At 47.9% G+C, this 71,780-nt stretch overlaps 1 protein-coding gene across 2 annotated transcripts; it reads right to left on the reverse strand.

The window, feature by feature from the left end:
• Positions 1–7,792: 7,792 nt before the first annotated feature.
• Positions 7,793–58,520, reverse strand: FLI1 (Fli-1 proto-oncogene, ETS transcription factor; the record flags this gene model as incomplete). 2 transcript variants are annotated; one of them, XM_079709254.1, is made up of 8 exons in its annotated part: positions 58,375–58,520; positions 49,157–49,311; positions 44,775–44,978; positions 36,271–36,336; positions 13,014–13,079; positions 11,309–11,368; positions 9,388–9,435; positions 7,793–8,322 (listed from the first exon to the last, which is right to left on the reverse strand). In XM_079709254.1, the coding sequence occupies exons 1-8, from the start codon at positions 58,503–58,505 to the stop codon at positions 7,793–7,795; spliced, it is 1,260 nt and encodes a 419-aa protein (XP_079565380.1). In that variant the 5' UTR covers positions 58,506–58,520. The 2 variants fall into 2 exon arrangements, with proteins under 2 accessions (XP_079565380.1, XP_079565381.1); XM_079709255.1 differs by lacking the exon at positions 36,271–36,336.
• Positions 58,521–71,780: the final 13,260 nt, after the last annotated feature.

Consider the following 71,780-nt stretch of genomic DNA (forward strand, 5'->3'; position numbering starts at 1 on the left):
CTCCACAGCATGTGGGATCTTCCCGGACCAGGGCTTGAACTTGTGTCCCCTGCATTGGCAGGCAGATTCTTAACCACTGTGCCACCAGGGAAGACTCATGTGTCATCTTGATTGGGCTAAGAAATGCCCAGATAGCTGGCAAAATATTATTTCCAGGTGTGAATGTGAGGGTGTTTCTGGGAGAGATTTGCATTTGAAACAGTAAACTGAGTAAAAAAGATCCCCCCCCCCCCCGTGCCAAGGTGGGTGGGCACCATCCAATCCAGAGAGGAACTGAGTGAAACCAAAAGGGGGAGGAAGGGTGAATTCTTTCTCTGCTTGAGCTGAGATGTCCACCTTCTTCTGCCCTCAGACGTTTGTGCTCCTTGTTCTTGGGTTTCCACAGTCAGACTGGGACTTAACACCATTGGCCTCGCCCACCCATCATTCTCAAGCCTTTAGACTCACTTGGACTGAATTACCCTATGGGTTCTTGAGCTTGCAGACAGCAGACTGTGGGTCTTCTTGGCCTCCGTAATTGTGTGAGCCAATTCCTATAATTAATCTTTTCTTGTATCTGTCTATCTATCTATCTATTTATATCTTCTTGGTTCTGTTTCTCTGGAGAACTCTGATTCACACAACGCATGTATGTATATAAAAGTCTATGTATGTATACATGATGTGTATGCATATATACACATAGACTTCCTAGCTCTGACCACTTGAGAAGTCTTGGGAGCAACAACATTGCAATAGCAATGAGCACATCCAGCACCCTGATATTGGCTTCTAAATATCATTTTCCACTAAAAAGAACCAGTGATATTTGGAGAAATGAATGACTCCAGAGCTGAAACAGGGAGCCCCAAATATGTAACTGGGGGAGAAAGCAAGGAAGTGCTCAAAGACTGAGGGGAACATGTCAAAGGACATGGAGGCCAGCTTGAATGACCTCCCATGGGGACAATGTAATCATCAAAATAAATAATTGTAAGAACTGTCATACCCACTGAATAAAATAGGAAAACACCAGTCTTTAGAGATATAAATAAATGAATGAATTCATTGAAATCTAATGATGAATGGAATATTTACTTAATTTCAAAGTACCTCCCCACAAAATACTTATTAATTACAAAGGGGAAAAGAGTAACTTTACAGTGGAGAAGCCTGGCAGACACCGTACCCTAATCACATCATCAAAATGAACATCATCAATCCTGGGGTACACTGAAATTGTCAGGGGCAAGGAGAAGGCAGCAGCATCAACTCTGTGATGTCAGAGATGCCTAGGCTACATCTAATCATGAAACACCAGACAGCCCCAGATTGAGGGCCATTCTGCAAAATAACTGGCCTAAAATATTCAAAGTTGTCAAGAGTCCTGGAAGTTAAGGAAAGTTGGGAGTATCCCAGACTAAAGGTACATGACAACTAAACGTAATGTGTGATTCTGGATGAGATCCTTTTGCAAAAGACGAGACATAACAGGGCAACTAGTGGAGCATGAGTGGTGCCTGAGGATTACGTGGTTGTTTGTGCATGTTCATTTTCTTATTGTCATGATTGTCCCAGAGTACGTGGGAGAACGTTGTTGTCTATAGAAAATACACACTCGAATATTTGGTGGTGATGGAGCATCAGGTTGGCAACTCACTCTCAAATGGTTCCCTAAAAATGTTCTTTGTGCAGTTCCAACTTTTCTATACGTTTGTGACTGTCTCAAGCTTTTGTAACTTTTTAAGTTAAAAAGGTATATTTGCAATACGTGAAAGAATGGAGGAGTATGATTTACTCCTCTGTCTTAGGATGAGAGAGAAGAGACCAGGACAGAGTTTTGAATGATAAAGAGGGACTGCTCATCAACCAAGACAGTATCTGGCATTTCTGTCATTCTTTTCAACATACACAGCATTTTTACTTACAGTCTCATACTTAACTCCTGTCATAACATTGTGAGGTTGTGACTATAATCCTCATTTTACAGATGTGAGTCAAGCTCAAAGACAGTAGTTATAATTAGGGAGGTGTAAATGCTGGGCTTATGTTCAGACCTCGCTGACTGCATCCCTGTTTTTTACATATCCGCTCAGCATATAGTTACTGACTAACTGCTGTGTGGCCAGGAAGGCAGCAAACGAAACAGAGGCTCTTCTCTCCTGGAGCTTACAGGCTCTTTGGGTCTGCAAAAAAATCTGGATTCAAGCTTACTAGGCATAAAATCCCAGCTCCCAGCCTCTATTTATTAGCTGATTTGAAAACCCAACACAGCATTTCTGACAAAAGTGCATTTTTAGCATTCCTTCACAACAATCTCATTTGCAGCATTCTGCAGCTTGGAAGCCTGGTCTGCTGGGCTTTAGGGGTACATAGAACCAGTGACAGGCAGGAGGCCAAGTGGGGTGTGGTGAGAGCTGGGGATGGGGAAAATCCAATGTACTCCCACTTTTCACTCATTTGGAAAATGCCTTTCTGACTGTAAAACAAAACCTACACTGTATTGCACCCCCCAAACAGAGTGCTCTCTGGTTACCAAGGACTTAATAAAAGTTCTTGGAGAAACTTAGCAAATACAGGTAACAGTGATTTTATATATTTATATATATAATATATATATAATATATATATATTATATATATTATATATATATACATATTATATATATAATATACATATATTATATATCTATAATATATATATACATGTACATTTTATATTATATATATAATATATATATATTATATATATAATATATATACATACATTTTATATTATATACATGATTTTATTTATGCATATATACTTCCTGTACAGTATTTTGTAAAGGGTTTTCCATGTGTGTCATCTAATATCTCACAGGAACTCTTGCAGGAGGTATTACTCAGCTCCCCAGTTCACAGGTGCAGATAAGTTGCCCAGTAGGTAGAAGGGCCAGAATTTGAACCCAGGGCCTCTGGAGTTACATCCCTGCTCATTTATCTGCCTAAATTGCCTCTCTCCTCCCACTAAGAAAACACATGAGGTAACAGTTAAAATCCAGAGGGTTAGTTGAGCAATGGTAGGTGAGTGGTCTCCCTGGAAACTTTTTCTCTTTCCCCCTAGAGCTTTTAAGCTAAGTGTAAATTGACTATGAGCTTAGGAATTTACCAGCTCAGACAGACTGAAACAATTAGAGAGGAGGCCAAGTAAGAGTGAGAGAGGCAGACCCCAGGCGTGTGAGCTGAGCAGACATTCCTTTTAAAAAGCTTCCCTCCATCCCCTTTCTCAATTGGCTGCAACCCTAGAGGTTTGACTGGCTAAATCACTTCCTCTCAGAAGTGTCTGTCCCCCAAGGGAGGCTGGGATTTGTAGTCTTGAAATCAGCCGACCTTTCAGAATCCTTCAGCCAGACTCCCTGGGTGAAGGAATGCAGTGTCGATTTCAGTAGATTTTTTGTAGAATGAAGTGACCAGTGTGTTTTTGCAAAACTCAAAGTCCTTTTGGATAAGAAGAGTTGAAGCCTCTGTTTGTGCACTAGGATCCCGTCTCCCACCCCCCATTCCAGTTCTTTATTGTCTCCCCTCTCCTTCCAAAGAGACTAAGCACCATTTATTGCCTCATCACTGCTGTTGATGAAAGGGAGACCTGGGGGCGGGGTGGGGGGGAGCAGCTCCCCCACTAGGTGTGGAGCAGGGCTCAGCAGCAGAAGAGCCTTGCCCAAGGGTTGCTTCCCAAAATGGTACCTTTTCAATAGTTTCTAAGGTAACATGTTTACATAATGGGTGTTAATAATAGATTTTAGAGGAAGTAGAGTGTGAAACCAAGCCCCAAGACCACTAAAGGAAAGCACTGCACGTTGTTTTGTTTTGCTTTTTTCTAATTTCCTCACCAACCATTGCCTTGGCCTGGCAGCTCCTTGGCTTAGGGCAGTCAGATGTTCTTTGCCACATGAGAGTTCTGGAACCTCATGTTCTCGTTTGGTCTAAACTAGTGATAACCTGTGTGAGGGCCCACACCTTATGCATTACTCATGGCCTAAATAAACATTGTACACATAGGTGGTTCAGTTGCATGTACATGTCATTGGTTTAATAAAATAATGATCATTTTAGGTGTTATTACATTCCTAGTGGTCACTGACCATTAACAATGTTGTAAAACAACAGATTTGAAAATATAGCTTCCCTTGCATGGGAGTCAACAATATTTTTTGGCACACACACACACACACACACACACACACACACAAAACGACTGCCTGCTCAAAAGGGCTGTTGAGTAGCATCTTAAACTGTGGGGAAGACGATTTCCATTAGAACTGCCCACAGGCTTGCCATGCTCTGCTCTGCTTGGCGTGCCCTGTTTGTTAGACTGAATGCACTTCATGGCCTCGGTACAGAATGGTTGAGTGGGGGAAAGACTGGACTAGCAGCCAGGATGGTGAAGATCCTGTTTGTCCTCTGTGACGAGTCAGCTGGCTGCCTTGGAGTAAGTTAGCAAACCCTAAATCTGAGTATTTCAGGGACTAACTGCCAGCCCTCACTCCATACAAATGCTTCTAGGGAGGAAATGGTGTCCTGGTCCTGTTATGAGTGGACCAGCTTCCTAAATGTGGAATAAATCATGTGGGGATGAATTCTAGGGGCAATATTTGGTCAAAGTTCCAAGACCTTGTAAAGGTCTTAGCCAGTGCTTGAATAGGGCATATTAAGAAAACCTCTTAAAAGGGTGACCTCTCCAGTGTCTCAGTATCCCATCCTTCTCACAGCAGTCAGAAGTATGTGCCTCTGTTTTCCCAAATGACTACTTAGCAGATTTCAAAATTGATGGGAAAATTACTTGGCTGAGAAAAAGATTTGCAAAAGAATCCAGCTAGACAATTCTTAAACATCCCTGGCCTTTATCATTTCTCTTTCTATGCTTAGGCCACTTATATCAAATTTTTATTTTCTTCTTTCTTAGAAGTCCACTAGAAAACCCATACAGGTGTGTACATACATACTTATTCTTCTAAAGACTAACATTCTTATTGAGTCTTCACAGTGGGAGATATGCCATACAATGAAAATAGGAAGAAACCATTAGAATTTCAGTTACAATTTATTTTTATATCACTCTTTAAACTTTTTAATTTTGTGTTTGTTTTATAAGGTAGATAATAATAATGTAACAGTTTTATATATGCTTTATAAATTAATGTGCATACATTGAGAATATTTGCTTACGTTTTTTAATGGTGGGGTGCAAGTTAAAAAATTTAACTGGAACATGTCTCCTTTTGTTTAGGTAGACAAATTGTCTAGAAGGTACTCACTGTCTCCCAGGGAAGATTACAGGGTGACCAATGTTGTGAGTCTAATTTCTCACAACATCAAGGACTTTCCAAACCTCCTTCATTTTCATTATAAAATAGAGGAAATGAAAATGAGCTAACTAACAGTGAAACGACTTGAGGCGGGGTTCTTCCCTGGGAAGAAAAACCATCTTAAAAATCCGCATGGGCCATAAGCTCCTAGTACAGGACCAGAGGCAGCTGGGCCATCTGATTCTCTGCTGGAGTATCAGGGGGATGGCCACTTGGGTTTGAGGTGCTCAGTGAATGCAAGAGTGAAGTCCAATGGATGAGGTCTATCCTGGATGGACCTGATTGCTTTGTTCTGGTTCTTGGACACAGACTCTCCATGGCCTTGGCTGTCATCCTATAAAACCCTTTTAGGCTGGAGGGAGATTTAAATAATATTTTTAAAAAAATCTCTGCAAACATTGTGCACAACGTGAAGGTTAATTTTAAGTATCAATTTGACGGTGGCCAAGATTAAACAGTATTTCCGGGTATGTAAGTGAGGGTGTTTCTGAATGAGATTAGCATTGAATGTGTGGACTCAGTGAAGTAGACTCTCCTCTCCAACGCCAGCCAGAGCGCCTCATCCAATCACGGAGGGTCTGAAATAGAGCAAAGAGCAGAGGAAGGAGGAATTCACCCCTGGCTCCCTGCTTGAGGTGGGACTTTTCTCCTGCCCTTGAACTGGGATTTACACCATCAGCTAGTTTCCCTGGTTGCCTAGAATTACACACCACTGGCTTTCCTGGGTGTCCAGCTTGCAGACCGGGGGACTTCTCAGCCTCTAGAATCACATGAGTCAAGTCCTCATAATCAATCTCCATATAAATCCCATTGGTTCTGTTTCTCTGGAGAACCCTGACTAATACAAACAGCCATAAAAACCAAATTGATCCTATACTTTCTGCTGTATGTACATGTGAAAAAGTTTTCATGGTGCCAGAAGAGGTCAATAGGAAACTTCCCCTGGGAAAACCCTTGGACCTGAGGTGGGCAGGGGAGAGAATGTTGGTTGTAAATAAGAAAACGGTGTCCTCGGTTCTGAGAGAAAAAGGCACAATTTATTTAGTCAAATTATTGTACAACATAGTCTTCATTGACAGTTGTCAGCTTAACACTTAATATAGTTTAAAAAAGTCAATGATTACCTGCAAAATTTTATATATTTTAATATCTAAAAAATATATTGCATATATAAGGCAGGAAGATCCCTTGTATGCACAAGGGAAAGTTTGGTTGTTCTTTTCCAAGTTATGATTGTTGCAGTTCGGTTATTTACAAACATCTCCAAAGCAGGAACGGTTTAAAGAGTTTGCCTTGATTTGCTTCTGCTCACTTGTTAAATAACAACACCAGTGATTCTCTTTCTAGTAAGTCAGTGACTTGAACGTCCTGTGTTCTTTTCCGCAATAAGTCACATTATGCTTTTTTAAAACCAGCTATAAAAAACATACAAACAGCCCAAATGTACAGATTGACAAAAGATGTACAAATTACATTTAAAAAAAAATAACGACTGATTTGATAGTAACATTGTATTTGTGACCGAGGTCAACTCGTTTCTTTACTCTTTTTCACTTTTTAATTATTTATTTTTAATACTGCGAGATATAGGAAAATAACTCTGCATAATTTATACAGTAAGTTGCCTTCTGGTTGGTGGACCCTGGACTGATCTGACAAGCGCACAGCACTTGCGAATCTGTTTGTGTTTAGAAATCCCTAGGACTTTTCAAAGTTCTGGGACCCACTGTCATTATTTAAAAAAAAAAAAAGTGATTTAACTCTCTGGCTTTCAGGAATGTCTGCATTTGCATTAACATTTCTTAGTTCATATCTTGACTATTTCCAGAGAGAATGGTCAGCCTAGTGCGTATTTACTGCCCACTGAGAAAGATTTTGCAATGCCCGTGGCTTCTTAAATACACACTTGTTCTTTCTCTGAAATTCCAGTTGGGTGAAAACTTCACTAGCCTTACAACCAATGTTCCAGTTTGCTATCCACTGAGTTAGGTCTTCCTAAGATAAGATGATAAGCTTCCTGCCTCTATTTTCACTAAGTCTCAAACCAGAGCATAACTGGTTAAGTCCATGATTCTTTATCATATGAACCCTTCAAGGTCCAAGATGAGACCCGTGTGTCGATAAGTAACTGCTTTGGTCCTAAAAATATAAATCTACAGTTTCTTTCCCAGAACCATGACACAACTATTCCAGTAATCTAAATATTCAACTCGTAGGCTGACAGGAGATTGAGACTCCCAACTGGCATACTGGCCCATGGAATTATCCATCTCTTTGTTCAAGGTAGAGGAAGCAGGAGTTACCAACGTTAAAAAAAAAAAAAAGAATCCTTTTTAAAGAACAGGTACAAAAGTTCTATCCAACAAGAAAGAGCATCCAGTTTCGTTTTCTCTTCAAGGCCACGTATGTCCAACAAGAACTGTGAGGAAGGGGACTTCAGCGAGAAGGCCACCGGTGATGAAGCGTCTAGTAGTAGCTGCCTAAGTGTGAGGGCACGTGGGTGTTTGGGTGGCGGGGGACATTGGGGTTTGGGTAGATGCCACCTGTGGGGGAGGTCCAGTACTGTGACGCTGCTCCAAAGAGGCTAGAGGAAGTGACCGGCATGGAGGACGGGGGGGGAGGGACAAAGTTCACCTTCTGCTGGTGGGTGTGGTAGGAGGGCATGTAGGAGATATCCGAAGGGTACTTGTACATGGACGACTCGGTGGGATGTGGCTGCAGAGCCTGGGCGATGCCGTGGAAGTCAAATTTGTAGGCATACCTCTTGCCGTGCACTTTGGTCATAATGTTTTTATCGTAGTAGTATCGGAGGGCTCGGCTCAGCTTGTCGTAATTCATGTTGGGTTTGCTCTTCCGCTCCCCCCAGCGCCTGGCCACCTCATCGGGGTCCGTCATTTTGAACTCCCCGTTGGTCCCCTCCCAGGTGATGCAGCTGGCGTTGGCGCTGTCCGACAGTAACTCCAGAAGGAACTGCCACAGCTGGATCTGCCCGCTCCCTGCAGGCAGCGAGGCAGACAGGAGGAAACAGAGGCTCAGCCTGGGAAGTCAGAACCTAATTTCCTAAGTGCAAGGGTCCTCTCACCCTGGATAAGAATCCCTTGATTTCTTTTTATGGTCAGAACCCACTGGCCCCTGACGCTGGCATGATCAGCAAGGTTAGATGGTAAGATAATCTGCCCCAGGCCAGGTGACATTCGCCCAGAACCAGCTGTGTGGTTTTGGGCAAGCCGCTCCCCACCCTTCTGGGCAAGATGCTGACTCTCTTCCTCTATAAAGGCCTGAATCACTGTCTTCTCTTTACTCAGTGCTGAAGTCCCTCAGAGTCCAGGGGGGAAGGTGTGACAACGCTTTAGGCTGATGGGACCTGGACAGTTCCTTAGCCCACGTGCTTGGCTCTTGGCTCTAAACTCTACAGAGGAGAACTTGGGCAGAGAGGAAACCAGAGGAGAGGGAGCTGGTGCCTTCCCAGCCTTCTGAGCAGGAACGGCCTGGAGACACAGGCAGCAGGAGTTCCCTGGGTGCCCATCTCACTATTGCGAGGGCCTATTAGCTCACACAGGAGGTGAGTTTCATTTAGAGCTCGCTTGAGAGTTGGTTTAATCACGAACCCTTAAAATACACTGTCAAGTTTATTTTAGCTGCAACCTCTTTCATGTAGCCAGATAACGCTGCAATACTTTCTAAAGTCAAGACTAAAGCGCCTTTGGAATACGTATTCACTTGCGTGAGGAAGATTGCCGTGAGCTGGCTGGAACTGTTTCCTGGTCCCCCACCCCCCATCTTTCCCTACTGAAACTTATCTCAACCTCAGTGCAGATACACAGGGCTAAAATGTTTGTTGTCCAGAAGCATCTTCAGCTAACAGACATTATCACCACCATGACAAGTCCTGTCCTCTCCTGTGTGCACCAGAGAAACAGGGGTCGAACATTCCAAGGAAAGAAGTACATGCTACTCCCAGGTCAGGTGTCTGAACTGAGGACACCTAAGAGGTCCCTGTGTGACCTCACAAAGCTATGGAACATTCTGGAAGATGACCTCTCAGGTCAAAGGAAACTCACCGGGATTGGCTAGGCGACTGCTGGTCGGGCCCAGGATCTGATATGGATCTAAGGAAACAAGAAAGGAAATTTGCTTCACTGTTATTAAAAATATAGAAACAACAGCATTAACAATGACAATACCCCAAGGGTTTACACTTTTATTTCAATATCATAGGGAAGCCTGATTTCAGAAAATTGCACTGCCTTTTTTTGCAGACCTCAGAGATCTTGACCAGTTACGGTCTTCATCCCCATAATTACAGAAACAACATGAAAGAGTATCAGTTTTTCATACTTGGTGTCTAAAATTTGTAGGTAATGCTGTCATTACCTAAAACAGAATAGTAAAACCACTTGGAAGGGAGCTAGCTAATATTCAATCGTCATGAATAAGGTGAAGTACGGCTTATTAAATGGCCTTAAAGAAGTCTAATGATGACTGGACTTTAATAGCTCTAACTATTACTGACAACTTTACACGTCTCTGTTTTTCTGATGTAGCAGGAACACATGCCCAGAAATCAAGCAGCCTGGGTTCTAGCCCAGCAAAGTTATAAACTAAATAACTCATTGGACAATCTCTGGGTATCGGTTTTCTCATCTGCAAAATGATGGGTTGGGTTCCTGGATTCCCCAGTTCCCTTCCAGTATAATCTTCTCTGATTTTAAGCTTGGAAATGTCAACACCAACCAGAATTTGGATTTTAGCTATAAAATGATTATTCTTAATATCTCAGTTTACTTAAAACTTATGTGATTGTTTAGCCATAAAAGAAATCTTTGCAATATTGACTCATGTGAGGTTTATCTTCTTTTTTTCAGGCGAGGGAATCACGGTAGAGACCTGGATCACAACTTGGCCATGCTCTCGTAAGTTTGATACTTTACAATTTTCATAATTATAATTGTAATTTTAAAAATCGACATGATTTTGGCGGTTTAGCTTACAACCACAAATTAACTTGAAGAGTCCTTAAGACCTCTCAGTCTACCCCTTTTTATCCACACAGTATGACAACTAAAATATTTTGGGCAAGTAATGTCTAATTTCGTTGTTGTTGGGGATTCTTTAAATCCCCTATGTCAAGTCCTCTTTGTCTGACTTGTGTTTCACAGTCAGCAAGTTCTCAGCCTTCCTGAGGAAATGTAGGTCAACTTTCTCTCACTTATCTTCAGTGGAGATGGAAAACAATGTCTGTCCATCCCAGAGCAGTGCCTTGTTTGGAGCTCACTCTTAGCTGTGTCCCACAGAGAAGACCAAGCTGGGCTTGGAAGGGGCACAACAGCTGTCTTCAGATACATGAAGGACCTTCACAGAGAGTGGGAGGAAGACCTCTCCTGAGGGCAAACTTGGAAGCTTGAATGGAAGATACAGGGAGGGGAACTTTGGCTCACATGGTGGAATTGAGCCTAGCCAGGTAGTGAACTCCCTGTTGCTGTAGGTATTCAAGTGGAGGTGAGGTAATCATAAGACTGAGAAGTTACAGGAGGATGTTGTAGACCTAGATGTCTCTAGGTTCCCTTCCCATACTAAGAGTCTCCAATTCCATGGTTTTAACAGTTCCTCTGCCTTAATTAAGTAGAGCCACCACAGGGAACATTTGGTCAAGCAACTTGAGAGTCTGGGATGGTAGCTCTAGTTCTCCCATAAACCAGCCGTGTGATTTTTCACAAATCACTTCACCTCTTTGGGCCTCAGTTTCTTTATTTTAGAACATGAGGCATTTTAATCTTTAGGCTCCTTTCACCTCTGATATTCCAGGAGTTTCTATGTGATTCCAGTGTCAGGTACCCCATTCACATGTCTATTATAGTGTCAAATATAGGATTCTATGAAAGACACAAATGCCGTATATTGTCTAAATCCTCCTCCGCTGACCATGTGGGACCAAGGGCCACATAGGAAGCAAAGGAGGGTTCGCACATCATGGACAGGTACCTGGTTGGGGCCGCTGTTCAGTATTCTTACTCATTGTTTGTGCTCCTGCAAGGGGGGGACCTGCAGCAAGAAGAGAAATACAGTAAGTGGGGCCATTCTCCACGAGGGGAGGGGAACACCTCATCCAACGCCCCCCCCTGGAAGGAGGACAAGTGTGCTTTCTCATTCATTCATTTGCTCACGCTACTCATTTATTCATTCTATTTTATAAATATTTATCCAGAATCTACCCTGTGCCAGCACTGCTCTCGATACTAGAGAACGCAGCACTGAACCAGTGGTTCCTGCTATAACTTATGTTTTAATGGGGAGACAATGATAAACAGCAGTAAGTATGTAGAAGAGCATGTCTAACGGTATTGGGGCTGCGGATTTCATTTTTAATGAAAATTTAGAAAGGTCCTGAAGGAGAAGGTGGCATTTGAGCACAGGTCACCTGCTCCTGTGTTTCCATGTTTGTGAGCTCCCCTCCATGGCACCTCTTAGGTACACCCTTTCCACCCCTGTCATCACGTCTCCATGTTAGAGCTGCGTTGCTTCTTGCACCGTCTATGGACTCATCTGACCGGCATGCTCACCACTTCTCTCTCTTCCCACCGGCCCATCAAATGCTATTTAGCCAGTTTCATCTCCCTAAAACACTACATCCCACCATCCGAAAACCTTAGTGACTCACTGTCGACTGAAGCATTGAGGTCTATCTTCCTGGCATCTTTGCGCCCCCTTCCTTACCTTTCCAGACTTATTTCCCTTCGTGCATCCTAAACCCCAGGAACCCAAGTCCTCCTGACTGTCAGACATGTCAACCTTGATGTCTTTCCCTGGCCCCACCTCCCCTGGGAGGCCCAGTCCTCCCCACCACTGCGGGTCCAAATCCTGCCTCTCCTTGCAGAGCCAAATCATATGGCCCCGGGTCCACTTGGCCTTCCTGATACCGCCCAGAGGAAAAGAGTTATATGTGTGCATGACTCCTCTCCCCTGCTTGAGAGATTGGTCCATGTCTGATTCAACACTGTGTACCCCATAGGGCCAAGGGCTGGGGGCAGAGTAAACAAATAATGCATATTATTAAAAGGGATGGTGGTTATTGCTGGCATTAGTTTTTAGTCCCAACCTCTTTCTTGAAAGAATTCCCTTCACCATCCATTTCTGTGCTTGATATTTTACTTCCTAGAGATAGCAAGATTGACACATGCTGGGTCAGGACCATATGAGTCAGTCTTTCCTGCTACTCCCTTAATGGGAGATTTTGGGTCAGATTTCAACACAAATTGATGTGTCAGACCCCTACCATCCCCTCATCAGGTTATCCTCCCTCTCAGCCTTTCATGAAATTGGGGTAGAGATGTTGGTATAACTACATCTTGACAATTAGAAAAGCAAAGTCATAGAGGGTCATTATCATAACTTAAATGACAGAGTCCGAATCTGGTGATTTTTCATTCATACAGACCTTGTCATGAGAGAAACCTTCCAACTTCAAAAATTCTAAAGCCAAATGCAATGAAACAAGACTCACAGGTCTGAGTGAACATCCCATATCTTTCCAGGACTAGGTCCTACATTGGCAATTAATTTTGATGGCCATTCAAAAAGCAGGAAAACAAAATGCTCACTCCTATCCTCCTTTACCTTATGACCCTGTTCTCCACCCCGTCCTCAGAAAAAGGTTTTCTTCCCAAAGAATAAAGTGACGTTTACTTACTTTTGTTGAGACCAGAATTCATGTTATTGCCCCATCCTCCTCTCCTGACTGAGTCATAGGAAGGGTCTAATGGAAAAAACAAATAGAGGTACATCAGCATCTCCTGCTCTTTAGAAAGGTTGCATGAAGATTATCGTTTAGTGACCTGGAGAATTCTGCAATAACTTTTCAAGCATCACTAAATTCCAGAAGTGTACTCTTCCCCTGGGGCAAAGGGGAATGAATGGAAGGAACATTGACACACTGATTGGGAGCCCAAGTAATGGAAAGAACCCTGAAATTGAAGTCATAGGGCTGGTTCAAGTTCTGTCCTTCCACCATTTGTTGTGAGACCTTGGATGAATCCAGACATCCTTGGGCCTCAATTTTTTAAAATACGGAAATAAAAATTTACATGATTTACCTACCTTACAGGGTTGTGCTGATGTTATCAACGGAATATTTGTGTCCCCTGCGCAAATTCATACACTGATGTCTAATCCCCGCAGTGGGATGGTATTGGGAGGCGGGGGTCTTAGGAGGTAATTAAGTCATGAGGGTGGAGCCTCCATGAATGGGATTAGTGCCCTTATAAGAAGAGGTCACAGAGGTAGCATGTCTGCCTGCTTCCTGCCATATGAGGGCACAAAAAGAAGTCAGGTGTCTGCAATCCAAAAGGGAGCTCTCACCAGAACCTGACCATGCTGGCACCCTGACCTCAGACTTCCAACCTCCAGCAGTGTGAGAAGTTTGTTTCTTTTGTTTGTAAACCACCCAGCCTATGGTACTTTGTTACAGCAGCCAGAACGGATGAAGACAGGTAATGATCAAATGAGATAGCATATGTGAAGCATCTTATAAGGCATTCTACAAATATCATCTAAGTTTAGCAAGGAAAAAATATCCGAAGCTGTATAGCAAAGCTCTTTAAGCAGCTCTGGAGAGATGGGTCACGTCCAGATTAAAGGCTCATGGGCAGACTGTCTCACAGCCCCAGCCGTGAGGACCCTGGTGGCGGCTCCAACCCCTCACTCCAGCACACTGATGCTGTGGGCACATCTGGGCTCTCCTCGGCCTCTCATGCTTTTTTGTTGATAGTGAAGAGGGCTGGGTAATGACCACAGAGAAAGGAAAAAGGCCAGAGATGTGACTGGAACCAGAAACGAGGGGCTGGAGAGACGCTTCCTGCCTGGAAGTGCAGAGAGGTTTCCAGATCGCCTTGGCGGACACTCCATTGACATGGAACATTCATGATCCCAACCCCTTTCCCTAACCCTGTTCAGAAATTGCTTAACCGACTGGCTGGAAACATCCTCTTTTCCTTTCTCATGGTGTGAGTCCCATTGAGACACGGAGCAGGAATAGCAGAAGAGCTTAAGGACACAGAATGATGACTTTCAAAGTCTTTCCATGGACAACAAAGAAACCATAAAAAACATCTGAACAAATGGAGCACAAACCTCATCAAACAACGGTCAGGCGGGGTGAAACGCAAACCATCCCCCTCCACCCCTTCTGAGCCTCTCAAACGAATTAGAATAAGAACTGCAAAGACGGACCGGCTGGTCCCATGGCTTGTTCTTGTTGTTTCTGGCTAAGAAGAACCAAAAGACAGGAATGATTTCCTTGTGGAAAAATCCACGTGCGGATGCACATTCCTCCTGGCTCTGGAAAAGCCAGTGCAGTTTTAAAATTACAGTCTTTAGCAATTGGCATGAAAAGCAAAACAGAAAGTGAGGGGGATGCAGATGGGAGGAAGGGGAGGGAAGGGGGCAAAAGAGAGACAAAGCTCGGCGCGTTTGAGTCGTCTGTTTTTATTTTTCTTTGACTTTTTTTTTTTCACAATTCCTCCTGCAAATAGATTCTTGTGCTTGCTTAAAAACAAAATAAAACAAAAACAAACAAAGAACCTAAGTTGTTTTCAAGCTGGGGATGTGGTTGTAGGTTCTCATGGGTATCTTCTGGGCTGGCTTGCAGGGGTCTGCAGAGTGTGTGCAAGGCTGGGGTATCCTCGAGGAAAGGCCGGGTTCTTCCAAGATTTCTCTTTGGTGGAGGGGGATGCTGGTTAGGCCTCCAGCAATTTATCTGGGACTGATTTCTGCCACATATTGTGTGTTTGGCTATACAGTGGATGTGAACGAATATGACACAAGTCCCCAGTGCTTACCTTTAAATAGGAGACGATAACAGATTGTGAAGAAATACGGGTCATGTACCAAAGGAGTGCTGGAGATACTGGGGGTGAGGGAGGGAGAGGCTAGTGTGACTGGGTCTGGGGTGACTTGAGTGAGGCCTCTTTGGGGAGGAGAGAGTGCGCATTCCCGGCAGGCATACGGCGGAAGTGAGCGGCGAGATGCGAACCTGTCGGATGTGGGAAACCATGCGTGGGGCTGTGGGACTGCAGCAGGGGGACACGGAAGAGAGGGCCGAGGCCAGGGTCATGGCCAGGTCCACGGCCACTCAGCCAGCTTAATGGCTCTGGGTTACAGGCCATGGAAACCAGGAGAGGCTTGGGGCAGGTGGCAATACCATGAACCCAGGGTGTAGTGGAGAGTGCAGCTTGTGGTGATGTGTAGGATGGATGGATGGGGTGGGTGCCAGGGGAAGGAGATGAACCTAGCAGGAGCAGAACAGAAAGTGGAATAGAAAGTGACAAATTCATGAAAGAGAAAAAGCAAATCGCTAAGTTCCAGGAATTGGTGTGTGTTATCTGAAGTTCTGACTTGACTTCTGACTTACTGCACTGATAATATCTCTGACTCAGAGTTTTCTAATCAGCCTTTCTTCTCAATTCTTAGTTTACCGGAGGCTTCCATCCTCTCTTCCATCTTCTCTAAAGCTATGTTATATTCGTTCAGAAGAACCTTTTTTCTTAGTCCAAATTATGGCTTTGGCTATAGTTATCCTTGACTTCTTGCCAACTTTTCCTCCTATTCTTTTATTCTAGCTCTGGGGGCACTGCAGATAGGCAAAAGTTAGAAAATGGTTGGAAGAATTCCCTCTAACCAACAGAGGCTGGGTGGTGGCTGGATTTTTCTCTGAGTGCCCAATCATGTTGGAAGTTGATGCTTTATCAGAGAAGTGTCTGGCAGCCCCATCTTTCCTGTGATGCCTTGGGGGTTTGGGGGGGAAGCCTGACCGGGAGGACTTTCGAGGTCCCAACCAACCTTAAAGTCCCCTAGTAGGTGAAAAAAGCAAGGGACAGAAACAGAGAGGCCACCAGCAATCAGCCTGAACTGTGTCCCCCTGTGGAGTTAACAGAGCAATAAACAGCAGCGGGCCGTGCCTTGAGCAGGCGTCTTTAGCCAAGGGTCCCGGAGCAGTGTGTAGAATCAGAGCAGCAGAGACCACAAGGCTTCCTCCCATGTGCTCTTTCATTCCTACCCACCTGCATGGAAAATCCTGCCACTGGTACCTGAGTCTACAAAGAACACCTGGGTCCATTTACTGGGGAGGTTAACAGACGCTCTCTGTGGGGCCTGGGGTTTGTGGGGTCATCTCCTAAATTGAAGATTGACATGAAAGCCAGTGTTTTTCGAGTAAGTCCTACTGCAAGGACAAAGCTGAAGATGGAGAAGGCCAAGGTCAAGAGCTAAGGTCTGGCATTCTGCCTTAGAGATTGGAAGTACCGGGGCCACCTTGCAGATTAAATTAGATATCCAAGCAAACAGCTGGCCCAGCACCCAGCACAGCATCAAACTCGGTAAATATTAGCAAGTAACATTATTACTGTGTTCGCATCATTAACTACCTTAAACTGTTCAAACCCAGAAACACGTTTGCCAGCCCTACCAAATACACATTAACCCCCCTCCCTTGCTTCCATCCCCCTTACCCTGCTCTACTTCTTGTTTTTCCACTTATCACCTAATTTAATCAATAATTAATCCATGATGTTTATTGTCCACATCTCCCACCTGAATGTCAGGTCCATAAGGGTAGGGACCCCTCTTTTTATTTATTTATTTTTTTTTTGCGGTACGCAAGCCTCTCACTGTTGTGGCCTCTCCCGTTGCGGAGCACAGGCTCCGGACACGCAGGCTCAGCGGCCATGGCTCACGGGCGCAGCTGCTCCGCGGCATGTGGGATCCTCCCGGACAGGGGCACGAACCCGCGTCCCCTGCATCGGCAGACGGACTCTCAACCACTGCGCCACCAGGGAAGCCCGGGACCCCTCTTTTGTTCTCTGATAGAACCAGGCACCTAGAACAGTGCCCAGCCCAGAATAAGCACCCCATAAATATTTGTTGAATGAATGAATAACTGGGCCGATATTTTCTCCTTCTTGCTAAATATACACGCTTCCTCTTGTTGTTCTCTATTTTCCTAGCTGGAGAGAATTCAAAGCTCTACCCCAGCTGCTCCCCACTAAATGAAGTCTTCAGGGGATTCCAGTCTGGGTGATGGGTGATGGATGAGTATAGACTGTTAACCCTGGCTGCCCTCTGAGTAGAATGGACAACAGTCCATGTATGACAGGGCATAGGCTGAGACCTGTCCCCACAGGAAGCCCAGGACTAGATGCCATTCATTCAAGTAGCCTGTTTTTTGTTTCATACATGTTTTAACAACGTCATTGTTGAAATGAGGGCTTGTTTTCCTCCTAAAAGTCATACAAGTGAGAACTCAGCAGTGTGGTCAGCTCTAGTCCCAGACACACAGACAGAAATATGTCTACAACCAACATGAAAAATCCTGGACCCGGAGCTACCCAACGACTCATATTCCTGCACAAACACTCTTCCTCCCCGGGCCCGACGCCTGGCTGTGCCAGAGCTCCCTGACCCTCGGCTGCCGGACAGCACGTGGGTTGCTCTCCTGTGGGGTGTGCCTGGCCCACGAGGCAGCCTGAGCATGCCCTGGGCCCCCCACCCTGAAAATGGTGCATACTGTCTGCTTTCTGAGAACTGACTTCTCAAAACACACACTTAAGGGAGTGGCCAAGGGCACAGAGGGAAAAAATGTGACCGTTAGGGACCCACAGAGCAGCTGGTCTCCGAACTTCTGGGTGGCGGCAGACGCTTGAGCAGCAGAATATTACCCCTGTTCTGACACTCACTTTGTTCTTCAGTGAAGGCTGGTACCCCTGGCTTGATGACGAATCTTACTGTGATGCTTTTTCAGAGGAGTCCCCCCAGAAGGGCTTTGCCTGGAGCTTATGGTTTCAGGCGGTCCTGAGATCAATTTTTGCCAAAGCAAAGAGAGACCAGAACCTCATTCTGGGGAATCTGGGCACTGCCAGGCATTGTGGGTAATTCAGCTTCAAGTATATAATGGTCTGAGCAGTATCTCCGTCATGGGATGCCTGGTGCGGCTGACTTTGACCCTAAATGCCCTCTTAGATTCCAGGAGAGCCTCCTGGGGTGGAGAAATATGAGCGTGGAGATTTTTTTCTGAAAAGTCCTTGTTGGAAGGGGAAAACTTTCTCTGGACGTGACTTTCTCACAGACATGCCAGTGTTAACTCAGCTTCTGTGTGAAGCTGTTAAACGGGTCCTAGAAACCTGGCCAAACATCTCAGGAAAGACATCTCTTTCTGCTCTGATGCCGACGGTTCACTGTCTGAAAGCCCAGTGTCCCAGGCAACGCGCAGCTCCACACTTTGTCATGCCCTCACCTGGAGGCCAAAGATGCAGAGACACCAGCACAAAAGCCTCTCTCTTCATACCGTGTGACATGAGACCGTGCTCTCAATTACTGGATAGAAAAAGATGAATTTTCTCTGAGACTTCTCTTCGAATTTCTGGTTGGAAGTACCTAGTCCTGTTTTCCTTGGAAAGACCAGCTTCTGAATGCAGACCTTTCAGCAGAAGAATGGGCAAGGCCGCCCCTGCTCAGGGCAGAAGCTTCTCTCAGTCCGATCCAGACCTCTTTTCTTGGAAGACTGACGATGCCAAAGGAGAAAAGCTCTAATAAATGGGACCCCGAACCCAAAGCCCCAAACTTCCCAAAAAAGAGCCAAGTCCACCAGGAGGAAGACCCATGGCCCGGACTTTCCCCCATACAGGGAAGACTGTACATGGGGGCAACATCCTAGCTGTGGGCAGAGGACGAGCGAGATGTTCCTCCAAACCCCTCCTCCCTCTGAGGCCCTGGGTTAGAAGAGGCCCAGCCTTTGAGGAGAAGCAGGGCCCAGCTGGCCACCAACCCCATTCTGCTTCCCTCCGGGCTCTCCCTCCTGCGATGCCCACCCGGGGCAGCCTGCCCTGCTTCCCGAACCTTCTCAACTTAGGGCCAGCCCCTCATCTGCTACTGTCTCCCTACGACCCCTGCCGGCGACCACTACCAGATGTCTGACCGCTGGCCTGCCCTCCCACCTCCAAAGCTGTGCAAAGGCGACTGGCACCCCGGCTGTGGAAGGTCATGGAGGGTGAGGACGCCCTGGTGCAGACATCCTTTCTCTCTGGCAGGTCGGTGGTTACGATGTGGCGTTTAGAATCAGTCCACCCTGGGATGAGACCCCAGCTCAGCCATTTACTCCGCCAAACAATCTCTGTCAAAAGGTTCCTCTTTTTGAACCCCAGGTTCTGCTTCTCTAAGTTAACCTTAAAAACGCATTCCAATATACCTTAGGTGCAGACAAATACTGTTTGATTCCACTTATACGAGGTACCTGGGATAGTCAAATTCATAGAGTCAGAAAGCACACTGGTGGATGCCAGGGCCCCGGCGGGAGGGGGAATGGGGCGGCAGTGTTTGCTGGGGACAGGGTTTCAGTTTGGGAAGGTGAAGAATTCGGGAGGTGGATGATGGTGAGAGCTGCACAACCATGTGAATGTACTTAGTGCCACTGAACTCTACAGTTAAATATGGTTAAAATAATATGTTTTATATTATGTGACTTTTACCACAATAAAAAAAAGGATTAATAACAAATGCTTTATAGGATTGTTAAGGGGATTAAATAAGCATTCGATAAATGGCAACTTAAAAATATACACAGTATACACGTAGTCTATCCCATCTTGCTTGCACCTCTAAGATGCTGACCTTGGTGAACTGAGGTTAAAAAGTCATTACAGGAGGCCCTGAAAATGAAGAGAAGCATAAAGAAGGAAGAATAATTCCCGTGCTCCAAGATCAGTGATTCCCAAATCAGAATAAACTCTGGCTCTTTTAGAAGAAGAAATGGATTATCCTGTATCCCAGTTTAGAATCGCCGGTCGGGAAGCTGGCTCTGGCTGGTGGCTCTGGCTGCCTGCTGGTATATTACCAGGCTGAGGGTTTACCCGGCATCCTTCCTGCTCCCCTGACTGTCAGCTCCCCCAGCTCCCTGCCCAGCCAGCCCTGGAGCTCCAAGCTGGGTCCTCACCTCCTTTCAACCCCGTCTATAAGGGCAGCTCGGCCTTTACCTCAGGGGCATCTTATGTTCTAAAGAGCACCAGAGGATCTTGGCTTCCACGGAGATCTCGGGAGGAGGGCAATATCTAGGGAAGGCTTTCCTTAAACTTGGAACGCACAGAAAAAAAACATCCTGGATCAGATTTCCTTTGCTCAAGGATCTTGTCCTGGAATCCAAACAGCCCCCTCAGCCTCAGAGCCGGCCCCGCTGCGTGGAGGAGAATAAAACTACTGTTTAAGATATTCCACGTGCAAAGGGAAGAAAGGACATGTGAGAGAAATGCTTGAAGAATGGATAGCTTTCAAAGATGAGAATTTGGAGAGGCCAGTGGCACCCTTGTGGGCACAGCCTCGCCACGGTCTCACGAGGCTCCCCACCAAGCCGGGACCCTCCCTTGACTTTGTCCCTCCCGTGGGCTCTGTGTTTAAATGACACACAAGTCTAAACGACCTCTTTATTTTGATAAGGCCTCAAAGTGGGATTTGGGGGCCAGCCTTGTGTGGAAAAGCAACTTATACTGACTCAGTTAATTGGGTGTTTGCCCAAACTCCCCTCCATGTTGGGCCATGCAGACGCAACTAAATTGCAGCCTTCCTGGGTCAAATCTGCCTCAGGTTTAAGAGGATTCTGGGTCAGAAAAAGAAAACCTAACAGCTGACTTAGGTAAGAGGGCTTGAAGATGAATGAGAAGCAGTCTGCGTTCAGCCCCCTGGGCTCTGCTGAGAGCCCGGATCTGACCCTCTCCCGTCCGCGTTCCTCAGCTGGGTTGCCCTCCCTCTCTGGCGATACGGGATAGTCTTGCATCTGTTGCATGATTCAGCTTTTGCATCTTTTTCTTCCAGAGTTCTGCAAAGGCTAACCGGTGAAGGTCTCGTGTTTATTACCCTCATCTTGTTCAGCCTCCTGCTGTAATTCTTTGTGCCTTATGCCCCTTTCTTGGTGAGCATCTTTGGGAAGAGACGGACTGTATCTTATCACCTTGTTTCCTTCTCTTGCCCCCAGGTTCTTCCTCTTCCCAGCACCAGCTATTGGGCTTCACTAATACCTCATATCCCACTCACATTCATTCATTCAACAACATTTTCTTGAATGTCTACAATTGTGCTAGACCCTGTTCTATGTGCTGAGAATACAATGGTGGCCAGACATACATCCTTGCTCTGGGAGCTGACATTCAAAACAAATAGTAAACGACATCGTATATAAGAAGGTGGTGAGTGGTATGGAGAAAAAGAAAGCAGGTAAAGGGGAGCAGGTAGTGCTGGGACAGGGAGGGCCTCGCTGACAACACAATTTGAACAAAGAATTGACCTATCTAATGCTATGAAAATAAAGCTCTCCATAGTGCCATAATTTTCTTATGAAAAGTGCCTGGGTCGCCCAACACTGATTTCAAAGCCCTTCTGGAAAGGCAATCCCTTGTTATCAGTTATTTACCTTGTGAGAATTACTTTATGTTGGAAGACGAAAAAATAAGCTAAAAAACTTGACAGTATCGTTTTGATGTCTGGGTGAGAGACAATAAAAGGCGAGATGAGCTTAGTCTACTAAAGAGTTCACCAGTTTGGGCATATTTAGAATCAGGGTAATTGCCAAATCTGTTGTCTTAGAATCACACTGACTTAGGAAGGCCATTCAAATGAAGAAACTTAAAATCCCAGCACTTCCTATGATTTGTTTTTGACCTGTCTCTGAAGTGTTTTGCAGGAAAGGGCGTTTCTGAGGGGTCAGTGTGATTGAGGACAGGTGAGTTCTCCCTGAAGGAACACTCCATCTTTGTGGGCTGGCAGGTGAGCCTTGGAACACTCCCACCTCTGTGTCCTGCTCCCACACATCAAAAAGCACAGGAGTTAAAGACAACCATCAACTCTGGGCAGGTGGAATGTGGTCTCACTTATATAATAGAATCCGAGGTTTCTTTTCAGGCTGGAGGGGACTTCAGACATTATCTAAACCAGACATGCAAATTAGCACAGGCCTGGAGGCCCAAAGCCTGAGAGAAAGCATATGTAGCCATATAAGAATTTTAATAGAAATTGAAAGTATGACTCATAGCAGAAAAACTGCCTTTCTCTCAACTCCTCTAGGATATTGGGCAGGCCAAAGACTTTTGAAGCTCGAAGAGTTTTCATAGTTATACCAAGAACGGTTTTCATTTCTTTGGAAGAGGGGTACCTAAATCTTATCAAGTCTAAGGTCATTTGTGGTGTTATTAAGGGCTCTTAAAGATTTTCATGGGAAGGAATTCCGTGATTTCTCTTTAATCCATTCCAAACCGGGAAACAGTTCACTGCCATGGAGAAAACTCTAGATTGAGGCTCAGAACTCCTTGGTTCCCCTCCCACCACTGGAAATCATGAGCTGTGTGAACTTAGGCAAGTGACGATCTCTCTGAATCTGTCAACCTATCCGTAACAGGGGAAAAAACGATTCTCCTAAAATTTAAGAATTTGGAAAAGCAAATAGCCTATTTAATCCTCACAGGGTTCTTTTGAGAATAAGTGAGATCATGCATGTGAAAATGCTTTACACACTCCAAATGTCTTCTAAGATTATAGCTGCTATTCTTTTCCAGAGTTTTATTCCTTGGAAAGAAGTTAATCTTTCTTGTGTCAACCGAGGCTAATTTCTTCTGGTTCTTTATTTAGGGAAGCAGAAGGATTGAATAAATATTTAATTAAATTGACAAACTAGATTTTCCTTCCCCAGTGAATCCATCAGCTGTCAATTTTATTTACTGAATATCTACAGGGCTGGAAAAAAGGGATACAGGACAAAACTCACCCTTAAAGACGATAAGATAATCTGTAATTAGGTCCATTGATGGCTAGTCACTGAGATAGGGTCCTGAGAAGAGATTGTAGTCTTTGTGGGTAAGGAAAAAGTATCCTGACGAGGGTGGGACTTGAATTGGGCTTTGAAGGATGTCCTGGATTTTGATAAAGTAATAATCTCACGTAATTTACCACTTTCTCTTTAGAATGTGCCTAACACACGAATTTGAACTTCATCAGAGGTGTGTTAAACTTTTCATTGATCTTCACATGTGATTGCTTACAGATCTCTGAGGCTGGAGGGGAGAAGCCCACGTGGGTTAGTGTTTCTAACCATAGTATTTCTCCCTCAGAGACTTTATCTTCTCTCAAAAGGATATTTCATGAGAAATAATTATTTATTATCTTAGATATGGGCTTCTCTGAAGAGAGTATGATGTTACATCTATAAAAAGAACTTGGGAAAGGTTTTTATCTTAAGATAACAAACGATGCTATCTATGCCTTGGCTTTTCACTAGAAGATTCCCCAAGTCCCTATACCTCTGTCTGGCAGGAGAAAAGCTTCTCTCTTTCTCTGGGGCTGGGAAGCGGGGGAGGGAGAGAGAGGGGAAGAGAGATGGAGAAAAATTTGGTTTACGAGCATGGGAATAAACAAACTTCTTTTAAACACTTTCAGCAACTACTGACCCTCAAACAACCTCTCTGTAGAATTTCTAAAAATCAGTGTATTTTGCAGAACAAATGCATTTGGAAGATTCTGTGTGGAGGTGGCCACCAGTGGATTACCTAGAGCATTTGTGGACCTCGCCTTTTCTTCCCAAAGTACTCTGGGACCCCACTCCTCAACGCAGCTAACAGAGATCACTTCCAGCTTCTATTACAAACCAAGACCCTGCGGTCATGGAAATGGAGTTACATCAACCAAGGCCAATTTCATTTTGAGTCGGAGCTCTATAATCTGGAATGGGATGAAATGTCTGAGTCTAAGTGAAACCTGGTAGGGACGGGAGGGCTAAAATAATAATAGTCAAGAGTCTGGAGATGAATTGGAAATGCAAAACCCAAACGACCCACTCAGTAAGTGTGAAACGCCACTGACAAGTTAGTGGAGCTGTGGTGGCACTCCACCCCACCCACTGAGTGTCCACTGTCAGGACACCCCTCCCTGGCATTGCTGGGTGGAGCAGCTGTCTGGCCAAGTCCAGTTGCAAGGGTGCTCTGGAGGTCAAGTTGGCCCCAAATACCTTTCCCACAGCCTTGCACCTCTTCCCCTCCCCCTCTGAGGTTTACGTAAAGCATTTTTCTTTATTAAGGTGCAGCAGTGTTCATGTTTTCACTATCACCTTCACTGATGTTGCAGAGCACGGTGGCGCCTATCAGATTCTCCAAGGGAGCATGTAAGAGCAGTTTTGATAAACATGGCGAAAGATGCCCAAGGGGGCAGGAAGGCCAAAGTGGGCACTTCTAAGCAGACAGGAACAATACCAGGGGCCAGGATGCCTGCTGGCACAGGGAAGAGGAGAGACCAACGTTGCAATGGCAGAAAGGATGCCGATGCAGAGCAATGAAGGCACATTTTGTCTCTGTTAAGTATTCAAGTAAAACTTGTCTCTCAGTGGTGGCGTGATATTTGGGGAGAGAATTTCATAAGCAATGGGAGATGCCTACTCTCAGAACACTCAGCACCAACTTCGCCAACCAAGGGCACCTATGGATTGAGAAGGGGGTGTAGGCTGGGATGCTGGAGCAGCCTGGCTTGTGTCTTTAAAATGGTCCAGGTGATGCTGATATCCTTCCTTTTCCTGGAGAGCCATGGGTCAATGAAGCTTATTGAGGCAAGGCCTTGCCTACCTCTTGTAATTTGAGGAAATTTCACAACTAGATTTATCAAGCTAATATCCACCGCCCTTGTTTTTTTTTTTTTCTTTAAATGTTGAGCCTTCTTTTAATTAAGTTATTTTTATTTTTGGCTGTGTTGGGTCTTTGTTTCTGTGTGAGGGCTTTCTCTAGTTGTGGCAAGCGGGGTCCACTCTTCATCGTGGTGCGTGGGCCTCTCACTGTCGTGGCCTCTCCAGTTGCGGAGCACGGGCTCCAGACGCGCAGGCTCAGTAGTTGTGGCTCACGGGCCTAGTTGCTCCACGGCATGTGGGATCTTCCCAGACCAGGGCTCGAACCCGTGTCCCCTGCATTAGCAGGCAGATTCTCAACCACTGCGCCACCAGGGAAGCCCTACCGCCCTTGTTTTTTTACGTTAAGTTTACTGCAATCCTTATTGATCAACAGAGCGTTACAGCATTTCCTTTTCTAAATCTCTTCTTTGATTTTTAAAAATGTAATATTAAACACACAAAATGTATAATGTTGTGTAAATTATAAAGCACAACAATGAAAAGGACGTCTGTGAAGCCACCTAATATGCTTCTTGAAATGCAAGAACTGAGTACCCTGAGTGAGGGTCCTGATTTGAGGACCATAGCAGAAATCAGTGAATCTCACCATATCATCTTAACAACTAGATGACATCAGCTTCCTGGAAGAAATGGGCTATTCCATGTTGTGCTGGATGGAAGAGGGAGATGCAGTTGTGGGCCTAGCACTGCCTGGGTGGGGAGTGGGCTGCAGTAACAGGCTCTGCGCTGCTTTCTGATTCCTACTAGCTTTGCCATTTGAGCTTAACGTATCTGTGCCCCCGTTTTCTTATATGCAAGATGGGAATAATAATCATACCAACTACATAAGGTGGTTATGAAGCGTAAAAATGAAGTGAATAGAAAAGTTTTTGGCACAGAATAAGCCCTCGATCAATGGCAGTTGTTATCGTTATGGGGGGGGGGTGTTGATAAGAAAAGTAAGGAAAGGAGGGTTGAATGAGCAGGAGTTAACCTTTCCTGCAATACGACTTTCCCTTGTCCTGGTCCTGTCCTTGGCCTCTTTCTCAGTGGCACCTGTAGCAAGAGGACCCAAATCTGAAGGGCCTCCAAGGGGAGCCTAAGCTGATAAAAAATGGGGCAAAAGGGGGTGATGTGGAACCATCACCTCGTTACTGAAATCTGCTCTAGGCAAGCTCTTCCCTCTCCTTCTGGGTGGGACCAATCACAGCCTGGGGGGAATCACGTTGGGGTCAAATGAAGGGGAAATTGTGGCAGAAAGGGAAAGGCAAGTCCTGAGCCCATCTTTGCAGTGGACGAGGCCAAAACATCACTCTTGGATTTAGAAACATCACGAAGGGTGAGTTTTACAGTAAGTCCTTGGGGAGTAGTTTAAGGCAATTTGTCTATAATTTCCATCCATCCATCCATCCATCCATCCATATCCATCATCCATCCATCCATCCATCCAACCATCCAACCATCCAACCATCCATCCATCCAACCATCCATCCATCCATCCATATCAATCATCCATCCATCCATCCATCCAACCATTCATCTATCATCCATCTAACCATCCATCCATCCATATATACATGGCCTTTTCTAAGGCACTGTCCCTGCCTCCAAGATGCATCAAGTCTTGCAAGACCAAAGTCCGTTGGATATACTCTGTCGGATGCTTCACTGGGAAGACAGTGGGTACAAGCAAAGCGCCGTGGGGCAGGGGTGGTTGAGGAGACATCGTCTGACCTGGGCCACCAAGAGCGAGTGTGGCTTATAGGGTGTGGATTGGGGTGGGAGTGAGACAGCCGAGGAAGGTATGTCAGGCAATGGGAGAACGGGAAACATTCAAAGTTCTGTTTGAAATGGTCTAGACAGGAATCCATTCACATTTGAAGGACACATTTTTTTGGTCGGAACCTAAATGGGTAAAAACTGTGCTGCTTGCCAAGCTGTCACCCCGCCCAGACTCCGAAGTGACCCAGGCCACGCTGGACGGTACCTCTGTCCATCCTGCTTGGTGGGACCTGGACGGCCTGCAAACATGCACACTCTGGAAAGGGCGGGTTTTGCCTCACAATCCCTCATGAGGTTGGGGCAGTCAACTGATGTGAGTGGCTGGAGACAGGAGAGCAGTGCCTGCTTTACTCCAGGGGGTCACCTAGTTGTGCCTGCCTGCCCCAAACCCTGGGGGCTCACGGCTGACACCCACCTACCTTGGAATTCCCTCCCCAAGAGGCGAGAGACCTATGGTGGTAGATTTCTTTAAAAATTATCGATTAATCGATCAAACACAGAAACTGAGGGGAACGATCATTGGAAGATATCTTTATACATATTTCAAAAAAAAAAATCTTCGAAGGAATAAAATGTATACAATTTGAATTATTCCTGAGATGGAAGAGCTCCTTCAAATAAGGGGATTTGTGCCGTAACTGGGACTAAACAAAATGCCCCAGCGAAATCCCTCTATCTGCCTCTAACATGCAACACGGAAAGCCGTTCGCATCGTTATCCTGGAACAAATTTATACTTGTCTTAGGAAACAGGCTAAGTGTTTCCAATAATTTAGAGAGAGTGTGTTCTAGTCGCTGTGGAACCCACACATGCGGTAACAGTGCACACAGCACACCCACGGAACAAAATAACAGTTCTTTTACTCAGAGAAAGGAAGGATAATGGTTACTTAGAAAGTGTCCCAGACAAGCTGTCAAATTGAATTCAGAGAGCTGGAGTCTGACTCCAGGACAGGGCTGGCTGGCTCAGCTCCCTCGGGATTGGGGTTTCCTGCCTGCTACAGCTTACAGACAAAGATTCTTTGTTTCCAGCCCTCTCTCTCTCTTTCTCTCTCTCTTTCTCGCTCTCTCAATCTCTCTCTGGTGAAAACACACACACACACACACACACACACACACAACATGTAGCTCTCCAAAGAGGGTCAGATTGAAAGCAGACAAAACATTAAGTCTGGAATTTCAAAGGAAAACAATTAAAAAAAATAAAACGGAGAGAGCAAGCTACTGTCTGTTCTATAATCATAAATCTTGCCTTTGGACACAGAAACAGCACACACACACACACACACACTCAGCAATCATCCCTGCTTTTGCTAAAAATGGATTAGGGGTAGTTCATCATAAAGGAAAAACATATAATGACAAAGTTCTTAACAGGCCCTCCTGGGAGGCCTGAATACCCTCAAATTTTAAGTGCACATGAGCGGACACAGACAGAGCCCATGGAGCCACATAACCTGCTCCATGAGAGATGTTATTTACTCCCTAAAAATAACAGGCGATTACCTCACAGCATTACAGGCCTTTTCCTCAGGCACACGTGTTCCAGACCAACCCGCACTGGCCATCCCGCACAGGGCAATATGCACACGGCCCGAGGCCCCGCCAAACACACGCTCACCCCCTGAGACCCTGACTCAGGCTGCTGCCTCGAGCCCACCCCCCATGCTGGGCCCCCAACCTGCCACCCTTGTTCACTGCCACACACACAGGGCACAGGAATCCATATTCTGCACTCATCTACATTTTCTCCATCAAAGCAAAACTTCTCGGGGCATCTTTTAAATCATGGAAAATTTTGAAGATGTAGGAAAGCAGAGAGAAAAGTCTACTGCACCCCGAAGGGCCCTTCGGCTTTAACAAGCATGAACTCATGGTCAACCTGACTTCAGCTCTCCCCCCACCCGTGTCCCCTCCCTGCCCTGACTGTTTTGAAGCAAATCCCTGGCTCCTTTGCTGAGCTTCCTGTCACACAGTGACACTATACCCGTCTTTCGGTTTCGTGTAAACCACTAAGAGTCCCACCCAAGGCTCCCCCATCATGCTCGCGTCACACACCCGGGCCCCAGTGTTCCCAGGGGGCACACTCAGGTATACCCACGGGAGTCCACCTGGTCCTGTCCCCCAAACCCAGCCTGAGCACACGCAACCCCCGCAGGATAGACCCCGACATGCTGGGTCTTTGATGCCCACCTTCCCTTCATTTGATACCCATTTCCAGCACCACCGTGCTGGGTCCTTCCAGAGGCCTCCCATCTTTCACTACAACCTCTATCATTAAATCATCAAGGACACCCCATAGGCGATGAAAATGCAGGGGAAGGTGGCGAGAGGTGGTGCTGTAGCAGCCATAGCCAATACACAGCACTAACTTACAGGCCCATCTGTATCTCTGACTACATCCTCTTGAGGGTAGCTGGCTGGGTACCACGTTTCCGAGGCTCAGCCTAGCATCCCATACATGGTAGGTTCTTAATAAATGAAGAGATGCGTGAACGGGGTGGAGGAGGGCACGAGTCCTGACTAAGGTCCTGAGAGAAGCTCTTCCCTTCCTGTGTGGTCTTGGGGGGACCCACGCCTTCCCTGGCCTCCTATCGCCTGTGTTCCATGAAAGGTTTGGAGTGGATGGTCCACTTTAACATTTAATGATTTTTCATCTCTTCATGTCTCTTAGGGAACTTCTTGTAGGTCACATGCATTTTTCTATTTGATTATATGCAGCTTCATATTATTCCTTAATCGTTCCATATGTGAATCTCCCAAATAAGATTTTAAACAACTTGGCCATCTCATCTACGGTGCTACCACGCCATCTGATATGGTGTCTTTCATAACCCTGGGCGTAGTGTCAGCATGTGGTAAACTCTCAAGAACATTCTAATGATTTTGTGCTAAAATCCTAATTACTACTGTAATCCATGGAGCAAACATATTGTGTACTTACCAGTGCATCAGATACCCTGGTAAGTGATTTATAAGTATAATATCACTCCTGAAGGGGCACTAGGATTGTCCTCATTCTATACATGAGGAAACTGAGGCACAAAAAAGTAAGTGACTTGACTAAAGTCACACAGCCTGTTTGAGTCCAGAGCCTGGGTTTTGAACCAATATGCTCTAAGGCTGAGATATGAGATAAATACCTGCCTTGGGGAAATGGAAAGCATTAATTAAAGAAGGTTTAAGATGTTTGTTAGATGCTTGATGCAAACTATTATATAGAGAATGGATAAACCACAAGGTCCTACTGTATAGCCCAAGGAACTATATTCAATATCCTGTGATGAACCATAATGGAAAAGAAGATGAAAAATATTGCATATACATGTATAACTGAGTCACTGTGCTGTGCAGCAGAAATGAACACAACATTGTAAATCAATTATACTTCAATAAGATAAATTAAAAAAAAAAGATGTCAGATGCTTGAATGAAATATGTTGAGATGATGAGGTGAGAAGCAGCCTGGAAGGAGGAGTGAACAGCAAGACCTACGTTGGAGTCCTGCTCTGTCCTAAGACCTGGGTGACTTCAAATAGACCCTGTTATCTCTGTGCCTTGTTTCCATTATCTACAGAACGGGGATAAAAATACTATCAGCCCTGCCAGCTCATGGGGAACGTGAGGGGTGCAAACGACGTAATAGATGTGCAAACGCCTGGCAGACAGTGAGGGGCTGCAGAACCGTGGTCCTGGCTATGTGCACAGGTCCCGCCATCTGGAAATCTCCTTGAGAGAAGCAGGGCTCTCATTAGCATAATCTTCAGCACCGGTTAGGCATTTCACTCTGAAGGACACGGAAAGGTGGTTTCTACCCCTCTCTCTCCCACACTTAGTGTGCAAGAAGACAGACTTTTTATCCATTAGCCCAGGTGACTGCAGGCCAGGGCTGTACCCCCGGCCTCAGGCGGCCTGCGTGGAGGAGCGGTTTGCATTTCACAGGGGGTCCTGAAAGGCTTCCCGGGCGGGGGCTAGAGGCTCAGCCTCCACGGGCCGGTTTATGAGTTTCAGGAGTTAATATACAAGGAGCTCAGTATCCTCTGACTTTTGGAGACTCAGAGGTATTTAAACAGATCCAGCACAAAGAGCTAAGGAAATGAGGGTTTAGGACGCAAAGCAGCTCTGAAGCAGAGCGCTGCTGCCCGTCCAGGGGATGCGCTGGCAGGGCCCAGGGCGAGGCCGCCCGGAAACATGGTGGAGCTCTGACCTGCATCCTGGGTGGACACACTCGTCCCTGGGCATGGAGGTCGGAGCTCGAGGTTTAGAGAATCCTCAGTCCTGGCCCCGGGACTCCTGCGTATTGGGTTGGCCAAAAAGTTCGTTCAGTTTTAAGCAAAAATAAGACACATCTTTCATTTTCACCAAGAACTTTATTGAACAATGTATTCATTAACCAAACGAACTTTTTAGCCAACCCAATACTTGGAATGGCCGTTTAACTTCTAGAACCCCCGTGCTCTCCGGATAAGATCAGGTAACCAACACCAATCCCAATTACTATTTAGATACACACGATGAGAACATATAAGAATGGGATTTCTGGGGCTTCCCTGGTGGCGCAGTGGTTGGGAGTCCGCCTGCCGATGAGGGGGACGCGGGTTCGTGTCCCGGTCCGGGAGGATCCCACATGCCGCGGAGCGGCTGGGCCCGTGAGCCATGGCCACTGGGCCTGCGCGTCCGGAGCCTGTGCTCCGCAGCGGGAGAGGCCACAGCGGTGAGAGGCCCGCGTACCACAAAAAAAAAAAAAAAAAAAAAAAAAAAGAATGGGATTTCTGAGAGCTGAAGTGATGGACTCATGTAAAGCTGTCGGAATCAATATCAATAAAAATTATAACCTCATCAATGACAAGGAGGAAAAAGAACTAATAATCCAGTGGTCAGTTCAACCTTCTCTTCCATTAGTATAACATGAGGTCCTGCTCTGCCTTTTCTAGGTCAATTTGGGGCCAGGAAAGATCAAGATCAACCGCCCAGTGTGTCTCCAAGACAACCTGGGTGGCTCTGAGATGGCTCTCCCTTTCCTCTTCCTGGTTCCTGTCTGCTGTGCTCAATCTTGGCTGCAGGTTTAAGAGTAACGGGGAGAGCTTGAAAACATTCCCAATGCCCAGCTGTCACTCCTAGAGATTCTGAATCAGTTGGTTGTGTTTGGGACCTTGGCATCAGTATTTTAAAACATTTATTATTTTTACTTCTGTTGTATTTTTTCATATATATATATATATATCTTTCCCTGTATCATACAGTAAATCCTTGTTGCTATTTTATACATAGTGCTGTGTATCTGTTAATCCCAAGCTCCTAATTTATCCCTTCCCCCACCCCTTTCCCCTTTGGTAACCATAAGTTTGTTTTCTGTGTCTGAATCTGTTTCTGTTTTGTAAATAGATTCATTTGTATTATTTTTTAGATTCTACACATAAGTGGTATCATATAATATTTGTCTTTCTTTGACTGATTTACCTCACTTAGCTTGATAATCTCTAGGTCCATCCATGTTGCTTCAAATGACATTATTTCATTCTTTTTTATGGCTGAGTAATATTCCATTGTATGTATGTACCACATCTTCTTCATCCATTCATCTGTTGATGGACCCTTGGGGCTTCCCTGCCTTGGCTACTATAGCTAGTGCTGCTATGAACATTGGGGTGTATGTATCTTTTCAAATTAGCGTTTTTGTCTTTACTGGATATATGCCCGGGAGTGGATTGCTGGATCATATGGTAACTCTATTTTTAGTTTTTTAAGGAATCTCCATCCAGTTTTCCACAGTGGCTCCATCAATTTGCATTCCCACCAACCGTATAGGAGGGTTCCCTTTTCTCCACACCCTCTCCAGCATTTATGATTTGTAGGCTTTTTGATGATGGCCATTCAGACTGCTGTGAGGTGATACCTCATTGTAGTTTTGATTTGCATTTCTCTAATAATTAGCGATGTTGAGATCTTTTCATGTGCGTTTGCAGTTTTTATTGTGGTAAAACATACATCACATAGAATTTACCATTTTGACCATCTTCCAGTGTACATTTCAGTGGCATTAAGGAATTCACGTTGGACAGCCGTCACCATCAGAACTCTTTCATCTTTCCAAACTGAAACACTGGGCCCATTAAACAATAACTCCCCATTCTTCCCTCCTTCCAGCCCCTGGCAACCATCATTCTACTTTTCTGGTCTCTGTGAATCTGCCCACTTACGGTCCCTCCTATGAGTGGAGTCATACAGTATTTTCCTAGGGCATCAGTAATTTTAAAAAGCTCTCCAGCTCATTCTCTGTGCAGTTAGGAATAGAGGGGAGTGCCAAGCAGGGGTTACACATGAATTCATCTTTGGGAAGAGAGGATAGTGCAGGGATGTGGATGGAGATGAGAGTAGAAAAACTGCAGGGACAGAGAAAAATAATGGAAAAAATTCACATCTCCACCCACACGACATTTAGGCAAGGTATTGCTTTCATGAAAAGCCAGCTAGAAGGGAAAGGCTGTGTTTGTCAGGGAGACTATCTGAAGTAAGGGATTTTGAATCCTACACCCTGGGTTTGAATCCTTGTTCTGCTGTTAAATAGCTGTGTGCCCTTCAGGGAGCCATTTAATAGTCCTGAACCTCACTTTCCCTGTCTGAAAAATTGGGCTAATTCATTCTACCTCTCGGGGATGTTGCTGGGCTTAAAAGCAGAGGCAAAGCACGTGAAAGTGTCTGAGGCATTGCAGAATCCTATACAGTGGTGGCTGCATTGAAAATGGGTAGCAGTTGCTTCCATTCTAATTTATTTTCTTAAGTGCATTAGCCTTGGTATCAGGTGGAGAGAGCATAATTGTTCTAGCTGGGTCCAATCTGTGACCATAGAATATTTAATTTTAGAAAAAGCTTAAAAACTGCTACAAATTAATTTTTAAAACCTAGCCTTACTTCTTGGTCATCAATAACCCTTAGAGAGTGCAATTGTTTTCGAGAGACAAGCTGGAAGGATGATTATGCCATTTTAAAGTAAAAAGGCATACTCATTTGATAAGCACATTGAAGAAGCATTCATAGAAGCATTTACCTCTTCAACTTCTTTCTTTTGTGCTTGATGCCAGCACCTGTCCTTTGTGAGATAAACACGTACACTCATGCACACACACACACACACACACACACAGAGCTCTGGACCTCTTGTTGGACTCTGGGTTTGTTTGGGGCTGTGTGTGTGCCTTATTCAAACAAGACAGAGCTAAGGTTGCATGACGTCTTCTCTTTATTTTTCCATTTAATATTTTAAGAACCCAAGATAGCTATTAGAGAAAAGAAGAAGAGAGAGGTGGGGAGGAGGGTGAAAAGCAGGGAGAGAGGAGCCTGGCTAGCTTTGTCTTGCTAATGTACTTTGTTTTGTGGACGATGGGCCGTTTAGACAGATCCAGACCACCTCAGGAGGGGGAAGGCGACAGAGCAGCAAGACATCTCAAGTGGAAAGCTTTACTGGGGACAAAAGCTGCACCTGCAAAGCACAGACGTAACTGTTTCTGGAGGCCAGGGCCGATGCTGGGAGATAAATGCCCGGCACCACCTGACTGAGGGCTTTGCAGTGTGCACTTGCCTGGATACTGCGGTTCATTCATTTCAGAAGAGAGGCGGCTCCTGCAAAAGCCCCAAAGAGCCCAGCGTGGCATTACAAACTCACAAAAGGACTGAGGGAAGGAACAGCAGTGCAGGTAGAGGAGAGGCTGAAAGCTAGGACCCCTGGAGGAGTAATGAATCGTTTATCAGCACAGTTCAACCCAGACAAACTTGCTTCTTAACGAAAATCTGTATTTTAAGTCCAATATCAGATATTCTCTCATTGGTTCTGCCCCCAGAGTCTCCCTGTTTAATCCTGGTGGTGTTAGCAGGTCCCAGCCTGCAGAATTGGAGGAGCTTTCAGGGATCTCCTGCCTGCCTTCCTCCTTCCCTTCTTTCCTTTCCTTCTTCCTTCTCTCCCTCCTTCCTTCCAAGCCGTGGATCCCTATCTGCAGATGAAACGAAGTTCAGTAAGTGAACCAGATAGAGCAGAGGGGCCCTGGACGAAAGCAGACCCTCACCTGCAGCAGCCAAGAGCTCGACAGTCAGGGGTGACTCTTACTGGTTTTGTTTGGCCCTTTTATTTGACAGGAAACTGAGGTTCAGGGCATGAAGTGATTTCCCCAAAGTAAACCAGAGGTGCTCCGACCTCAATCTAATATATTTGACAGTGTAATACATTTTGTCTCTCATGGACGTTTGCAACATGATGGTAAATGGGTCACCTAATAAAATGTGGCTTGGACTGTATGATGAGTCAATACGACTTCAGATTTTTTATGGCAAAAGCCAATAACTCTGACTTCGAAAGAAAACAGTAGCAGGGACTGGCCCAGGGTGGGGTAGGAGGTGAAGAAAGTCACAGAAAACCAGGAAAGTTTACAAACATATTCATTATGTTGAAGTTTTCCTCTACAGAATTGTCTGGTCATCATCTGATTATAAATTGTTAACAGGAAACGGGAAGTCTAATGTGATCGAAGGTGTGAACTTGGTTAAGACACCCAGGCTCACTGGGTCTCTGTTTCCTCCATAACCCAAGACAGTTTTGAACCAAATGTCTCTAAGATTCTTCCCTTAGAAGAGCTTTATGTTTCTCTGAAATATTATGCTGTGCTAACTCCATGCAACCAATACTGAAAACTTCTGCCTTCATTCATTCTATCCAGCAGATGTGCCTTAAAGAAAAAGTATTGAAGGAGAGAGAGCCAAGGAAGAGAGTGCCCCTCATACTCCTACTCATGCTTCAAGGCCCCACTCAAAATGCCCCTCCTCCATGGAATTTTTCTTCTGCCTCAGGCAGGATTTTTTCACTCACATTTTTTCTCCCTTAAACCAGGTACCATGAATCATTCACTTGTTTAAATGCCTGGAATCTAACAGTGTCTGGAGCAGGAAATCTCCACAACGTTGTTTCATGAATAAAGATGCTGAGAAATGTATTGTAATGTTTGCTAAAACCCTCACTGGCGAAAACCATTTGCTGAGACCATTTTCTTTCTCTTTCAACCAAAGCAAAGCAACTAGACCAAATCTCCAAATCACCACTTTAAAAATGAATTGTATTACTTAAATTTCTTACCAACACCCCCCTGAAAATATGACATTGCAAGAATCCTTGAAATCTTCATTTCATTTCCTTCAATAAAGAAAGCCCCCGCCTTTTGGCTTTGAAAGTGAGCAGCATCCGTTTCCTTCCAAGAGCAACACGCTTTCGTTCATGGAGTAACAACCTCAAGTCGCATCTTTATGGAATTATCACAAGATATTTTACAACCTTGTCATGTTTTTGCAACGAGCAGCGTAAGGGGGATCAGCTTAGGCTTCTAGAAAAGCTGAGTGGACAAGAGAGTTGGGACACACACCTGAGGTTCCTCCACCGCAGTCTTACCATCGTGGACTGTGCCGGGCTGGTAATGAGGACAATTCTACATGTGAGAGAACAGACTCACCTTCTTTGACATTCAGTCGTGAGGACGGGTCCGTGTGGGAGGTTGTGTTATAGGCCAACAGTGAACCTGAAAGGCGAAGCAAAAGCATCAGGTTATAACCAAGACACTCTTCTGAGATCAAGACTAGGAGATGGGATGAGAAGTGAGTGGGGAGGGCAGGAGACAGGGAGAAGGATGGAAGGACAGGTGACTGACTCCTTGAGAGAAAGAAACAGTTAATGTCACCCATCTGGGGGACCAATCATGCAGGACTGTAATAGCTTCCTGGAGTTAGGGTCCGAGGAAGGTAGGACAGAATGCTCGTGGGCAGGACACACACAAGCCCTCCCAGCAGCCATGTTTAAGGTTCTAGAGTTCTTGGGGCCCACACTATGTCACAGCAGGAACACAGGGCTGGGCACCATGTCCTGGTCTTTCGACCAACTTCCCGTGTGACCGTGAATGAGGGACTTTACGTGTCTGGATCTTGATTTCTTCACCTTGAACTACAAGAGGGGGTGGCAAACTTTTTATACAGACCAGATAGTAAATATTTTAGTCTCTGCGGGCTGAATATGGCCTCTGTTGCACATTCCTCTTTGTTTTTGTTTTGTCTTGTCCATGGGCCAGCGCTGGCCAGATTGGACTGTAGCTTGTATTGCCACGCCTTGGAGGAGAAGCCCAGCCACTTTCTTCCCACTGTGATGTCCTTTGGGTTTACAGGTGGGCAAGGTGCTTGGATCATCACGCTTGGTGAAGGGGGTGCTAGGAGCTGGGAAAGGGGTGGGGCTGGCAGTGCTCCCTGGAGTAACTTTTGTCTCCCTTTATGCATAGCTAAGAGAATACAACTCAACGTGAGGCATAAGCCACTGAATTTTCTGTCATCACAGGGTGCTGATATACAATCTTTTAGAATTAAATGTTCATGCAGAACTACTTTTAGCAAGCACTAAAAGTAGTTCTAGTCTGGGCATTTTCTAGTAGATTTAGTCTGGGCGTTTTCTAGGTTTTTTCTTTTTTCTATTGTTGTTGCATGTAAAAAAAAATTCTCCCTTCTTTCCTAAAACTAGACTTGTGCCTTTGTTTCCAGCAAATCCAAGAGCTTTATTTTGGAAAACGTAGGCATTTTTGTCTTCCTCGAGGCTCTCCCGTGGAAACTCTGAAGTGCGATCAAGAGGGCTGGGATCTGCTTTTATAAACTTGACATGGGTGTTGGAAGCTAAAAAATCTTTCTAAACTATCCTTTGCCTGCTCCCTGGGACCGAGTGGATGGACTCGGGTGCCAGGGCTTGGAACAGGGAATGGGCTGTCAGACACTCCTATTTTTAGTCTCAAGTCCCGGAAGGGACACGGGAGTGGAGCGGCTGCCTCACCCAGCTGTGGGCGTTTGGTTGTGTGCCTCAGAGAAGCTGTGTGCCCTTCCAGGCCAGACGACGAAGAGAGAATTTTGGAAGAGTCATCCAACTGCCTAGAACCACTGACTTTGGGCTTGAGCAACTATTCCTTTCAGCTCTGCAACAGTTCCAGACAAAAAAAGCAGAGGGGTGGTGATGGTACTGCGAGAACTCTATGCCAAAGTGTGGCCGTGTGGAGACACCTTTAGAAAGGAGGCAGTCACGTGCTTGGAATAGCCGAGAACCAGATGCGTTTGGTTCTTCCGTTCTCAAAAATATCAAGGACAAAGTGATTTTTTGCACTTCATTTAATATAAATTTTTATGCACATGAGAGTTTAGACTTAGACCTGCTTCTTACCACTTACTAGCTTGGTGACCTCCATCAATCTACCCAATCTCTCTAAGCCATAGGGTCCTCCTACATAAAACAGGCTAATAATAACACCTACCTAATAAGGTTCTTATGAGGTGTCAAAAAACACAACTGCTCGGAACAGACCTTGGCTCAGAATGAATGTTCAATACACGCTAGGTGTTATCACGACTACTTTTATATCTTTTCTCCCACAGACACCACGATGACACACAATAAACTCTTTATAAAAGAGCTTGCTGGGCATTTGCCTTGTTCTCTGGAATTAGAGTTATGAATGGGTTCTGCTGCAGTAAGAAATAATCCTCCATGACTGGAAGGAGGTTAAGAAATGGAAACAAGCGTTCCAAGGGAAGAGAAAACAGTCTCTGGAGTAAGACCAAGAATGTTTGCCTCTCTGTCCCTGACATTCTCGGCCTCAGGCGGAAACCTCACGGCTGGAGCAAATAAAGAAAAATGATGGTCTCGGAGGACCGAACTGCCTGAGTCATTAGTGCAGATGTAGCTGAGAGCACGAAGCTTAGATAAACCACGCTTATTAAATTTCCCCCTCGGTGAAAGTTCTTCTTTGGGCACACGTGAATTCCAGAGGAAACTCCCAGAAAGCCAAGAGGAAGGGTCGTTTGACCTCTGCAAAGCTTGCATGAAATACATATTTCATGGTAACCTAGGAGAAGGATTTTGCCCTAAAGACTGTTCTTGGTTCAAGTTTCACTCCTAGAAGGAGAGGCTGCCTTCCCTGTGGAGGGGCTGATTTGGGGTGTCTGACCTCCTTCCCAAGGGACCAACTTTCCCTTCTCTCCTCCCATTTTTTACTTAACCAGTTCCTCAGGCTACAGAGAGTGGCAAGGCACACTCTTTCCTTAAAGGAATTTGTTCAGATGCAAGAAGGTCCTCCCTGGAGCCTGACCTCTCACTCTGTGGCTTTGGATATCTCTCTCTCCTTCTTTGAGGCACCTTCTGCGTGGGGCGAACACCACCTTGTCAGAGGAAACAGGCTGTGATGCTAGGAGGGAAGCCAACACTCTCGGGATGCTTGTCGTCGTGCGCCGGATGCTTTCTGTCTATTCTCTCACTTAATTCTCACGCAGATGACGAAATCAACATTCAGAGAAGTCAAGTAATTTGCCCAGGATCACACAGCCAGAAAGCCTAGGAGGCAGGATGCCCATTCCGGTCTATCTACAAAATCTGCTCTCTGCCCAGCAGACACTGCGGCTTCCAGGCTAAATCAAAGAAACAGACAACACTCACCTATGGTGTTGGAATCAAGACAGTGGCTGCCTTTGGGGAGGAAGTGGGGGTGATGGAGGGGGCATACGGGGGCTTCGAGTCTCCCCCTTGACCTGGAGGGACTCATATGAGTGAGTGGATGCACTCTGTGATAATTCCTTGACTTGTGCATTTATGATTTTTGCACTTCTCTCTATGTGATACTTTAATTAAAACGTTTGTTGCGGGCTTCCCTGGTGGCGCAGTGGTTGAGAGTCCGCCTGCCGATGCAGGGGACACGGGTTCGTGCCCCGGTCCGGGAAGATCCCACATGCCGTGGAGCGGCTGGGCCCGTGAGCCGTGGCCGCTGAGCCTGCGCGTCCGGAGCCTGTGCTCCGCAACGGGAGAGCCCACAGCAGTGAGAGGCCCGCGTACCGCAAAAAAAAAAAAAAAAAAAAAAGTTTGTTGCCTTATCTGTTTATGTATTTACATACACATGAGGGCTTCTATGTGTATCTATGTATTTGGGGCCCCGAAAAGCATGGAGCAGCTGCTGCTGAGAATGGAATAGGCTCCCCAATGTGAAAGCACAAGGACAGAATAATTTCCCATTGTCGCGTCCATCCGTCACTGGTACAGTATTTGGGATCTGAAAGAGGATGGAAATGAACAGAATGAAGCTTGCAGGTGTGGGTGGAGCCCAGCAATCGGGCTTTCTCCAGCTCCACGTTCCCACGAGCGGACCTGGTCTTCCTCTGGGGCACCTGCAGACGAGACAACGGCCGTCTGAGCGCCAAAGCCTTGTCTCCCGCCTTGCAGACACCTCGCCAGCCCCACTGCCAGCCTCCTGAAGCCAGGCTTCCTTTTTTTCTGCACTGCCATCAATGGCTCTGGCTGGAGGGTGCTGGCGGGCAGGGAGGAGGAAGGAGGCTCTGTGTTCTTTTTTTTTTTTTTTAACATCTTTACTGGAGTATAATTGCTTTATAATGGCGTGTTACTTTCTGCTTTATAACAAAGTGACTCAGTTATACATATACATATGTTCCCATATCTCTTCCCTCTTGAGGATCTGTGTTCTGAACAAGAGGCCTGGCTGACAACTGAGTCCCGGGAAATCTGGCCTTTTGTTCTCCTTCACTGGTCAGACCTGGCCTGGAAGGGATAATACTTCACTGGCTTAATTGCCCGGAGCCATCACCTTTGCCGGGACATCTGAGGCAGCCGGTGGGGACACCACAAAACGCAAAATGTGTTTTCCATTATGTTTAAATTAAAAATGGGAATCAAGATAGATACCTTTGCTGTGGTCTCCCTGTCACCCAATAGATTTCATTTCTCTAGCGCTGCCACTATTTCCAAAGGCATTTTCTTAGCATTTTTCACGGGTCAGTCGCAGACAGACAGACCGAACACAACTTTCTGTAAAATGAACAAAGGCTCTTTCCTTCTGCCTCTGGCCGCCCCACCCAGAACCTTTTGGGCTCCCAGAAACCCCAAACTCCCCCCAGCGGCCCTGGGTCTGAACTGCCGTTTGGGGACAGCTCCCACTTCCTTTGAGGTCCGTCCCAATCTTGCCTTGTGACACCCAATCTCATTTCCCGCAGCCCGAGACTGTAAATACGGCCTCTGCCTGCATGAGATACTGATGGGGCCGCCCGTCGGGTCCAGAGTATGGGGCGCTGCGCGGAAGAGAAAAGGGCAGAGTTGGCCTGCAGATAGGTTTGGCTTAATCGGCCTCATTCCAGGAGGCCAGAGGGAAGTTTTCGGAAAGCATTTATCTCTGGGTACAAATGAAAACAGAAAATGCTGTGGGGAAAGCGGCCTGGCCCTCCACACGGGAGCCCCAGGGGCGTGAGGCTAATTCCACAGCAGGGGAGGGAAAGACCAGGTGGCCCAGTGCAGCCTGGCCTCTGCCCTCAGAGCGTGAGGCTGTGGGCATAGCTGCACCCCGGGCCTTAGGAGGCCTGGGTCTCAGACACCAGGCTGCTCTCCAGGGGCTGGGCACGTCTGAACCAATTTCCGAAGCACTCCAGGCCTCATTTGCTTTGGCTTTAAAATGGGGATTTATAATTAGTTGTCCATGGTGTCCACAAGGGGGCATCCTGTCTGTCCCGTAAAGTGAATGACACCTGGGCAGATGCAGCCTGAGCCCGGGTGTCCCCAGGAGACTCCAGAATGATCCAAAGAACTGTGGGCATCTCCCCACACCTGGCCCCCACTGTCCTCCTCCCATTTCAAGTGCGGGTGACTTTCCAGAGGGATGGTATAGGGTACAGTCACTCTGTCTGGGCCAGCTGGAAAGCCAGGGTATGGAGAACAGGAGCCTCCAGGCAGGCCAGGTAAATCCTAGCATGCCAGACAGGGGGGCTCAGGACACTGTTATTTCTTCTCCACCCTGGAAAATACATTTTTAATTTGAAGTTTGGTTTTTAAAATTTGAAAGTATAGCTCCTGTCCTGACAACCCGAATAAATACTCGAGCACCTTTGGTGAAAGTGTAAATTTGGTGTCAGAGCTTCTTAATCCTACCATGTCCTTTTTTCTACTAAAGTCCAGAAAGCTCGGACGCCTCTAGAGAGGCGCAGCTGCCTTGCAGTCTTCTGACCCGGGGCTAAGTTAGACGGGCTCCAGTTCTCTTCTATCCACTCTCCTTAGCCCCACTGCACTTCCTCCCTCTGTGCTGAGGAGCTCAGCTCTTTTCCTTCCACCTCTTGCCAAAGTGGAACTGTTTGAACGCCACCCCCTCCTCCACGAAAGGACAGATGACAATGCACGAGGCGTTAGCACCCTTTTCCCGGCCTCAACTCAGCTGCCCCAACCTCTCCCCAGAGCCCTGGCCTCCCTGCCTCCACACAGAACATCCGCTGGAAGTAAGTCTGGAAAAACAATACAGCGCTTGAAGGCAAGTCAGTGGGCCTTGCGGGGCTCCCAGCAGTCCTGAGAGCAGACAGCCACCACGCACGTGACCTCCTGCAGGTGTCTCAGTGGATCCCCCTCCCCCCAACCAGGGGTCTCAGAGGCTGCAGCTGAAAGTGGACCCCAATTAACAAGAGGCATGAATCAAAAACTGTTTCCATGATAGCAGATCATTTTAAGTCTAGGTTCCTCAAAAGGCCTCTAGAGTAGTACAACACTATGCTGGGGCAAGTGTTTTTGAACCTTAATACAAGTATTTTAATTTTTGCTTTTGCAGGCAGACATGGTTTTGCATCGTTGCTCAGACCCCTTTATCTTTTGCTGTTGCGCTCAACATTGTATCATGTATGTGCTTTGTTCATCTCCACTCAACTCTGGAAATTTGCTCCGCTAATAAGCTCCTTTCTGGAAACTTCATATTATTATTGCTTTGGGGGCATCTTCCTTAATGTCTACAAATACTCTTAGAAAGAACAAAGAGAAGGAATCCACCCTTTTTCATGCCCTGCTACATATACCCACAAACCCAACCCTCTGGCGTCCACCTCTTGCCAGTCTGCTTATTCCTTTGCTCTTTCTTATCTGTTCTCCTCCGATAGAAAGCCTCCTCAACAGTTACCCACAACCACCTTATGAGATTCCTCGGCCTTCTGAGCATAGGTTGGTCTTGCTTCAGGATCTGTGGCTTGGGGTCTTCTGTGAGAGGAAGTCCCAGCGGGGACTCCAGTTGTTTATGGACCCGCCAGAAAGCAGGGCCTGGGATCACACAGCGTGAATGGGCCCTCCCCACATCAGTCAGAACGTGCTAGAACATTCCCTCAACAAGGGCATCTGATAACTGGGCCCTTTATAAGTGCTCCAAGCTTGCTGCCCACACTGCTGTCCATCTCTTCTCCCACAAAGTGATTCCCAGACCTCCCGCCGTATGACACCAGGAAGGGCAGAAAGGCAGAACTGGTCAGCGTTTTTGCTTTGCTGGTCTCTCCTTCTCATGCCCAGCTTCTGTGTGCCCACTTCCACCTCCTGCCCTGCCCAGCTAGCATTACTGCAGGACTCTGTGCAAAGATCCTTTCTAAAAAAAATTCTATAAACACTTAAAGAAATACAGATTGTTAGAAAAATGCTCATTCTCCAAAGCTCAGAAAAACTGGGTGGAAAACTGCCCCCGTTTTTGAAATTGTCATTTCTTGGGCTGACCTCATGTTGCAGCAAGACTCAGACATGAGGTCATTCCTTTGGTGTTAACATACACTGCATCACCCACACAATCCCACTGCTTACCAGACGCCTCGGAGGGTGACTGGGGAGCCCAGAGGCACCAGTGGAAACTTCTGAAGGCATTTTCAAATTTTTTCATTTTTACACCCAGAGTGTGTTGCCCCTACCCCACAGAGTACACTGTTGCAGAAGGAGACAGAAGATTACAGGAACGGTGAGCTGAAGACCCACCGAACAACGGAACACAGATGAAGAACTAACTAACCCAGAGCCCAGGAGACCAGGGAAAGCGGCCCGTGGGCACTGTCCAAGGATCTCAGCTTTAAAGGGGCTTTAAAATCATCAACCTCCTTCTTTCCGAAGCTGAACTCCTGCAAGATTCCCAGCAGCCACGGAGAGCAAACACTGCACCCTGAGGCTGCCAGTGGATCTTTAGGCAGGGCTGACTGTTAGAAAGCCCCCTTGTAGAATGAATCCACAACTGTCTTCCTGTAGCTTCAACTTCCCCATCTTAGGACCATCTTTTCTGGCCACAGAACAGTCCTTCGGTACTTGGGGTCACCAATATACCACCTGTATGTCTGGTGAAGAGTTAAGGCTGAGGTTATTAGCACGTTTATCAAAATTCTGTTCCAATGTGTATGTTTCATATCAGATGAAATTCATACCAAATTGATGGGGCTTGGCAATAGAGAAGCCTCATATTGGCTAAATCCTGTGGACAACCGTGCACTTTCTTTCATAAACTCTCCCTTTCCAAAGCTCTTTGCCTTCTGACTCTGCCAGGAGAAAGCTTCCAACAGATCCTAACCCACCTGTAGCATCTGCTACACTTCCTGTTTAGTTGGGAAGGGTGTGTAGGTAACAGCGGGTAAAGAAAAGTGGGTTAGGGGGTGCCAGAATGACCCCAAGAATAAGAGGAACTTAACGTGTAAATATTCAAAAACGTAAATCTAGAGTTTACTGTAGGAACTTTAAATCATCGCTCAAGGCAATACCAGCCAGGGTGTCCATCTATTTATAGTTTGGGGCAAAGTAGTTTCTGGAAAGTGGTTCTCATGGGAAGAGTGTGACTCGCCTCTGGCAGACCCCACGGGGCTGCAGCTCCCTACTTTTTCTCCATTCCTTGTTTTCCTTCCCTTGTCACGGCAGGACTGGGTCAGTCCCCTCACAGGGTCTCTGGGAGCCAGTGCGACCTTGGCAACTTGACACCCGGACGGGCTGCTCCTATAGCATCCGCCCAGCATAAACCGACAGCCCGGGACCCTATCTCCTTTCCCTGGGTTGGCTCCGTGGGAATCAGTCTTCATCCTGAGTGGCTGGGCAGAATTCTCTCCCGGCCCTGGGGACTTGGGCTGCAGCCTCTGGGGGTGTTTTGCTGCCCAGAAAGGGAAAGGACCAGGCACTTACTTTCCCTGAGGTAGCTGAGGTGTGACAATAGCACTTCCGTGTTGTAGAGGGAGGTGGCTCGGAGGAAATCCTCCTTGTTCAGTTTACACAGTTCCTTGCCGTCCATGTTCTGGAAGAAAGATGTGTCGATCTCCATCAAGCCGTACTCCTTTATCGCCCACTCCAGCCACTGCCTCACGTGCTCCTGCGTCCACAGCGTGGGGTCTGCAGGGGAGATGGGCTGTTAGCAAGGCTGCAGGACGCAGGGCTCCACCCCTTCTCTGTCTCCGCCTCTCTCCTCTGTCTTTTCCTCTCTCCCTCTCTCCCCATCTCCACCTCTCTCCCCTCCCTTCCTCTTCCCCTCCTTTCCCCCTCCTCAATCCCCCCTCCCCCAAGTGAGAAAGTGGTTCCCTCCCAGATGGTCCTCCCAGAATGCCCATCCGGCCCCGTCACATCTGGCGCTGCCTGAACCACTTAGCGCTCTGGAAAGATTCTTAGACGCCTCACTACGCATCCGGACAGGACATTCTCTTTAAAGCCTTTGGAGGGCGACCGAAACCTCTGCCTGAGAAATGGTGGCATCAAAATGAAAACAAGAACAGTTTCCAACACCCAGGAACCAATGTCTCCAGAAAGGGCCACCATCTGTATCTTAAGAACATCAGTGATTTCACAGAAGAACAGTGATCTCTCCGATGGCTGCAGAAAAGAAGATGTGCGTGGACACTTGGACCACAATTCCATGTGTGCAGTTGGAAAACCCAGTGGTGTTAGTCTTAATAACTTAACCCCAATCTGGGTTTTCTCCCTTTGGAGACAGCTGTGTTGAAATTTCTTTAAAATCATCCTGACAAAGTTTTTAGGATATTTAAATCCCAAAAGATGGGAAATGGGGAATTCCCTGGTGGTCCAGTGGTTAAGAGTCCGCCTTCCAATGCAGGGGTCACGGGTTCAATCCCTGGTCGTGGAACTAAGATCCCACATGCTGCGGGGCAGCAAAGCCCTCGTGCAGCAATGAAGACCCAGCGCAGCAAAAAGAAAAAGATGGGAAATGGTGTTGGAGGGAGAACACATTTTAGTTCTCAAGTGAACATACATAATGTAAGGACTGAGGTTGTAAGGTCTCCACTTGGGACCCTCAGACTCCTCCCCAGCCAGGTGTGTGTATATGGGAAGCATGTGTACTTTGAGTGCTGGTGATGCATTCTAGCAGGTTCCACGGTAGGTAGAGCCCTTATATCTTATCATGTATCACCATGTCTTTCCTTGGCCCCCAACTATTAGAGAGTCCAATATGCAGCTAAATATGCTTATCATAGAAGAAAGCTACATGGGTCTTGCCCTCATGGAAGATCATCCACACGAAACACTAGGGCAGGAAAGCACGGAATTAAGCAGCAGATTTTTCTTGTGGCAGTTCGAGAACTCGTGGGCAGAAGGGGTCACTGTGAATTTGGAGTCATGGAAGGCTTCCTGGAGGAGGGGAGATTTGATGGTCCCCAACTTCTACTGGGCCTGTTTTATTGGACTGCTCATTTGGTAGGAATATCTGTGCTACCTCTCAACCACCTCACCTCTCATTCTAAGGGTCTGTGAAGGCTCTTGGAAAAAATGGGAGCAGGTCTGAATGATTAGGAGGGGTTGTGGGGAAAGAAACAAGGTTTATACCAACCACCCAGAGCCCGGTGACTCATAACAGTCCAGATTTTGAACGCCTCCTAGGTGCCCGCTGCTCCACGTGTGCTATTTTCCACTCATCAAGAAAAGCCTGCAGAGTGGCTTTTCTCTTCGTTTTGCAGTTGGGAAGTGGCGTCTTGAAAGCTTAAGTCCCCAGCTCAACCTTCAGTCCCAGTCTGAGCTGGAATTCCACTCAAAATCCTCCCAGGACTGCACTTAGTTGAGGGTCCCCCACCCCAAGCCTCCTCTCCTCTCCCCTCTCACCATCCTGCCTTAGCTCCCCCAGGAGGTGCTCTGACATCACCCCAAAAAGCGGAGCTACTCGGGGCTTCATTGTACAAGTCTGTCTCTCTCTCCCTCTCTGTCTCTCAGATAAATTTCTTGCTTTGTCTTGCTCTTTTGCTTTCCAGGAACAATCAGGCATGGACCATTGGTAAATGGAAATAATTTTGCCCCATTTCAGAATTCTAAAGAAAAGTGTCCTGGGGGAACTTGGATTACGTAGCATTTTTTTTTTTTTTCATCAGCTTGCCTCTGCCTCTCCTAATTCCTCACTTTGAGTATCCAAGGCCTCAAATACAATTTTACGCTGTAGATTTTATTTAGTTTATTATTTCCTCCCTTGCTTTGGGCTCTGTCACAATATTATTTCTCTTCCTTTACAGCACACTGAATTATAAATCTTCCACTGTGGAGCATGCTAAACTCTTCCAAATATATTTCCTGGATGATTTAGTCCTAGTTTCTTCCCATCTGAACTTGGAAATGGTGATGAACTAGGGACCTCGTTTATACTTGTCTTAAAATCCCACCATAAATTCAATTGGTTGTTCCACTGATGTTTTATTGCCTTGATTTGTGGACTTGCCCAAATGAGACTTTCTGTTATGTCCAGGAGGCTGACCAACATGTGCGAGGATAATGCTTAAAGATCCAGCCAGAGGTAAAACAATGAAGTGAATCCCTAGGTAGTGGATTCATGACACGAAGCGCTTTGAAAACCCTTTGATAGGAATTTATGCTATTTTCATTATTACTGCTGTGGTTACTTTGGCCCCCTAAGACTGCCATCTTGATACTCCTTTGGAAAGTATTTCAACACCACTTCAGAGGTGAAGGGTCAACCAAACAGTCTGGTCATTTCCCCCCCACCCCTTCCCTACCCCCGCCCAAAAGTGACTATGGAAATGAAATGGTGTCAACATTTGGTTCAGAGACAACCTCTGGCCTCCTAATTCTTCTGTCCTCAAGATTTCCTCCCCATGCTGGCCACTGTTTAGAGGAGTAGTGCGGAGGTGGGAGGGTGGGGTTTGATTCCAAGTCAGCAAAGGCCTGGAGAGGTTCGGCTCCAATGGGGTGAGTCCAGAAGTTTCCCTCCAGGCCAGCTTTAGCTCAGCTTCATTTCTGCCTTCTTTCTATAATAAAGGAGAAGCCACCGTTTTCTTGCCTCTCACAAATACACCTGAGCTACACATGCCTAGCTGGTGTTCCCGGGGAGGGGAGATCGGACGTTACAAGATAGAAGTAGTATCACAGGGGTGAGGCCATCTGCACAGCGCCTGGCACCGAGAGGCACTCAGTATACAGAGCTATTCTTCCCCTTCCTCTGTGAGGTCATGTGTTTGTGGAGAAAGGAAATAAACATGCTTTCTGAGCGGTTTTCAAGTCCTGCAGGGCACAGAAAAGTTCCCACTGGTCCACCCCTCTCCTGTCTCACCTGTTCCCACACCTCCCGCGCCTGCCACCTGAGCTTGGCCCAGAATACAAGCATGTGGCTGTGTTCCTAGGAGACGGTGACACACAGCTTCCCATGGAAAAGAAATACAAAGAACCTAGGAAGGAGCGGCCCGTTACAAAACCACACCTTCTAGACCGAGCCGCAGATTCCTTTGGATCACCTCAAAGAGACGTCTAATCCTTGGCTCTCAGACACAACTGCATTTACACTTTTCCAAATGGAAGGGGTTGGCCTTCTTGGTAAACTGATTTGGGTAAGTCATTCACTTTACTTCAGATTCGTACACGCTGGCTCCTTCTACCTGGCATGGACTCTACACATGGTAGTTTTTCCTCCCTTTTCAACCAGGCAGCTGAGTTCACCAGCCGAGGTGGAGTGTCCAGCCAACGCACGGAAGGCTTGAACAATGATTTTATTTTCTGTAACCAAAAGCACCAATACCTAGGAAAAATCGCCTATTTTTACCTCATGACATAACTCACTGCACACATCTTCAGGCTCTCTTTTTGTTAAATATAGTTATTTCTGTTTTGAAGCTGGAAGAGCTGCCTGTAATTTTGGAAAGGTAAGACCCTGCAGATGCCAGGAAGTGCATGCCTGATGGATGGGACAGACCTCTGTAGCCACTCTTCTCCTTAAAGGCAAGGGTGGGCACATCTGGGTGTCCCCAGGATTCCTTCTGGGTTCAGAAGGCCTTGCCTCTCCTCTGTTTGCAGGCCTTGTCCTGTGGGACCAGGCACCAAGGGTAGACTCTGTGATGTGACCTGTTTGAGGGCAGGGCTTCCAGAATCTGCGCTTCAGGGCTCTGGTGACATTTGGGAAACTGTCTTGGAGGGCAGCCAGGGAAGAAAGTGGGAGGTGCAGCTTTCCCAAGGAAGCATTTCCATAGAGAACAGGGTACCAGGTGAAGGTGTAGGTGCCCACTGGGACGACTAGCCCAGAAGACGGAGGACGCGGGTGGCAGCCAGCGAACTGGTTCCCAAGGTACCTGCGGGGACGATGACCCTCCTCTCGTTGGTGGTCATGTTGGGGGGAGGAGGGCCGTTCTTCTCGTCCATGTAGCTGTTGTAGCTCATGGCGTTGGACTCGCCTCCGCCCACTAGCTTGCCGCACTTGCTAACACTGCAGTCCACCGGAGACTCCCTGGAGTAACAAAAGACAAAGCCCAGAGGAAGTCATCAGTGTCACTGCCACCGCTGCCACCGGCACATCCGTGGAGCCGCTGCCCAGCCCCATTTGGTGGAATGACGATGACGAGGACGCTGCTGACGCTGCTTTATTTCTACCCACGCGGCCACCAGAGTTTTCTCCAAATCCCAGCCCAATCCTATAATTACGGTACTTAAACGCTTTCTGGCAGCCCCTCGCTGCCCTCAGACTGGAGTCTGGGCCTCTGAGTTCGGCGCTGCTGCCCCCCCGCTCTGCCTGCAGCTGACACTTTTAGCCTTGTCGCCAGGCGACCTACGGTCCCGAGGCGCGTGCACTAGACCTCGCTCCCAGACAGGACTTTCCCCGCGCCCAGAGCACCCTGTTTCTGCCATGGCTCTAGGACTTGTCACATCATGTGATGCTTAGCCTGGCAGGTGCCCTTCCCCTGGCTGGATTGGGAGGTTCCTGATGGTGCCATGACTTTTTTTTTTTTTAGTTTTTTTTTTATTGTGGTAAAAGTCTCAGAAAACATACTATTTTACCCATATCCAACTGTACAGTTCAGTGGCACGAAGTACATTCACATGGCTGTGCAGCTCTCACCATCATCCACGTCCCAAATTCTTCACCTTCCCAAACTGAAACCCTGCCCCCAGCAAACACTGCCGCCCCATCCCCCTCCCGCCCCCCATCCCCCGGCCCCTGGCAGCCACCAGTGTGCTTTCTGGCTTTATGAATTTGACTATTCTAGGCACCCCGTATAAGTGGGTTTTAGGCAAATACACCTTTTTAAACCCTCTCTATAGTGCCTTACACAGGGGGTGAGCCATCACTGCTTTTGGAGTGAATTATTTCTGTTGCATGCATATAATTTTAACGTGTTTCACATACAATGTTCTATTTGAACTTCCCAATCACCCGCCAGGATAGGCATGGCAAGGGTTAATATCTCCTTTCTATGGTTAAGGAAACCAGAGAAGTACACGGCCAGGTTAGCCCCGATACTTTGCAGTGTGGGGGCAGAGGGCTTCAGCTCAGCGACGAGCATCTGTCTGGTGACTGAGCTGACATCTCACTTGTGGCCACCTGGTGCCCACAGCAGCCTGGCAGAACACTCTGCCTATCCCGAGCCCAGGACCATGGAACTGCCCCCATCAGGCACGCCCAGGCAGCGCCATCCTACCCTGCCCTCGCTTCCGCTCAGCCCCTCTGGCAGCAGCAGGACTGAGGGAGATGACTAGAGGCCGAGGAAAGGCTGCAGCCCTGTCTGGAGCAGGGAGCATCAGTTCTGGCAACCTGGGAGACAGCCAGTCCTCGCAAGAGCTCCCAGCCAGGCTTTCAGACCCAGGAGTTCAGATAAGGTTCAGATTACAGCCGGCCAACTCCGGGCCGCAGAACCTCGCAGGGCTTTCCAGAGGCCTGGCCGCTGCCCTCCCTCACTCTGCTGTGGGTAGGAACAGACCATCCCGAGGCCTTAAGGACCAGGGTTGCGCCAAATCGACCCGCCCGTCCTGCAAAGGCCGAAGCCCCGCGGGCAGGAGAGCAGTCACTGAGCCAGGAGAAGGGAGTAACAGCCTGGGAGGGCGGGGACTCGGCAGGGTGGGGGAGGCCAGAGCACATTCAATAAAGAAAATTAAATGAATTTGTTTCTTAATCTGAAAGGAAAAAAATATTGAAGATCACTTATCATAGCTGGGAGATAAATGCCCCACTGAGATATTAGAAGTCAGACGGTAATTTTTTCCTGATGTCTTACAGAGGGGAACATGGGCTGAAAATGAAAATAAGATGTATAACTTACACATGTTAGAATTTAAGGTTTTACTATTCGCCTACTGTTTTTCCAGGCAGAGAACCAAGAACCAGCCGTCAGAGCCCCAGATTGTTAAAGGTTTAATGTCCCCATAGCAGTCTGAGAGGAGGCAGTAGCACATCGGGGCTTTGCACCAGAGTTTGGCCCTTTGGCTTCTGCTGGAGAAGGACTTGGCCTGAGATGAAGCAGTCCCAGAAAGACCCTGGTGCTGCGTCTGAGCGGAGTTCTTGCGGAGCTGGCGGGGTCTCCTTCACCCTCCTCAAGGCTAACCGCAAGTGGGCGCATGCGCACACAGGCGCATACACTACCCATGCACGCACATGCAGGCACACGCACACATGCACGCACATGCAGGCACATGCACGCATGCACGCACATGCAGGCACATGCACACATGCATGCATGCACGTACACGTACACACACTACCACGGCCTGGCAGCCTTTCCCAGCATATTTGTGCATGGTGAAACAACCCAAGTGCAGCAGAAGTTTGGAGGATTAAGTTGGCCTTTAACCAAGAGAGCAACGTTTTCATTGGCTGGGGACGCAGTGCAGAGGGTGAGGTTGCCAGAGCACACACTTCCCCTGGCGGGGGCCAGAGAACTTTCTGCGAGGGGGCGGTGTCGGGTGGGGGCGGGCGTGGCAGAAGGGGATTTGCCCTCCGTGGGCTGCGCCCCACTTTGGGAACATCGGGGAGACAAGTTGTGAAAATTCTTTTCCACGTCAGCTGGGCCTCTGGGGATTTCTGTGCCCAAAACGGACCCCTTGCCATGCAGTGGTGAAAAGTCAGACCTCAGAAAGCATCACAGTGAAATGACCCCTTATGCCATAGGTGCCTGGGGCAGGGCCAGTCCCTGGGGCCAGGAGGAGAGAAAAATAAATTTGGAAAGAGGAATTGTTTGGTAAAAGCTGCCTAGTATGTCACCTGGTAAGGAGTCTGAGCACTGCAGTGAGAGCAGCACCTGCTTGGGGGGCGGGGGGGCATGGCCACGCCAGATCCCCGGGGAGGCCATCTGAACAGGGTCAGGCCCGGGTTCTCCTGCTAGGGTGACCACGGGGGCCGGCCAGTAATGGGAACCTTCTCGTTTCCTATCGCAAAGAAGCGGCTATATTTCACGGTCCAACCCTTCCCCCGCCCCGTGTTCGCACCTGCTCCCCAGCGGTGCAAGGTGATCTGCTTGCCCTCTCGCCTGTCTGGCTGCTTCTCCTCCAGGAACAAGGCCCTGTCCTTGGTCCCAGACCCTAAGATCTGCAAAGGGGCGCCCTAAGGGAGAAGCCCTGGCCACCACCCTGGACTCCGCCCTTGCGCAAGCTAGCCCTCCTCCAACCTTTGGGAGAGAAGGAGGGAAAGCCATGCCCTCACCACCCACCTGCCGTGCTCCCCTCCACGCTGGGGCTCTCGGCTCTGTGACTCTGCAGGCAGCACAGGCCTCACTCGGGGCCTCCCCAGCTACTGCGAGGCGGTGGGGGGGCGGTTAGTGGGGTACAGGTGAAGCACAGCATAAAGGCTGCTCTTTAATGAGGCAGCTGGCACCCGTGAAAAGGCCCGATGAAAACAAGGGGGGGCACGCATGGAGGGAGAGAGGTTTTGCCATTCAGCTTGCCCATACTGCTGCTGATTTGTATTGAGACCTGTACTTACAGCTAGCATGGGGTCAGGACCCACAGGCAGCTGAGAGCACTGGGACAGGTGACAGGAGGGCCTGGGGCTGCCACAATAGAGTGGGGAGGAGGTGGTGGCTCTGAGAGTGTAACTCAGAGCATCTCCCGCTCAGCCGTGGCTCAGAAAGCCACACAGCGGAGGCCACAGCAAAGGCGTTGTGGACCCTCAATCTTGTCCTTTCTTTTCACCACTGGACATAGGCTCTTTACTCCTCTGGTTTTATTTGTGTGTGTTCAGGGAACATTGCTTTAAAAAGGCTACTACTGGTTTCCAGAAGTGCCTTGCAAACTGTCAAGTGATTTAAAACAAGATGAGAAATCTTGAGTATTTGGATAAAAGGAGATTTCAAAGACTTTGCCCAAAGATAACCTCTTCAGACTATGCAAACATCTTCTCTACCTTCCCTTTCAACTCAGAGCCACTTAATTCAGGGTATGTCATCCAGACCCACAGATCTGCAGCCCAGGCTTACTGTCAATGGATACGCGATATCCACACAGCTAACGTGAGGTCCCAAGGGCTACTGGAGCCCTGTGGTTGCATTAGGACTATCAGGTGTGTCTTCCACATCATGTGTGTCTTCAACAACATGTGTACACTGTATGGAAATTAAGCAAATCTGTGCTGTCTTTAGGAGTTCCGTAGGAGCCATGCAGAGATGTGTGCATATGTCTTTTTTGTTTTTGAAAAGGAGATGCAATATGTTAAAAGCAAATTTCAAGACAAGAACTCACCTGTAGTAAAGCCATCACCCTAACTCATACGTAGTAGATGCTCATAGCTTCTCCAGAGCCCTGAGTACACCTCCCACCCAGCTTATGTGTGACATGCTTCGTATTGTGAGGTTCAGAATTTTACGAAGCATCTTGGAAGGGACTCTGCATTTGGAGGCAGAAGTGACAGGGTGTGTGAGGCTCGTCTTCCTGTTTGTAGAACTGAAGTCTGTAGCTGTCTAATAAGGGCATCCAGATCCTGCTGGCCAGTCTAGGGAGCGTCGGGGCAGACTAATGCTGAACTCTGGTCCAGCAGGTCAGGCAAGCGAGTCTTTGCATTTCCCCTCTATAAGTTGATATATATTTTTTCCTTCATGGGATGTTATCCCCAAAACCCGTGGTTGGGACAGGATGAAGCTGAGAGTTAATTGCAGACCACAGCTTGGATCGAGATGCTGAAGTCTACATCTGTCACAGAGCCTATGTGCCACACTGTTTGAAGAGCAACTCATGCTAACAGATTCAACCACAAGGGGAAGGTACAGAGAAAGAGAGCGAACCTTCCTCAACGCAAGCAAGCTCAACGCAAGCAAGCTCGAATTTCTGCGAGCTCCTCAGACCTCCGTCTCTCCACCAGCCTCTGTGACTTGCCGGCGGCATAGGAAGCAAGAAGGGTCTTGTAGCTTTAGGTGCACAGAATACCTCCTCCAGTGACACACGTATCTGTGGGGTCTCTGATAAGCATCAACTAACTCAGAATCCCAAGTGAACAAAGAACATGGAGAGAATTCACAGTGAATCACGGGACGGTCCAAAACATTCTAGCCCAGCACTGTCCAATTGAAGGGGCCACATATATAATTTAAAATTTTCTAGTAGCCACATTTTTAAAATAAAAAAACAGGGTAAAATGAATTTTAATAATATATTAAAATGTATTAATATATTAATTCAATACAGCCCAAAGATGATCATTTCAATAAAATCAATATAAAAAATTAATGAGATATTTCACTTTTTTCCTACACTAAGTCTTCTAAAGCCAGTATGTTAAAATATATTTCAAGCACATGTCCATTTTGCATAGGCCATAGTTCAGGTGCTCCAGAGCAACATGTGACCAGTGGCTACTGCCTCGAAAAGCACAGATTCAGTCTGTGAGCCAAAAGATCCCAAATTTTACACTCTGGTTTTTTCATCTGAAGTTAGGAATTATCTTTTGCATTAAAAGTGCCATCATCAGTGTTACTTAGAGGATAGAAGCACAGAGTGGCAGGTGAGAGATTTAAATAGGCCGGCATCTGTTTCATCACACTGTTTCTTTTTGAGTTTTCAAATAATAGGATCTGATGTGGTTCCATCTTAAGAAAAGACATTTTTCTGAAAATCCTTGCTCCCTGCTGCCCACCAGTCCAGTTTCCATGTGAGCACTTAGAGGATATTTATGAGGTGCCAATGACGGCTGTGCCTAGCCTGCCTGGCTCTGAGAGTCCACTGGATCTTCTTTGTTTCCCAGGAGGGGTGAGACTACATCAGTTTCTGAACCTACTCTGGTCAAGACAGGCAGATCAAAAGCAGGGGCTGCTTTGTGTAACCAGAGCCAGGTAGATATCACGTCTGGTCCCTGGGGTCTTCACACAACTCGCCTCCAGCTGTCTTCTGGTGTGACTGGAGCCAGGGACGAGCTGGCAAGGGGGTTCTGAAAACTGATTTCCTTGGGGGACCCTCTTTGCCCAGGATTAGTATCTTGCAGTGCTTGAGGCTTCCCTGGCAGTAGGGGAGGGAGCAGTCAGCTCACAAATGCAGGCTCACCTGAGCACAGACACAGGCTGGTCTGAGGCGCTGCCAGCTCACTTGGGTCTCTGTCCCGGCTTGTACATGGATGACCTACATGACTATAGAGGAACATCTTCACCTTTGATTCGCGTTAGCCACGCGTTCATTCACATATTTAACAACCGTGTGTTGAACAGCCAACGATCATGTGCCAGGTGCTGCCCAGTAAACAAACGAAGCCCTGCCCACGCTTTAGTGAGGGGTGTGCTGAGAGCCGGGAAGGACCCAAGCAGGGTAAATACTGGCGGGTGCTGTTTTAAATCTAGTGGTCAGAGAAGGCCTCTGAGAAGGGGACATTCCGTCAGAGACTTAAAACAAGTGAAGGAGAGAGTCAGAAGACCAGATGGAGTAGGAATGTTCCAGAAAGAAGGAACACACCTGCTGGGAAGGAAGGAGCAGCTAGAGTCTTGTGTGGCTGGTGTAGACGGAAGGAGAGAGATGGGGGTGGAGGGCAAAGAGGGTGTCAGAGGGATGCTGAAGGGCTTTGGATTTTTGTCATAAGCCATTAAAGCATTTTGAGCAAGAAAGTTAAATATCTTGAAAGGAGGACACTGGCTGCTGTCTGATGATGAGATTTCAGGAAGGCAAGAGGAAGTGGGAGGAAGAAGGATGCTCCCAGGCGGCCTCAAAGGAGAGGCGCTTGGATGGGGCAAGGGCAGTGGAGGGGAGCGGGGGTTGGATTCAGGCTACGACAGACCAAAGCCTGTCCAAGGGTGGATCTGGAGTGTCGGCAAGCATCGGGAGCGCCTGTGTTCAGGCCAGTTTGGGAGGCCTTGCTGAACGGCCCTCCATGCTGCGGGGTGGGTGTCGGCAGACGTGAGACGGTGGCGAAGGCACAGCACGCAGGCAGAGGGGGCGGAAAGGTGGGCCACGGGGCCAGCACTGCCTCCTCTGAACCCAGAGGCAAGTCATTTACCACCTTGAAGCCCACTTTGCCTCTGTATGTCGAGATGCAATTACAATATGGACCTCATGGGAGAGTGGTGGGGACCAAATGGTAACGTGGACAGATGTTTGACAAACCCTGTCCTCCCTGCCCTGGGGCCAGGTCATTACCCTCATTCTCTCTGTGGAGAGACACTCACTCACTGGAGGTGCTCCTGGCTTGGACCCCCTGAGCCTCCCTGAAATCCTAGAGGCTGGGGAGGTGGCTGGGATCCCAACGGCTGGTTTGGGTTAGTGGGGTTGGAGTGTGTTGGGGCCGGGTGTTTCCACAGGCAGGTCCGAGACCGGGGCCATCTGGGGGGCGTCTCCCCACCACCCGCACACCCCTCCTGCTCTCTCTAGACTTGTTTCCTCCGTGACCTCATCTACCAGCACAGTTACAACTCCTCCACAATGATGCCCAAGCCTAAATTCCAAACCCCAGTAGTATCTGAGCTTCGGTTTCCAGGGCCTCGTAGATGTTTTTATCTGGATGTCCTACTGATTGCTTCCGACATATCTGATGGGGAACGTTGACATCCCTACTCAAAGCGTGTCTCCCTCCTACCCCCGTGACTGCTGCTGGCACTGCCCTTCTTGGAAACATCCAAGCTTTGCCAATCTTTGATTCTTTCCTCTCACAAACCCTTCCCCCTAGTGCAATATTTATCCACCTAAGCCCCATGAATTATCCCTCGGATATGTCCCTCACGTGTCTTTCCGCTTTTATTTCCACAATCAGTGCCATCGCTCTAGTTCAGAACTATCTAATTTCCTACCTGGGATATTTCACTAACTTCTTTACTTATCTTTCCGACTCTCCCCTCCCTACTCTCTGTGTACAATGATCCTTAGCTTTCAAGTCACAGCTCTGATGATGTTCAGATGTCACGTCTATGTTTCAAGTGGGCGTCTGCATGTGGAATAAATTCCCTACTTTCTTAACCTATCCATCAGGGCTCTATTTTTTTTTTTTTTTTTTTTTTGCCGTACGCGGGCCTCTCACTGCTGTGGCCTCTCCCGTTGCGGAGCACAGGCTCCGGATGCACAGGCTCAGCGGCCATGGCTCACGGGCCCAGCCGCTCCACGGCACGGGGGATCCTCCCGGACCGGGACACGAACCCGTGTCCCCTGCATCGGCAGGCAGACTCACAACCATTGAGCCACCAGGGAAGCCCCAGGGCTCTCTCTTAATTTCCATTTTTACCTCCCTGTGCTGTAGGCCCCTTGGCTTGCCTGACGTTTCATGAACGAGACAACCATTTTCTCTATTTTTGACCTTGGCTCATGACGGTCACTACTGGGATATCCAGCACTTTCCTAGTCCAGGGCCCTGTCCTGGGTCCTTTCTCCTACAGCATCGGTGTCGACACCTGTAAGCCTATGGAAGAGTAAATGCTCCAGCCGTGCAGAAAGGAGGCTGCTGGTGCTCAGAGGGACCCGTAACTGACCCTCGTTCAGAGGCAGGACTGGACCCTGGGCCACCCGTCCCCCAGCTGTGCTCTCCCTCGTCGCTGGGATTTTCTTCTCCTCGGTCGTCTCCTGTCCATCTCTACCTGCAAAGTCTTCCCGGCCCCGGGCGGCACTAACTCCCAACACACTTTCCAAGTGTGACATGTCCTCCCTCGCACGGGGAGCCCTCAGGTGTGTTCACCCTCATCATCATCCTGGACTTTTACTCCAAGAATGGTTTGGTCATCTTTGCTCTGGTGAGACCCACCCAGAGAGGCCAAGTATCTGGAACAAGACACGGAAGAGTATCTTATTGCTTCATTATCCCTAAGAGGGGCTGCATCTGGGCCTGATGTAACGTAGATGCTCCTAAAGTGCCTGTTAGTGCTGTGGGTCTGAGGGCTGCCTCGGAGCCCAGAGAGCAGGGGTGCTTCCGGCCGTGCTCTGCCCCAGACCTCCAGTAACCCTCTCACCCCAGCTCTCTGGGGACTGGCTCGGGCTCCCCGGCCCAGCACCAGAGCCCCAACTGCTCAGACACCCCTCGGTGCCAGATCTGTTGACTCAGCCCCAGAGGAGCAAGCCGGGGGGTGGGGGTGGAGGGGGCCCAGCCTCCCCCGGCCCCCGACCCTGGGCAGCACAGGCCTGGTGGGCTTACCTGGACCCATTCATGTGGTCGTACTCCCGCTTGACACTGACCCTCACGGGCTGATTCATCCACTCCTGCTGCGGGGGGAGGGGGTTGATCTTGTGGGGCTGGCCGTAGTCGGGACTCCCGGAGGCGGTCATGTCGGCCTTGGGGAGATGGGCCGCCGGTCCGTAGGCGGAGTCGAAGAGGGACTGGTCGTCGCTCACCACCGACAGAGCCTCCTGGAGGGCAGAGAGGAGACAGAACCCCGGCGTCACTCTCCAGCCAGAAGCACTCCCCACCTACCCTCCCTGGGAACCGGAGGGCTGGCCCAGTGCCGCCCAGCTGCGCAAGCTTGATGGGTTCTCTGCAGGTTACCCTGGGTGACGAGGCAGGCTGGGGAGTGGAGCGGGGATGCAGACCCCCGGGAGTGTGTCCACCTGTTGGGTCTATAGGCTGGACCCCCAGAAAGGAGTGTGGGGCGCGGGAGGCCAGGAAGAACGGTTACACAGAGCACACACGTGGGTTGGGGGGGTGCTTGAACCCCAGGCTCTCTCGGGATAAACAGAGGTGCCCCTTACTAGCTGGGGAAGGAGTCAAGCTACGGGGCATAGGAGTGGAGACATTTCTTTTACAGGTGAGGCCAGTGAGACCCACCCGAAGAGGTTAAGTATGTGGCTCAAGGTCACACCAGGGAAGAAGGGTGAGGCGCAGGGTTGTGGTCCCCTCCAGTTTCAGTTCCCTTCTCTGCAAACAGGAATAAGAATAGCTTTTTCAGAGTTGATAGGTGATTGAATGAGAAGACCTAGGTACAGGTGTCTAGCGCTTAGAGGCGCTCTAGGATGTGCTGGGGCATCTTACACATCTGAGATGCAGATGGGAGGCTGCCTGCCTCCCCGGGACACAGGGCTCCGTCACCCTTTCTTGCCTGATTCCTTCAGATGACAGTTTCCAGTCCTAACTGTGAGGATTCAGCCTGCCCAGGAAAGAGGGCGGAATCCCAGCTACGTGGATGGAGGAGCCAGGGCTGACCTTCCCATGCCTACTGTTCCATCACCTGCCAGGACAGGTGGAGACGGCGGATGAAGAAAGGCGGCAGCATCGCGCTTTCTGGAGGTCTACCAACCAAAGCAGGGTAATGAGATTCTCTCATCATCCAGCTCACGGCAGATCACAGCGACCCAGGTCGTGGACTGGGGTGTGATGGTCACTAGATCACACAATTCCACCAAATTAAGTTGACCACGTTTCAGAAAAGGTAGTAATTCACCATCTAGAATTAATTATAATCAATATAATCTAACTATAATTACACAATCTGTAAGCATGGAGAGGTGATGTCATATTACAGGAGAAATGTCTAGCACAGTCTCTGGCACATAGTGACACCCAGTAAAGTTAGCTTTGATGGTTATTAGCTTCCAGTAAAGATTCTCTTAGGCCACCTGCTATGGTCTGAGTTGTTCCCTTAAAATTCATATGTTGAAGCCCTAACCCCAGTTCCTCAGAATCGGACTGTATTTCGAGATAAGATTTTTAAAGAGATGCTTACATTGAAATGAGGCCTTTTGGGTGGGTCCTAATCCAACATGACCGATGTCCTTATAAGAGCAGGATATTTGGAAACATCGAGAGACACCGGGGGTGGTGGGCACAGAGGGACCCCCATGTGGGGAAGCAGTAAGAGGGCAGCTTCTCTGCAAGCCAAGAAGAGGCCTCAGGACCCGCCAGCACCCCATTTTGCATTTCCGGCTTTCAGAGCTGTGAGAAAGTACATTTCTGTTGCCTGAGCCACAGGGTCAGTGGTATTTTGCTAGGGCAGCCCTACTATGGCACCTTTACTTTAGCCCCCGCTCCCATACCTATAAAATTACAATCTGCTCTACTAGCTAAGTGTCGCCCTTTCTCCCACGGCTGTTCTCAACCCCAGCAAGAGGACAGCCATACTTCAAAGGAAGTGGCTCTTCTGCAGCTGTTTCCGGCTGGGATCAGGAAAGAATAACTGGAACATAGTCCGGGAAGTCTGCTCCTACACCAGGAGGCTTTGCAGAGTATAGACATGGCCGGAGACGGCAGTTTCAAAGCTGAGCTGCCTGCACAGTATGGAAAGGACAGGGTGGGTCCCTTGATTCAGACCTAAAATCTACTGGGATCCTTCACTTTCCACCTGCTGTCCTGTGTCATACTCAGAGGAAAGTTGTGCTTCTTGGAACCATTTGTCTATTGGTTATGATATCCATTGTCCATTTCAATTAGGGATCCGCGCTGGCTCCACACCCCAAACCAGGGATCTGAACTGTCATCCAGGCACACAGTGGTTGCAAGTTGAAAAGTGTGACACTGTCATCTTCCAGAGGCCTGAATCTGAGCCCATGAACTTCCTGGGGTTCTATACTAGGAGCGGAGATGCATTACCAACCAGAACCCATAAATGCCCTTTTGGTGACAGATGAACAGTCACCAGTTCTGCTACAAAAACAGACTCCACCTAAGGAATCAGGTATCGTCTTCCGCCACGGAGAGCGGCTTACATGCTTGCCTGATCATGCACAAATCTTGGCGTTTCCAATTAAAGTATTTCTTCCATCTCCTTTCCTCTGGGTTGGGGGAGAGGATGATGGAGTAACGGAGGCCAGGAGGCCTGGGAGGCAGGGCCGGGGATAGTGGTCCTTGGGCAAAGATCCTTATACCATCTTTATCCCCAGAGATGGCAGGTCAGGGAGCAGAGAAGCAGGGTAGTCAAGTCAGAGGGACCAAGCAGATGGCAAAACCAGGGTTCACAGCAAAGAGGTTGCAACAGAGGCCAGATTAGACCAAGCTGGGATTTCTGGAGGCTGACCAAGGAGAGACTTCTTAAGCAGATGAGAAAAAATACTTTACAGAACAAAGTGCAGTGTGGTAAACGTACAAAACTGGTTTGAACTCATTTGGGGAAAAAGTTTCCTTCAGTGCACAATCAAAGGAAACTCCAGTCAAGGGGCCACGTCACAGGAGGAGAGGACCCCGGTTTACTCCAGAACGCCTCTCCTTCTCCTTTCTGTCCAGTCCTGTCCTCGGCTCCCTCTGCTGTGTTTTTCAGACTCTTTTCTCTGTGAGCCAGCACCCAGTCCCTCACCCAGCCCACCCTGCACATTCCCCTGCCAGATCCAGCTCCCTTGAAAGCTGTAAATACAGTCATCTGCCACAAACCCAGCTCACATCCCTCCGAGAGCACCCTCTGTTTCATCCATCGCAAATCTATTCTCATCTGCCTGTCTTCCAAGAACTCAGCTTCGCCCCGGCAGCCCACCATCCACGTTCCCCGTTCACGACGTCCAGGCTGCACCTCCTGCCCCAGGCTCACTGTTTCCACTGTTCCACTAAATGGGCCTTCAGGTGCCCTCCTGTGTCTTAGACTTTGTGAGCCCCTGCGCTGGGAGCATCCTTTCTTTGCCCCCTGCTCCGGACACACGTCCAATTCTTCCCACTTTGTAGGTAAATGAAATCTTCCTTGCTCCATGAAACCTTCCCTGATAATAATGCCCTGTGACTCATTTGAGCTTTGAAAGGTCAAGTGAGACTACTGCTTGGGTAAACATACATACACACACACACACACACACACACACACACACATACACTTTTCTGTTTGCAGCCATTGATAGGAAAAAGGCTTTTTAAAAAAATTTCATCACATGGTGGAGAAAAGAATTGGTGGCTGGGAGAAGCTGGGGAGAGAGAAGATGCAAGAGAACGGTTCCTTGTCTGGCCTCCTGGACTGGATCAGAAAACCTAACATGAGCAGGAGAGGGAGATGAGGACCATTAAGTGAGAATCATAGATTTGGGGAGACCAGGCTCCAAACAAGCTGCTTTGGGATCCTGGTGAAGCGTAAGAGTTGGGGAGAAGATTCACACTGGCTCTGAAAGGACAACAGCGTTTTGTCATTCAAGGCTGGAGCTTTGGGGGTGTCCCGAGACCAAGCCCACAGCATGTTCCCAATGGGCAGTGGCAAGCCTTTTCCAAGCTGCTTTTGGGGCAGTGGCGCATTGCAGGAAGACGGGCGTGGGGAAGGAAGAGGCCGACAGGAGCACGGCGTGAGGTGAGTGTGGCCATTGTACTTGTATGACAGAGTCTTGTCCCCACTGGGGGTCCCGGAAGTCCCTGGGGGTGATTTGATGGGGGCGTCGGCACCAAGGAGCTGCTTTGCCCAGCTGAGGAGCTCTTGAGCTGGCAGTCGGATCAACAACATGCCTGTAGCTTGTTACACACTTGTGGCTCTAGTTATTTTCCCTATGTCTTAGAAGCTGTTTCCTTTTACTTAAATTCTTAAAACTTATAAAAGTTTCAACATGAAACTATGACTTGTACTTAAAACTCTTTATAGGAATGAGTACACAGTTGGGGTTCAAGACCTTTATACTGAGGCAGGGTTGCCCAGTGTTTGCCTCCAGGCTGAAGACAGAGAGAACATCAGCATAAAAGTTCACACACTGTTCTCAGGGTGGCTGGGTTCCTTCACTTCTCCTTTTGACTTTGGACCTGACACTGATCCCTTCATTCAGAGGAAGTCAAATGATCCTTTAAAGACTTGCTGAGTCTGGGTTGCTGTAGGGCACATGGCAGGGAAATTGACTTCAGTGGGAAGGACAGAGGGCGTGGCCCTAATCCCATGTGGTGCTCAGTCTGGGGTCTCTCTCGGCCCTTGTCGCTGTCCCTGTGAAGTCAGCCCTGACTTGCTTAGTAACTGGATTCTGCGAAGCACATCCCTTTGCTCTGCTGAGTGCTGGGAAGGAAAGGCCTGTCACTTAGGATGCTCTGGTCCCTCAGCCACTGAGACCTAGACCCAGAGGGAGGCACAGGGCCCCTTGACTCCAAGCAGGGAAGCGGTCCAGCACATCACTATCCCACTTGACCCGTTTACCAGAGCACTCAGGCAAGGGCAACTACTTGGAACGGCAGCTTGACTTCCGACCTAAGCGGATAGTCATACTGGCCGTAGAAATGCTGACCAAACTGTGTCAGCTTTCCTTCCCAGGATGCCCTGCTGGCCCAGGGAGCCAGCAGATGGACACGGCCAGTGGGCGCTAGTCTTGGTGCTTCTTATCCAATTTGTGTTAAGGTGCCTTTAACACATCACTTATAATACACCCCTGTTACCATTATAGAAAACAGATCAAAGTAGCAGACGATTATCATAGCATTTATTAAGTGCAAATCAAGTTTCCCTGAGCGATCTAATTTAATCCTCCCTGCAATTCTACAAGGGATGTCCTGTTATCACCTCTATTTTTCAGATAAGGAAATGGATATTCAGAGAAGTGAACTCACTAGCTCAGGTGAAGTAGCAAGTGAGTGTGACCTGGGATTCAAATTCAGATCTGCTGTCTTGGGCACTTTGAGGGTAACTCTTTATGTTTGTTGAGATGTACACAGAGCACAATCTTTGGAGTCAGAAAGATCTGAGTTCCAGTCCAAGTCCCATCAGTTACTCATCAATGCACCACCCAGTGCAATTTATTTATACTTTACAAACTTCATTTCCTCATCTGTAGAATGGTGATAATAACAGTACCTCATCTGGCAGATTTTGAATAAATATAAAATGAGGTAAGTGAACTCCCTAAATCAAGAGCCTAAAGTTCTTAGGGCACAGCAAATACTAAAACAAACAAACAAACAAAAAGGTTTTTTTAAAAGAAGCACAATGCTGAGAGATGCCTTGGGACCCTTTGGGTTGGAGATGGGGTCAGGGGGAGGGGAGACAGAAAAAGCCTGAGAGATTCCTCCTTCTCAACTGTGTTGGTTACTTAAAAGTAACCAAGGTTGCCCAGGGTTCAAAATGAGTGGGTTTGAAGATAATAGTTGGATTTGAAATGCAGATTCCATGGGCTTCTAGAAAAGAGAACCTACTTCCTAATCTATGTTTCTCCTTCTCCTTGCAAACCATCAGATTGTTCCATTGCAGCTTCAGCCCTCTCTTTCTAGCTTCTGAATTCAGGCCTCTAGGAGGCACAGATAAGGCACTGAAATAATCCTGCAAACGAGGGGAGGAGGTGGCCAGGCCCACTCCTCCCGCTGTTCCTACATCAGGCATGTGGTAAATATCAGAAGAATGCCACGTGCATAACTGTGAATTCACTAATAAATAAACTTCCCTTATTTTGGAATTTGCCATATATCCTTTTTTCCCCCTCTCTTTTCCTTTTTTTTTTTAAATACCAGCAGATGTGTCTTCCACCATTTGTTTCCCTTAGATTAAGCAAAGGATATTTTCCACGCTCACATCAGTTGAGTGATGGGGGATGTGGTCAGAGCATGGCCACATGATGGCCTGGCTGACATCAGTGGTGAGCCAACAACTGCATCTCCAAAGACCTTAGCAGAGATGCAGGCAGAGAGGGAACATGCTGGAGAGGGAGCTGTGAGGATCTCCCCATTCTCTGCAGGAGTGCGTGGAAGAAATGTCTGCCGTCGTCCACGTGTGGGAAGGGCACCCACGGCCACGGTGATGGGCCAAATGGAGTTAGAGAAGGAAAAGACCCAATTTCCCCCACCCTTTCCTGAGTCTTACAATTAGGCTGAGTATTTATTTCTAGCACAGGGAATGACCCAAAAGATGGGCCTGAGAAGAACGGACCCTACGTTGTTTCCTACCCCTCCTCTCCCCTGTCCTGCCCCGAAACTTGTAAGGACAGCTTTCTGTGGCTCAGGAACTCTGCTGGAGCAAGTGAAAAAGATGTCAGAAGCCACCAGGTTGAGTTCCCTGCCTCTGCCCCTGCTCAGTGGGTCCACGACTCCCAGACCAGGCCTCTGGAAAGCTAATCCCTGGGTCACCGCAGGGAGCCCACGAGCTGTGGCTTTTTATTACATTCTTTACATAATGACTTGAAGTCCCTTCTCCTGGCAGCCAGAGAGCATACAAAATGCAGACAGGATTCTAGGGAGCAAAGCCCTCTGTCTTCTCTGTTTTGGGAAACCAGCAGGCTCTGCAGCAGTGTGTGTGTGTGTGTGTGTGTGTGTGTGTGTGTGTGTGTGTGTGCTGGGGGGTTGGTCAGCACATTCTCATCTGAAGTGTCAGGAGAGGTGGCTCCTGTGAGTTTGCTCAAACTTTTGGCCTCTCCCTCCCTTCTAATTGCCAGCCCTGTGCCCAAATTTTGCCCGTTATTTCCATCCCACAGAGGGCAGGTGCCCAAGAGAAGAGGAGATAAATGTTCTGCAAAGTTGGATAAGGAAGAAGGTAGAAACATTGATCAGTCACCCAACTTTAACTGAAAGCTCTTCTGCGCAGAGCAGCGCAGGTACCCTGCTCAGGTCGGGAAGGTTGCCTTTGCCCCAAAACAGCCACATCAGTATTTCCAATCTTTGCCACTCCCCACCGAGAGGCTGCGTCTCAGCAAGTGGAAGGTGGCAGAAGTGGCCTTGCAGGACTTCCAAGGCCAGGTGATAGACGCATCACGACTTCCACCTGCTTCTCGTTCTCTCTTGGGCCTCTAGCCCTTGGAAACCAGCCACCATCCTGTGAGGAAGCCCAAACCAGCCCGAGCAGAGAAACTACATGGAGAGGCCCACACACAGAGCAACTGAGGCCACCAGCCACCAGCCAGCATCAGCCTCCAGGCTTGGGAGTGAGGAACCTTCAATGAAGGTTGACAGAACTCATAAGCATAATAATTGTTTTGTGCCACTAGATTTGGGGGTGATTTCTCATGTAGCAACTGGAGCATCTCCTATCACTTTAATCAGCAACAAGAGATCCATATTCAAAGGAGGCAGAGGAGGACTGTGTGAGTAACCTTCTCACTATGGTTACTGGCAGGGGCTGGCAGCAGTCAGCACCAGGACAGACTCCGTGGGGAAGCGGAGGCCCAAAGCCTAACCTCTCCAGGTTCGTACAGTGAGGGAGGGTCAGACTCAGCCATAAGGCCTGACTCCTCTGATAACCATGTAGGGGACTTACCCCAGACAAACAACAGTGAGAAAACAAACAAACAACAAGCAGGGACCCCTTTTTAAAATTAGAAAGAACAAACAGAACAAGTATAATGTGATAACATGAAGCTTTCAAGGAACTTTACAACCATCACCTCATTTATCCTTTTAGGATGTGAGTTAGGATCCTCCTATTACTGTAAAGAAAACTGAACTAGTGACGCTCCAACCCGTAGCCTGACTGCAAAGCTTATACTCTTCCCCGCAAAGTGTTCCCAGTTTGCTAACTCTGTCTAATCCTATCCTGGGCTCTGCCGCACAGCCAAATTGGCCCTGGAAACTCAGAGTGTTAGGCTGATTTCTAACGTAGCTTATTGAAATTTCTAACCTCATCCCCGCCCCGCCCCCAGGCCTCCATCCCCACTCTTTGTCACTTAGATCTTCACTAACTGGGGAGGGGGTTTCTGCTGTGGCCGGTCCAGAGAAAGGCAGCCAGCCAAGTCCCTAGAAGATGGAATTGGAATCCTTTGCAGATGAAAGTACTTTATTTAATGGAGTTTAATAAATTAAGGGAATGAGTCTAAATGAGTTCAGAGGAGAGGGTCTTGGCGTTCCATAAAGATGGCCATGTAACAGAATCCAGAGCTGGAGGCCCCTGTTAATCACCGTCTCCCATTAGATGCTTCTCCACGTCTCCCATGGGTATTTACCTTTGCCTGTTGACATTGAGTTTTCACAGTCACTTTTTTGACCATAACCACATTTAAAGGGCATCTCTAAAGATCAAAGTTACATTCTCCTCCCACAGAGAATGATTTTACTGCTGAAAAGAAGAAAAGTGCTGAATGTGGATACTAACGGGAAGGCAGATAGAAGTAGTCTGAGCTCCAAGAAGGGAACATTTTACAGTGTGTTGTCCTTTCTGTTTCTTTACAATGGGGCTGACCACTCTTCAAGCTGCTTTCTCTCAATGACAATGGGGAGTGTGAAAAGGCCAGCCATGATCTGTTGTGTATAACTTGTTACATTTGACACTCCGGGGACCAAGCCTTTCTCTAATAATAAGGAGTGACCTGACCGCAGAGGTGGACCCCGAGGTTCCCAAGGCACAGGGTGGCAAGAGGGTGGGATGTGAGGCCTCGCTGTAGTTGGGAAGCTTAGATGTTCTCTTCTGTGAAATCAAGCCCATATTCTCCTGTCAGTTCTGATTGGCTGGAAGGGTTAAATAAAGCCCTGCCAGGTGCAAAGGGGTGACGATGAAGAGAGAACTGTCAACCATCAGAACACGCCCCCAGATGCCATGGGGAGAAGCAAGCGGGCAAGGCGGCCGTCCTGGACACTGGACCAGCCGTAGTTCCCAATGGATTTCACTGCTCATCCCTCGCACTGGGACTGTATTCTGCCTGGTTGCACAGCAGTGGCTGTACCAGTCATTAAAAATAAAGGATGCTTCCACACTGGTGGCTGAGTGCTGCTGCTCTGAGCCCCCTCCTGCCCTTCTCTGCCCTGGGATGATGATGACTAAAGTGATGAAGATTGGCACCGCAGGTCCTCCGGGATCCTGCTCCAAGACCAGGAGTTGGTGCCCTGGTGCCCCTGTGGCACCACATGAGTGGTTATACATCAGAATGTTTTCCTTGCCCTGCTTTTCCGATTGCAGAAGTGGTGGCATGAGAGGATGGCTGAGGATCTGGATGGGCTGGGAGCCTCCTTGTCCCCCAGAGGGTCCCTGAGCATGTCTGCTGCAGGAGGGGTCAAAGACAAAGGGTAAAAAGGAAGCAAACCACTCCTCCGCTCTCTTCACTCCATAGGGTTCCGATGTAAAATCCGTTCCAATAAAAGGCACAGGCTGCCAGCTGGGTCAATGCGGGGCTTTACTGGCTGTGCAACTTTGGGCAAATTACCTAACCTCTTGGTTCCTGGCAAATTTTAAGCGTCTTCTACTGAACATTTAATGCTCTCTGACGATGATGAATGGCCGCACTGCCCTGATCACGGAGCGCTGAAAGCTTGGAAGAGCATCCTGGTGGGGAGTGGCTGCAGTGCTTCCTCACAGAGTCTGAATTTCCCCCATCGTGGGCTGATGGGACGGGCCAGGGGATGGGATGCAGTTCCTGAGACTGCGGAGTGGGGGGCTCTAAGAGTTTCCCTTGGGGCTTGGTCTTTATGGCTCTGGCCTGCTAGCTGGACCAAGACGAGCTCAGCCTGGTCTGTGGTGACAAGACAGTGACGAAGGGAAGGAGGGGGCGGAGGCGGTTCAGGTCTGAAACGATGGGCTCCCCCAGGGGAAGCAGACATTTGTCTACCAGTCTTGATGACGCCTTCTGACATCTTTTGCAAGCGTCTGGGAAGGGAGGAAATGTAGATGGCATGTATCCCGCCAACACGGGTCCTGGGAACTTTCCCATCCTTTGTCTCAAAGACCAGTTTTGCTGCTAGAGGCAGCCCAAAGAGAGGGACCGCGTCAACCTTAGTCACTGTCTGCATCCAGCAGCTTGCACAGTTCCTGGCACCTAGTAGGTGTGCAACAAATTTTTTTGACGGATAAGAACCCCAGAGCATGATGGGAAACACCGAGAGCCTCCCTCTCCCTCCAGCACCTCTGCCGCCAGCCAGACCTCCCGCTCACTCTCGGCCACAAGACATTAAGCCTTGCACCCAGGCTTGTCCATTTTTTTAACCCACCACACCCAGTGACCGTTTCTTGTTCAAATGTAAACACGAAGCCCCTGACTACTCCGCACCCGCCCCCAGACAAGCCCTTGAGGTCCTTTTCCTAGAAGCTGTGATCTTATCCGCCGATTTCCTCATGTGATGGTTTCCGTGGCAACGGGTGCCCTCATAATCACAGGAAGCCCGGCAGGAAACAAGCACGTAGGGGCCCTTCGATCTATTCTTCCAGCTACACCCAGGGAGCATCCTGGCAGGAGGGCGAAAGCAAAACCAGCCTCAAGAAGCAGGGTGTCCATATCTGTGAGCCCTGCTGGCCCTGGCCAGGGAGAGGGGAGAGTCCACTTCACCTTGATGGACACCCGGGGCCCAGCACGAGTGACTCCATTTGACTTCTCCTTCTCCAGGGCGCTGGGCAAAGAGGATCCTGAATCCATTTCCCAGTGCTTAATAGCTCTTTCCTTTCCACGATTCATGCCCAAGGAGCCACGCTGGGTGACCTCAGGCCCAACTAGTCCTGAGTGTGCAGGATTTCCAACTTTCACATCTGGATGAGCTATTCTAGCCAAGGTGTTTAGTTCTTCTGTGGCCCCAGGGCATATGGTTACCAGATTGCTGCAGCAACACAAGGATGGGAGTGACCAGAGGAGGTGCCCACAGAGGTCCGTCTTCTGGGCTGGCTCAGCCACCCTGGCCCCGTCCCTGCCCACCTCCTGGGTTTACTGTACCCTGCTCCTCTACTGCATTTGTACCTTCCGTTTGTTTCCCCCTTTCTTGTTCCTTCTCTTGCATTTTAATGTCCTATTTTTTTAAATTAATTTTTATTGGAGTATAGTTGCTTTACATTGCTGTGCTAGTTTCTCCTATACAGCAAAGCGAATCAGCTATACATATACATATATCCCCTCTTTTTTGGATTTCCTTCCCATTTAGGTCACCACAGAGCACTGAGTAGAGTTCCCTGTGCTATACAGTAGGTTCTCATTAGTTATCTATTTTATATAATACATAGTAGTGTGTATATGTCAATCCCAATCTCCCAATTCATCCCACGGCCCCCTTCCCCCCTTGGTATCCATACATTTGTTCTCTACATCTGTGTCTCTACTTCTGCTTTGCAAATAAGTTCATTTTTCTAGATTCCACATATAAGTGATACTATATAATACTTGTTTTTCTCTTTCAGAGTTACTTCACTTTGTATGATAGTCTCTAGGTCCATCCATGTCTCTGCAAATGGCACAGTTTCATTCCTTTTTATGGCTGAGCAATATTCCATTGTGTATATGTACCACATCTTCTTTGTCCATTCCCCTGTTGATGGACTTAATGTCCTATTTTAAATAGTTTCTCCCTTGTTATATAAGACCTGCCACCCCTTTCTCCCCAGCACTCTTGGCCTGTAGACATCTCTGTAATACAGATTTCTGATTGCTCTTTGCGTGTCTGAAAACACCTATGTGGACACCAGCTTTCTTCTCCCTTTGCTCTATCCAGACATCCCTGCATAGACCCTTCCTCATCCCCTCTGCCTCATTAAATCTCAGCTTTTCACCAAACCTTTATGGAGGACCTTCTACATGTCAAGCATTCAGTACAGGGGATGCAAAGATAAATGAGCCCCAAGGTGCTCAATCTGGGGAGAAGGTTGACATAAATACGGGGACTTATGTGGGGGGATGGGAGGGCAGTGAGTGAGGGCCTTGGGGGTTGGCCTCCTGGAGGAAGTAGAGGCTGAGGTGGGTGGAAGGGACCTTCTAGAACACCTGGAGTTCCACCACGTCTTCCAGGAAGTTTTGCCACCCTGCAGCTCACCGCAGTAACCTCTCACTCTGCTGAAGTCTGTAGTACTTTCCATCTCACCACTGATTCAGCACTTTATTCTAGACTGCCTTGTCACGTTGCTTTTATTTGTATTTAACTCCTTCTGGATACTGTAGTTTTTCATAGGTTGATTCTCTGTCTCTCCAGAAAGTAAATCCCACATGGATGGATTTTCTTTGTGGTTTTCCACAGACATTATTAACACGAATACCTTGGTTTCCTCAACCCTAAAATGGGCACAATGACAGAACCTACTGCAAAGGGTTAATGTGAGGATGGGGTGAGGCGAAGGGCTCCCCACTGTGTCCTTGCTCTGAATGGCACAGTGCTGGCCCCTTAGAAATGTCACTTCTGGCACCTCTTGTTAGTTCTGTGACTTTAGGCAAATTCTTTCATCTCTCTGTGCCACAGTTTCCTTTTTGGTAAAATAGTGATGGTGATATTAGCATGCTAACTCATGCCTGTCACACAGTCAAGCACTCCTTCAGCTTAACCTTCTTATTCTAATCCACGGGTTTTAAGATAGGAAAAGCACTTCATTTCTCCGGGCCTATTTCTTTACCAAAACACAAAAGACTGAACTAGGTGAGAGCAAGATCCTTGCCAGTGCTTCAGTCCTACCCTCGATGAGTAGATCGATCCTATAGCCCCATTTGCCTGCAACGGTCCCAGGAGTCATGATGCATTTTGTGCCAGAAAATGCTTCATAATGCTTCCTTTCACTCTCAGAATTATTCTGCTTTGGCTGATGCACTATGGGGCTGCCCCATCTATGGTAACTCAGAGATCGCAGTGTGCCTCAGCTCCACGGGCCCACTGCTTGTCTGTCATCCTTGCCCTCCCCTCCAGGGAAGAGGTAAGGGGAACCGAGGACAGCCTGGTCTCCACACAAGAAGCCAGGCATCGCTCCTCTTGGAGCTCAGACTCTGCCTCTGGTACACAGCTGGTCTCTCGGTTGGCAGTCACCCTCAAAGCAGTCACCCACTGGGTTGGCCTTCATCCTCTGACTTGAGTGCCAAGCCTAGGCATTC

Source organism: Hyperoodon ampullatus (genome assembly GCF_949752795.1).
Source record: "Hyperoodon ampullatus genome assembly, chromosome: 7".
Taxonomy (NCBI): domain Eukaryota; kingdom Metazoa; phylum Chordata; class Mammalia; order Artiodactyla; family Ziphiidae; genus Hyperoodon; species Hyperoodon ampullatus.